The sequence below is a fragment of the Varanus komodoensis genome, unplaced genomic scaffold (genome assembly GCF_004798865.1).
Source record: "Varanus komodoensis strain SLA01 unplaced genomic scaffold, ASM479886v1 scaffold24, whole genome shotgun sequence".
Classification (NCBI taxonomy): domain Eukaryota; kingdom Metazoa; phylum Chordata; class Lepidosauria; order Squamata; family Varanidae; genus Varanus; species Varanus komodoensis.
The window spans coordinates 11,457,033-11,516,575 of NW_025335641.1; the positions used below are offsets into that span (position 1 = coordinate 11,457,033).

Genomic DNA, 59,543 nt, shown 5'->3' on the forward strand with positions numbered 1-59,543 from the left:
CTATGGGCATAATTCCAGGATAGCATTGTATGACATGCTGTAAACTATAATAGTTGAAGAAATGTGCCTCTATCTTCTCTTTACAAGTGATTGTTTTGGAAAATACATGTTAAACTCCCCTCTAAAAGAAATGAAAGATGTAATTTGTTCCATAAGCTACATGACTCAGCAGCGCTGTCATTACTTAAAAATGCTATTTCTCCACCAACTTTAACCTCTTAATGACAGCAAGTGATTTTCTAAATAACTCAGCAAAAAATATAAAGAAGACTACTACTGTTTTTTGTAGGGGCTTGGTGGGAGAATAAATTAATCAGAATGTAAGCACACACTTTATTCATTTATATTAGAATTCTTTCTGCAAATAAATGTGCACTAAAGTAACCTATTTCCAAAACTATGTTTGAATCAATGAAATATGGGGGTCCAGCCTTATTATTGGGCAGAATGAAGCAGATGCTCTAGGCTTCACCAAAGGGCAGCAAATTACTAATTATTTCATTTATTATCATTGCATTTTCCTGCCAGAGAGGGGAGAGGCGTGTGTGAGATTTTCTGCCTTAGGTGCCTTGGCCAATCTTGGGTACTAAGTACCTTGATTTGGGAAAAGGAGTAGTCACTACTCTGCCTTAGGTGGAGCTGGCCCTGAGGGATGGAGTTGCTTTCTTAGACACAACACATTCCTGCTGGTTTGATGTTCATACTTCTAATCACTTGCTTTTGGATTCTGTAAAAGAGGTTTATATCAATCTTGGGATTTGTTCAGTCAAAACTCAACCCACTAGCATGAGAGTCCTTAGGCAATACATCCTTAACCCTCAGCCCCAGTGACAAGTCTACCTTCTCATCACTAATGTCACCAAATGCTTTTGCTCCTCGTCCATTTTTATCATTGCTCCTCATTTTTCATCACTGTTACCACTTACTTGTTTACAGGCAGTCAGAAAGTAGGTAGTGGCATATATTCCTCTCCCTCAGCACCTCCACTGTCTGGGCAAGGGCAAGCAAGTGACAAGTGAAGAAACGGGTTTCAATGGTGACGATGAGGAACTCTGGGTGGCTCTCTTTTGGGGTGTGGACCTTCAACACACACATCAAACCATGGCTACTTTTGAAGCTGGCCCTGCAACTCACCTGGGACTCCAGTAGCTGCTGTAAGGGAATCCAAAAGCAGGGGAATTGTCAAGGTCCAGGCAAGCCACAATACATGACTGATGGGCTGCACTCAGCTAAAAGTTGTGCCAACTTTCTATAACGAGATATCATCTTTAAAAGATCTATGTGCATTCATTTTGAATCCAGATTTTACATGGCACCAATGAGAATGTTCCAAGAAGAATTCAGAGCACTCATCTCCAAACACCACTGCTGACTTATGTGCTGCTGCTCACATTCTGGACAGTGGAGGCCTCTCTTTCGCCTGGACTTATTATAAATGAGTTTAAGATTCCTTTCTGCATGTTGTGGGATTTGTCTGTACAATTTGCATGAAAGAAAATGTGAATCTCATTAATCTCTTCATCTTTTAGAGAGAAGTCAAGACTGCTCTCTTCTTTGTAGCTCACAGGTTTTTGTTAACTATCCTAGTAACTCGGTTTTCATTAATAAATAATCCAAGAAGTTTATCTAAGCCTTCATGCTTGTAGAAATGATAAACAAATTCAAATAACATTCCCAGTGGGCTTGTTTGAAAAATCATCAGGGCTTAAACAATCCATAGCTGCTTGTTAAGCTGCATCACATGCTGAGTATAATTTGCCTCATCACTTGCATAGGCATGGCTTGCTCTGTTTTCTGCACCCAGACAGCATGAGTTGTTGAGGGGGAAAGTGTCAGCTATGCAGTATATATTTTGGACCTTTCCCTTTAATTTTTGGCCTTGCCCCTTCTGCATTCAGCTCTTCCCACCACCCAAATGTAGCATTTCAGGTATTCTCCAAAATGAAATTCACTCCTCAGACTGAAACTTTGCTGTAAGTGGCCCTCGGTGTGCATATTGGTATGATGAGAAATCTTCTCTCACTCAATTATAATTCACCATAATGTAACTATTCTACAAAGTTTTGAGCATTTCCCCTCAAAATGTTATGAATGACCACAGAATCCAACCAAGATATCATGGTGCCTATGTGTTGGTGATACAATTATGAGTTTAGGCCAGTAACTTTGAGACCAATCTTAAGTGCTTCTTTTAGTATTTGGTATTTTAAAAATAACAAAGATGGAATATGGAACGTTGTATATTTTCTTTGCTGTCAATTGCCTGAGTCTCTATGCTGCAATGATTTTCAGATTGCTTTTGTTCATCTTTTACCCTAGTTAATTAGTCTGTTCCTTCAGCTGAAAGGCCATGGCTGTTTTGAAAAATTGCGGGACTGATTGCTGTTCTTTAGTTTCTTTTAGTTCCTTTTTCTTTAACGTCCTTATGCTTCTTAATTTGTATTTCTAGCCAGACATGTCAATAAGTTGTGTTTCTGAACTAGACATATACACAGATACATTTTGGGCTGATAAATCCAACCAGTAGTACTGGCTCTGGGATCAATAGGCAGGGCTATAAATCTACTGTCTAGGTCCTTGTTAAGAATTTATCTTTCTGCATTTGCGCGCGCACACACACACACACACACCAATGCTCTGGCTGACTCATTAGTGCCAATGATGGTATGGGACTGAAAAATTCCAAACTAACTAGAATTGTCAGAAGTCATGAAAATGGCACCAAAGGAGGCTAGATAACATTCATAAAGGGCTCTGGCATAAACATCTGCTGAGATGAGAGCATGATTGAATTCATACCACCTTTTTGTGAAGGAAATGGATGATTATTCATTTTCTCATCTTTATGGGCTTTTCTGCATAAAGTACTTATTGCACATTTGCAATCCCTCACTTACAGAGATTTGTGGGTCTTTTTCACAAAACTGTCATTCTCCAGGATCTCTTTCATGTTTTCTGGCCGTTTTGTGGCAATTTTTAGATTGAGAAAAAGTCAGCCATTACATTTTAAATATGGAAGAAACAGGGTGAAAGCTTATGTACCGTTGTAATTCTTTTCCACTGTAGGTAGACCACAGAGCCTCCATGTGGTTGAATAATGGAATATAGAGAGACAGAAAAGAGAAAAAAGCATGCATAGATCACTCCCTTCCTTCTGCAAAGAAAACAGAAGAAGGCATTTATGCAGAGAAACCTTAGTTCTCTTGAGTACTGAACTTCTATGTTAGGAAAATCTCTTTATTCAAAATATGAAAGAATGTGTGTTCAGTATAATTTACACTTGTACATTTCAAGACAAAATTACCACTCGTTGACTTATAATGGTGAAGTTGTTCAACAGAGTTTTTCCCACTAATACAGGCAGCAAGTTCAGCAACAGTTGATCTGGACAAATGGCTTGCATGCCCCTCTCAATGGTCTATCAAGGTCTAGAATAAATCCAAAGGGGGGAAGTAATTGTTTTCCATTATCTTTCAGGTGCTGTTTAAAAATATGCCATCCATGTATCATTATACTAGGAGAACAGCAGATGCTGTCTCAAGACTGACCATAGAATGTAGTTTCTCCTGAAATACCTGAAATTGTTAAGGGTGCACTCCCATGCAAGTGTAGACAGAAAGAAGACTAGGAAGTTGTAGGCCTTTTTTCTGTCTAAACGTGTGAAGGATTGCACCTTTAACTTTCAAATGCAGACCAGTTTGTACAGCATAGAATCTAACAAAGAAGTTAATTGCAGACTCTTCGAAGAAATTGCTGTACTTGTGGCCAGTGATATTTCACTAACCGTCTTCTCCCATTTGCTAGGATCCTATTATTGGTCTTCATCCATCCTATATATACCACATACACTTTTTAAGGCATAATACTAATGAAAGCATGAATAGAAGGCCAAGCACGGAAAACAAATTCATCAACCCACCCCCCTAGTTTTGCCAGTTTGCAAAATGTGCAAACAAAAAATTTAAAAATAGTTTTTTTCTCTATAGTACAAAGGCACTATAGGCAGCTGTTAAATGTCAACCTGTGAGAAATGCAGGTTGTGCATTTGAGAAGCTGTGATATTATGGAATCTTCAGCTTTGTACTTACTCTCAAAAGTAACACAATTGGCCCAAAAACATGAAAGCTGAAGGTACCCTTCAGCACTGCTGGGAATTGATGCAGAAGGACAAGAGAGATGAACTTTGTTCTCTCTTTCTTCGTATGTGTTATGTCATTTCCTAGTGGTTAGCAGTCTTGGCCGGGAAGCCAAACTAAATTCAGAAGTGTATATAACTGAATCTCAATATGTCTGTGTGCTATTGGACAGAAAACATACAGAAAAGGAAAGGCTGAGTGCAGTCCTAGGTGTTGTACCCTCATTAGCAGAAGCTTCTAAACCTGGAGGCTCCTGTGAATCCAAGTCCTGCTGAACTGCTGATAACAGGTGGGAGGAGGATGGAGGCAACTTAAGCCTCTCCATGTTGTTGTTTTTCTCTACACAGGCCTCTAGAAAGGGCACATTGTCAGTGGTGGGAGAGGCAATAGGTATCATTTTAATGTGGCCTTTCTCCTCCCTTCCCATTGGAACACCCCAGCATTTTCTGAGCCTGTATTTACAACCTTGGAAAGCAGTCTGTACAGTTCTGCAGGGGGTGTGGGGAGGGAGAAAATTCAGGAGTACCCCTTCTTAAGTTGTAACAGTGTCTATGGCCTTAAAGCACTGATTGTGAGGAACCCCATGGCCTCTCTCCCAGGATCATAGAATCATAAGATTGCTCTCCCGTACCTCCATTTAAAATACACTTATTTATGAACTGTTAATGGTTTCCACAAGATCTACATTTACTATCCAAGACAGGCACCATAACTATCAAATTGGGGATTGGAGTCGTCTGTAAACAGAGATTTTATCATCTTGTTTATTCTTTCAAAGGTGACAGAAAATCAACCACCTCCTATCCAGTAACCAGAAAGCAAACTTAGAAAACCAACCTTTAGATATGCCACACAGCCAAGTTAAATGATTTCTACTAGAAATTTGAGAAGCAAGTAGCCGCTCCATGCAGGGTATCTAGGATACCCTGGAGTATCTTAGGATGTTCTGAACAATCTAGAACATCCTTTTGTTCTCCACTTGCATCCAGTCATCACTTAGAGATATAATCAAATGACTACCACAAAGCACATGTCAGCTCCCTGTTTAGGGCCACTTAGTCATGTATTACACACCAAGTGAAGGTTTACGCACAGCAAACTGCCAAAAAAATGTAGTAGCAAAGCATGTAATTTTGTGCATGGTTGTGTTTGCTCAGGCCCTCTGGGTAAAGAGGCAACAGGCATAGGAATTTCAAGTGGCTACCATAAAACCATGGCATTTATTAACTTTCTCTAGTAGTTTCAGAGGCATAACAGCCTGAATTTAACTACAGCAATGGAAGGCAGAAAAACCAAAACATCAGGCAGGCTTCTTTCCAAGCAGAGAAAGGAAACTTCCCCATAATGCACAAGTCCCACCACCGGACTTGCCTTCCAAAAAGTGCCCTGGAAAAGCACCACTAACATTGTGCAAGTATTCGGTTAAAAAAGAAGGACGAGGGGGAGGAAGAGGAGAAGCGAGTTCCCACAGCAGGTCACCATTGGGCTAAAGGTGGGTCCAGAATCTGAAAAGGCTGAAGCTTTTGCCATGAGTTTCAAGGCTGAGCTCCCTAAGCAGACACCCTTGCCAGCCGCGAGGGTCAGAAAGAAGCAACTTCCCGTTCGCTCCAATGCAGATAAGCAGTGAGTGGAAAGAGACTTCTCGGCAGGACACCGCTGGGAGAGGATCCGGTGCCAGCTAGTCAAGAGATCGGACTCAGAAAGCGGGTACACACGCACCCCGTCAGGTTTCCCTTTCCACCCAGCTCCCACAAGCTGGACCCCTCAGAGTCGATTCCTCCTCCTGGACTCCCTCCCGCACCGCTCCCTCCAGGCCACCCCGCCGGCGGGACACCCACCTCGAAGAAAGTGATCCTGCTGCCCATTTCGCAGGCGAACGCGCAGCCCTGCTGCCTGGACGCGGGATGCAGGCGGCGGCGGCGGCACCTCCTCTGCGCCGCGGCTGCACTTTAATTGGGAGCCCCGGCAGGGCCTCCGGCCAATCAGGAGATTCCCTGCCGCCAGGAGGAAGCCCTGCTGGGAGGCAAGAAGGCGCGTCCAGACCGGGGCGCGGGGGTGGGCGGCCGTGCTCTGCCAGCTCGCGTCCCCCTCCATCACCGGCTCGCCGTCCCCCGGGTGTTGCTGCTGCATGCGGCCAAGATGCGATGCGCTCTCCAGCAGCTACGCTGCAAAGGCGAAAAGGCAGTCTGCCCTGGCCAGCCGTTTCGCAAGGGTTCGCTGCTGAGCAGGTTGCCGCCGGGAGAGGCTTCGTGCTAGCACACGCTCGCAAATCTAGGGATTGTCTTTGTCTCACAGTAAAAGCGAAGGCATACTTTTATCCACGGCTTGTTCCAAAGAATATTAAGGAGGCGTCTATGGGGTGCGTCGAGATGAGGCTTTTATTTTGCAATCGCCCTGTCTCAAACAAGGAATTTTATGGGGCTCAGACTGACGTCCTCTGTTTGTAACTCTCCCATGTCCTCACTGCTTTCTCTGCATATTTTCGTACGGCGCGCGGGGAAGGAAATAGCTGCACTGCTGTATATTGCCTTTTGCTTCCAGACAAGGCTTTTATAACATTATTGTTCTACCACATTCATGGAAGCTGATGCAGTGGGGCAGGACAGAGGTTCAGACCACAATATCTTCTATTCATGACCATCTGGTGATGTGTTAATGCTTCTTTCATCTTTTCCTTAATACAGAAGATGAGAAAAAGTTGGAATGACTGTACGTGTATGGGCCATGTAGAATAGAATCATAGAATACTAGAGTTGGAAGGGGCTAATGAAGGCCATCGGGTCCAACCCCTGATATTGCAGGACACCACATTGCACCATCCCACTCAGATGGCTGTCCAGTTGCTTTTTGAATGTCTCTAGTGTGGGAGAGCCCACCACCTCTCTAGGCAGCTGGTTCCACTGTCCTATTGCTCTGACAGTGAGGAAGCTCTTCCTGATGTCCAGCCTGAATCTGGGATGTCACAACTTGACTTGATTATTCTGTGTCTTACACTCTGGTATCAGCAAGAAGAGATCTTGACGTTCCTCTTTGTGACAGCCTTTCAGGTGCTTATGGAGGGATACCATGTCCCCCCTCAGTCTTCTCTTTGCAAGGCTGAACAGGCCCAGTTCTCTCTCCTCATAGGGCAGTGTTTCCAAACCATGGGTCATTTTTGTTGCCCTCCTTTGGACCCTTTCTATTTTTTCTGCATCTTTCTTATGCACCACGCCAGTATTAGAGGTAGTATGCCTATGTACACCAGTTGCTGGAGAACACGGGCAGGAGGTTGCCTGTGCAATCACATGGGTAGCTGGTTGGCCACTGTGTAAAGAGAATTTTGGATCAGTTGGGCACTTGGTCTGATCCATCATGGCTCTTCTTATGTTCTTAGCTTCCCAGTATTTTCTGACTGCAAATGCGATGGGCCTTCATCTGGAAGGATGGTGGGAGCACCCGTGTTCCCCTGCGCAAGCCACATCTTGACAGCAACCTAGTTGGGCCTAGTTCCCATTTCCCCAGGTGACAACAGTGTTTGTATATGAGCTCTTATACCTTTCCTTTGCTGTTCAGGTAATGATCTATGGGCTATGATGTGGACACTCCACCTAGACACCCATGATTCTAAAATGTATAGGAGGAGCATAGGAAATTGCACTACTTTGAGTTAGACAACTGCTCAGTGCTGGCTTCCAAGTTTTTGAAGGCCCTTGAATATGGCATCTTCTGTGGGCCCTTTCCATGAGTCTACATCCTCAGCATCACTGTAACCAGTGTTATTGCTCCTCTTCTTCTTTCTTATCATTGCTACCTCTTACCTGACAGGCAGAAGTAAGTGGGCAAGGGCACCCACTGCTACTCCTTCATCCCACCAGTATTTGGGTTGCCAGAGCAAATGGTGGTTTGAACAAGCAGGGTGCAACCGTGAAGCAAGTCCGGGGAGTTCTTGCCACTGGGTTTCTGCCTGGGCATGAGCCCTTAGGAGATCCCCAACCATGGCTGCCTTGAGCCCAGACCTGCTACTGTTCCATCTGGCAGCCCCTCCCTCCCTCCCTCCCTCCCTTTTCTAGACAAGGCTTTTAAACCTGATACTTCTGCTTCTGGACTCTCTTCAGCTCTCTACAGAAAGATTTTTTCCCATTCCTGGCTTTCCATATGTCCTGTGGTACAGTGGAACACTGTGGAATAAAACTGATATATAATGCTGTTTCTCAACTGCCCAAAACGTTGGGGAGTTATATAAGGCTGTTTCTCCACCCCCCCCAAAAAAAAAACAACCATGAAAGTGGTTGAAAAAGACAGGAACAACACAAGGCAATAATTAAATTGTCCAAAGCGCCCATTAACTAATGTGAGTGAGGAATGACAAGTACACAATAAACAGCCTTGCCTAGAAAAGGTTTCTTTATTTCTTTGTAGCTGCTCCTGATGAGAGTGCTCTGCTCTCATCATTATTAAACCCTTTAATGAGCAAGGCAATTGCCCAGGAATTGGCCATTTCACCTCTTGTGGTTTCCCACTGGCTAGTGACAAGGGCTGAGAGTGTCCTTTGTTGGATCAGGTCATCAGAACCTGACAAAAAGAGGATCTCTTTCTGTTGCTTGAGAGTGGACTGTCTGAAGTACTTTGTGGTTATTTTGTTTTATCTTTTCCTTTCTTTTTTGGCTATGAGTTTAATGTGAACAAAGCATCTTAGTGTTCAGTCTCTTAATATAAACTGATTAGTGAATTGTGAACAGAGGTATAATGTTGAAGTGTTTGTACTGGATATTGTTAATTAACCATTAGTATATGTCTCATGCTCATTTTTCAAAGAGTTTTCCTACACGAGTCATTTATTGTGCGCTCATGATTCACATGTTGTTCACAATTCACCATATTGCCAGTTGTTCACTCGCTCTTTAGACAATGTCTTTCTGTCTTTTTTTTCTGAGCACTTTCCTGATATTTTTAGAACAGGGGAAATGGAGTATTATTTTAGAATGGAGAAAATGGCATAGTCTCTTCTCGGATATTTCAGTTATTCTGCTGTTGCACAGCTCCACCTAGAAGTTATATATCAGAAAAACAGGAAAGAAAATGCTTCTTGTATAGAGCCCAGTTCTCAATTCTGTAACAAAACTGAAAGTAGATAGAGTGGATTAACAGCAATTAAAAGCCTTGTCTAGAAAAATCTCATTGAGAACTGGAAATAAGAGGAGCCACAGAAAACACATGTGAGAAAGAGGAATGAGCAAATGAGAGAGAAAGAGGGAGAAAAGGATCCAAAGAAAGGGAGCTTCTTTACATGGAGCTGAAAACTCACTGCATCTAGTTTTGGTGACCTCACAGAACTGAATCTGAGAATGTTTCCTTTTTGTGTTTTGTATAGACTTCAGATCTCAATTCTTCAATGTTACCAAAAGAAGATACAGCAGTTAACAGCCTTGTGTAGAACAGTTCAAGATGTAATAGAATTGTTAATGTTATATTGTACCTGTTCTCAGAACTACTCTGACCATAATGTACAGTGGCAATACATGATACAAATCAATGGGCTGTGACTACCTCAACTTTTGCTGACATGGTGGGTCCTCAGTCAACCCTTGAAGCTCCTCAGCTGGTGAAACAGGAACATGCCCTTGCTGGCTGGGATATTCTGGGAGTTGTAGGACTTTTTTCAGTCTACACATGCCTAGGATCGAGCCCTTGGGGTATTTCTTGGCTGCCCTGCCTTCTGAGAGTAGGTAGATTGCTGTTGTCTCTGGCTTTTAATGGCATTGGCCCTTTTAGGACATCTGTTCCACCTGCTGGACCCTTGCTTTTTTGGTCCTGGCATCTTTTATTTATTTGATACTGCTTGCTGCTGTTTTATTATTGTTGCCCTTGATGATGTTGTTCTATTTAAATTGTTAGCCTCCTTGAAGATCATATTTAAAATGTTGGATATAAATTCTGAAAATGAATAAAAGCGTATCACATGCCACATCTCTAAAATCAGCTAGACCAGGATAATTAGACAAGGTGAAGTAAGGCTTCGGTCAAGTACAAGTGCCCAAGTATATTAGTAAATATACTTGAACACACATTTTAGTATGCCAGAAGAGAATTTCTGGGGTACAATGCAAACTGCATCTCATATTCTACAGGAAACTGTTTCATTTCATTTAGATCAGTTTTCTTTCTTTTTTCCTTTTCAACATAAACTAACAAACACATTTGGTGTTTAAGCCTATAATTATGTTGAGTTCTGTTTTTAAAAAATCCTCTCCATTCTAGCTGTAGCTTCTGGGATGCAGCCAAGGTTTTGTTAGCTGTTATTGGAGACCAATAGACAATACAAGCTTGCAGCAGCAAATTTCAAACACTGCAAGGCTTTATTTGCATAGAATACACACAAAGGGGGGATTAGTTGTTCCAAGTATGCAATATAAATAAATTATATTTGGTTCATAAATCTCTGTTTTGGTTTTCATACAAAAATGTTATGCAACTGACCTCATTGTTGCATTCATGTTTTATGTTGTCTTTATTATTCCTAGTAATATTCTATGGCTTAGCATTTAAGGTTGCAGTCCTATGCCCATTAAGCTCATAGGAAACCCACAGAATCCAGTGACACAATTCTGAAAAGACACATCACAGTGTAACAGACTTTCTACACAAGGTATTTATAATGCACTCCTGATTCCTCACAGTAGTTTACTTGACTTTGTCATTGTTCATAGCCTTTCCTGTTACTTGCGGTCATTTCCATGGCTTTTTAAAGATCAAGAACAGTGATGTATTGTCTGTGAATGGTTGTGTGAAATGCTTGTTTATGCAGCTTCGATACCACAGTGCCCCTAGAGCTTGTGAGGTGGAACATACAGAAAAACAGAGAAAGAAAACCCCTGGGAAAGAACTGTGTAAAGGAGCCAGTCTTGATCCTGTAAAGAATCCAGAAGCAGAAGCCTCGGTGGGCTAAAAGCATCATGGAGAGAAGCGCTAGGAGAACGTAACTTTTGTAAGGCTCACTCGTGAAAGACAAAGTAAAATTAAAACCATCTTTCAGATTGTGATCTTAAATCTCCCTGTGTTGGGTCTGGAGAAGTTGCAGCAGAAAGCAAGTTACTAGTCAGCCCTTGGGCCAATGTATACTTACCAAGCAGGCTACAAATTTTGAAGTTACACACAACTGTTCTGGATAATAATAATGATGGTGGTGGTGGTGATGATGATGATAAAGCAGTTGGGGAGATGTTTCCATGCCTGGGCATTATCCCCATAATTTTATTCCCAATACACAGTAACAGTCAATACCTTTAAAAGTCCAGAAAATATTGTTCAACTTTCTAATATCTGAAGCACATTCTTTTCAAAATTAAAGCTTAGGGCATCTGTTGGAAGGAGGTCGCCTCCAAACAGTGATTCATGAAGAGGTGAAATGAATAACCTGTTTTTGAGAGAAAGCTTCAGTATCTCTTAATTGGGAGTAGCTGAATGATCTATTCCTTCTACTGGTAGAGATTGTTTGGTCCAAGAGCAAGGTATTGGACCATGCAGAAATACAGCAGAAAACCTTCCCCAGAGGTATGCTGGGTTCACAGGAGACATTCCTAATTTAGGATGTAATCCTCTGCATGGTTAGACAGAAGAAAGTCCTACAACTCTCAGCATTTCTAATACAGGGAGTTGTAGGACTTTTTTGATCTGCACACGCAGAGGATTGTATCCTTTAATTATCTTATGGCATCATTAATACTAGAAATTCTCTTGTAAGTGCATCCTTAGGGAATTAGTCAGCATTCCAATGTTGCACTTGCTGGTAAGTTTCAAGTTATATAACAGTCCTCTCCAACTGTTCCTTACAAGCAGCACAAATTATGTTGTCTCTGGGGGGAAAAAGGAAAGGCAATGTATTACTAAGGCTTGTCTATCATTCTGTCATTCAGGACTCAATGATCCCCTGCAAAGTTGGGAAATTAGAAAGCTCAAAAGGATTCATCTCTAAAACTGGAGAATCGTTTTGGAGACATATAAGACCTTGGATTATTGTAGGCAGCAGGCTAAATGCAAACCAGCAATGAGATGCACTTGCTAAAAGGACAAATGCTGTGTTGAGTATAGTATTTGGGAATAGTATTTTGGGAATAGTATTACTTCCAAATCAGGCAGTAATAGTTCTTCCATACACTTCACTAGTCAGACCCCCTGTAGAATACTGTATCCAGTTCTTGGCACCAAGCTTTAAGAAAAATGCAGAAAAATTGGAAAGGGTTCAGAGAAGGGCAACAAAAATCATCCAGGGTTTGGAAACATTGCCCTATGAGGGAGAGAGAGAACTCTGGGTATGTTGAGACTTGAGAAGGGAAGACTGAGGGGAGACATTATATCACTTTATGAGTAACTGAAAGGCTGTCACAGAGAGGAAGGACAAGATCTCTTCTCGTTCATACCAGAGTGTACGTCACAGAATAATCAGTCCAAGTTGAGAGAAACCAGATTCAGGCTAGCTATCAGGAAAAGTTTCCTAACTCAGAGCAATACAACAGTGGAACCAGTTGCTTAGAGAGGTTGTAGGCTCTCCCACACTTGAGACATTCAAAAGGAAACTAGTCAGTCATCTGAGTTCAAAATAGAACTTTTTATTGTATTGATTTATTATGCATGTACCATACTTTTCTTACAACATGACTTCATGATTTTTGCGAAATCTTCCATTCAGGCAAGGTTCAGGGCAGGGCTGGATTTAGAGAGAGACCAAGGAGAAAACTTTGTGAGAGACTGGGCTTGAGAGGGCTTAGAGTAAACCTGTCATGGGCAGCCAAAAGAAATAGTACAGACAGTTCTCAAATACAGTATGCAAATTTATCATAAGAACATAAGAAAAGCCACTCTGGATCAGACCAAAGGTCCATGTAGTCCATCACTGTATGCACAGTAGCAAATATCAGGACAAAATGAGCAAAAGATTTGCCATAATATGGCTGTTAGAAGCCTGACAATATAAGAGCAGCTTTAGACATAAGGTGGGATTCCTGATTTGATCAGGAATCCGTGTTACAAGTCTTCCTTTGCACATACTTAAGCCTTGGAAATGCTAATGCCTTTGTCCCAAATGGTTTTCCTTTGAAGGTTTCTCTTAGATATGCTAATTGTTTACCTGCCCTGAAGTTTCTTCTCTTTCTGTTGTCTTAATCCCTACTGTTTTATTCTAATGTGCCTCTAGCATACTGTGTATGTGATCCCCCACCCCTTCTTCAAACTGTGTATGTAACTGACAGGTTATATAAGCATCTTGTATAGACTCCATCTTTGTAGTCCTTTGGGAGCTACCTACATGCCACATGTATTTCCTGTATGTCCGAATAAACTGCAAACCCAGTGGACTTTCTAAGGGTGCTTTTTTCACTCTTGTCACAAACCAGCTGCCCACAGGATTGCTCAAGCAGATGGGCACAGGACCACCACCTCAACAGCTGGTGTGTGCAAGCATGCCACCTCTGCAAAGGGAGGTAGCACAGAGGCAGCAAGGCTAGTAGCCACTCCCTCTTGAATCTGTTTAACCCCCTTCTAAAGCCATCCAATTTGGTGGCCATCACCACTTTCCATGGCAGTGAATTCCGTAGCTTGACTATACTTGTGTGAATAAGCATTTCCTTTAATCTGATCTAACGCCCCCACCAATCAGCTTCATGGGATGACTCTGGGCTTGGGAAGGTAAGAAAAATGTCCCCCTCTCCACCTTCTTTACACTAACTCAGATGCACTATTTTAAACACCTCTATCATGTCTCCCCTTATTTGTCTTTTTTCTAAGCTAAACAGTCCAAGTTGTTGTAGCCACAGCTCCTAGGGGAGATGCTCCAGTCCTCTGATCATTTTGGTTACCCTTCTCTGTACTTTTTCCAACTCAATAATGTCCTTTTTCAGGAAAGGTGATCAGAACTGAACACAATATTCTAAGTGTGGTTTTACCTAAGATTTGTACAAGGGGAGTAAAATCTTTGCAATTCTATTTTCTATTCTGTTCCTAATTGTTCCCAGCATGGAGTTTGCCTTTTTCAAAGTTGTCCACCACTATGCCAAAAATCCCTTCTTGCTCAGTCACTGCTAGCTCAGAACTCATCAGCGTATACCTGAAGTGGCGATTTTTGCCTCAACATGCATTACTTTACACTTGTTTATATTGCACTGCAATTGTCATTTTGATGCCCGTTCTCTCAGCTTGGAGAGATCCCTTTGGAGCTCCACACAATCCCTTCTAGTTTTGATATGCATGATATATATCCCTGTCGGCTTATCTGAGAGGAATATAGCATGCATACAAATTTTGAATCTATTTGCTGCAATGATCTACAGAAGCAGTGACATAACATTGTTAAAGGGTTGGACTAGTGGAGGTAGGCACCAAAGATACTTCTTTCTTGTGATGACATTCGGTCTAGGACTAACCCATGGTCATGGTCACCAGACACTGGATGTGAGGTAGTTGTGGAGGCTCATGTATCATAATAAATAGGGTATATTGAGATCACAAGGAGAGGAGGAGTGAGTGCTGCTGACAGAACTGTATGGCCCCAGAATGCATGTAAGGGTCCAATCCTATACATGTTAAGACAGAAAAGAAGTCCTACAAATGCTAGCAAGCCCCACATGCTGTATCTTAAATGAGAGAGCACGGAAGAACATTACATCCTAGGGACAGGAAACCACATCTAAAGAAGCATTTATTATATATTTATAATTAATATACATAATATTAATGTATATTAATATTATTGTCCAGCTATGCATGCACATACTCTATTGCCACATCCAGTTATGAAAACAAATCAAAGAGAACAAAAAGAGTCAAATATAAGCAAAGGAGACTAAGAAAAACTGATTTGAGAGAAAGGAGGGGAGTCTTGTTTTGTGGGTTTAGATGGAAGGGCCAGAGATATTGTGTCGAGCCCTCTCTTAACTGCCCTCTTTAATTAATAAAGCCTACTCAGGCAGGTGCATTGCAGTTTGCCCATGCCTGATGCAAGTAGAAGAGAGAGGAATGGCTGTATTAATCTGTGGAGATACAGCACCTTCAAGACTGAAGGCCAAGCCTGTGCCAGTTTAGACTGCATAAAGAAACAAATAGCGTACAACTCCCAACATGTCCCAGCCAGTATTACTGGGCACACTGTGAATTTTAGGCTTTTGCTGTCTAAACCAGCATAAGGGTTGTGCCCAATCTGATTTTACTCATGTGTGCTGCCAAAAACCATGCAGAGAACTCGATGGGCTGCTCTACAACCCTAAATTCATTAAAAATAAGAAGAGCGTTGGGGGATTTGAAGTGCCTGATCCTGCCTAATCTTGGCTGCTAAGCAGGGCAGGGCTGGTTTGGAATCTGGATGGGAGAGGTTGGACCTGATGGCCTGATAGGCCCCTCCCAACTGTATGCTTGTACGATCAGCTCAACATCTCCCGCTTATGCATTCAAGTGTCTCATAAAAATCTATTAAGACATACGTGCAAGAAAACAAACGGAGAGGTGTAGCGCCTCTGTTACTAGAAGCGGTATATATACATTGTGAGCACTAGCCATTAATAATAAAACAGCTTTATCCTCCACGGATTATCCCTTTCTCGTCTAATGCCCTTTTAAAACCCCATTGTGCTCGGCAGGGTGTACTTCTGAATAAACAGGTTTGGGAATGTGATGCGTAAAGCAGAAAAGAAAATGACCACAGAAACGGTTCGGGTTTTTTCTTTTGGCTGACAGGGTGGGGGAAACAGGCCCAACGAGATTTATGGGGGAACGAGGAAGAGCTCCTAGACAACCAGCAGAGGGCGTATGTCTGAAATGTTGACATCCCAAGAGATCGCTCGAGGGCGACGCGAGTCGCGGCTGTCACAGCACATGCTCCTGATGGTCGGGCATGCGCCCTCGCGGCAGGACCGGACTCTCCGCGCTCAGCTGCGGCGTGGCTCCGCCGGGGTCGGACGGGTGCGAGAAGCTGCCTGCGGCGGGGAGAAGAGCCGCGCGTAGGCCGTCGCCGCCTCAGCTGCCTTCCCCGCAGTGACCCGCGATTCCCGGCTGCCCCCTGCTGGGCCCCGCCGCCCCGCCATGTGACCCGGGCGGTGACAGAGCACTTTTATCTGCTTAGTCATCGTTCCCCTCCTCCTCCTCCCTCCCCTGCCGCCCCGGGAGAGCTCCCGCGAGCCTTCCCGCGCCTCCGCAGCCCAGCCGAGGAGCACGGAAGGGCGACGGCAGCAGCGCCAGGCTCCGGACGCTTCCATGGGGACCGAGAGCGGCAGCGGCAGCGGCGGCGGCGGCGGAGCCGGCGCCTTGCTGGGGCACGCGGGCACCCTCAACCTGCAGACGGGCAACCTGCTCAACTGGGGCCGCCTGCGGAAGAAATGCCCGGCCACCCCGAGCGAAGAGGTGAGGCCGGCGCGGGCGACCTGATGGGGTGGAGCGGTGGAGAGAAGGGGTTGGAGCGGGATGGAGGTTCAGGCAGCGTTTCCGACGACCATTAGACCACTCTTGCTAGACGTGGGGAGGCTGCGGAGCATGTGGCGTTTAGGTTTGCTCTTCTTTTTAAACCTATCGTTACACACTCGCGCACACGCAATAGAATTAAAAACGTTTTTGACCAATAAACGTAGGAGTTTCACAAGAAAAAAGCAAATAAAAAGAACAGCATGAACATAAAAGATACTTCTATATATTGATCTCTATATACAAGATTAGCACTTCTTACACTTGTGCAGGAAGATGGGGGTCGACACAAACTCAGATCCCCCGTTGTGATTTATTGACTGCCTTCCCAAAATGAGTGATGGGAAGCCCAAGTCATAAGCCTCTTTTTTATCATAATTACTGGGTAGGCAGGCATATGGTTCCCTTAAGCCTTCTGTGGCAAAAGATACAGACAACATGCTTCTTTGGGTGAGTAGGCAGCCTTGTATCCTTTCTTTATTTTTACATCTCAGCGCCCACTTTTCCATTAAATAAAAAACACGAAAGTGTAATATTACAACCCGAATCAAGAGATAATATTAAAAACCAAAGCTCTTATAATAAATGTCATTCTGGTATCCATGAGATGGAAGGGCACTTCCCACTGAATTAGGCTGGAGGTGAGTGGAAGACTTTCTGTTATTGATTTACTAAGCTCCCTTTTTCACTTTAGCTGGGGAATAGGCACAGTAAGGGCAAGCCTGGGATCCCAGCAGAGATTACCTTTAATAGTAGTAGTATTGTATGACATTTTTTTCTCCTGCAGGTGTGTTTTTACTCAATATGACATCCTGTATACAAAAACAATCTACCATTTCTGTCATGCTTTTCACTATCTGTTCGTAGGCCTTCAAAGCTTCCACAGAATATGGTTATCAGGTGAAAATCATTTTTTAAAAATTGCCCACTACAGTTTCTACACTTATATCTGCCAATGTTTTTCCTCCAATACTTTTATATTAGCTTTTTCTTAAAATGAAACTCAAGAATTTATGGGAGAAAAACTGCCAAACATATACTATGCTCCTGTTGAAGCATCCATTTTTTGCAATTACTTCGCTCTGTTATATTTTTCTTATCTTTTTAAAAATCACACTTGTTAGAAAAGAAGATGCACTGCAATGGTCTAGAAAATATTTTCTCCAAAAGCCTAATTTTAAGAGCTAGTATTAAAGAAATGTGTTAAAGCCAATTGTTTGGCTTTTCAGAAGGAATTGTAGTGTTGGTTTGTTGCAGCCAAAACAATTCGTGTAGTAAGAACATAAAGACTAACGCACAAACTTTCATGGGTGGGGTGGGGTGGGGAGAGAGTTTACACCCATATACCTGGTATGGTTGACAGAATTGTAAAAAGTGAAGCCAAAAGGAAAGTGAAATGCATAAACTACAATTTAATTACTGGGATGGTGTAGGCCCAGATTCATAATGGGGGGAAAGCTGCTGCTGAAATTCTGCTGAAACTTTGTCAGGACCTCTTGTCCATGAGTCCAAATAATAAAGATATCATTAATGTGTATCAGGTAGAGGACATACTTTTGAAAGTAGGAGCTGAGAGAGCGTTGGTTTAAGTCAGCCATGAAGTTGTTGTCAGACTCCAGAGTCATACAAATAACCTTGGCCTTGTGAAACTGTTGAATGTACTAATTTATGACTAGCATTTTAAGTCACCATTTTGAACTATTGAAAATTTTATCAGCAAAGGTGCTGATTTGACAAGCAGATATGTTTGATCATATGCTTTGTGCTTTGTTTCTCTACTTTTTTACTATTTTTAATGCTAAAGATTTATTTAGAAAGCAATCCTCCACACACATACACACACACACCCCAGAAGTAAAATGATTAACTAAATGCATTTCCAGCTTGGCATTGACTGTTGCAGCATGTATCTGCAAATCCTCGCCTGGTTGTAATTGCAGTATGGAATCTGGTTGTAATCATAGTATAGAATTGTGTCTCATCTCCAGGTCTTCTGGGCAGGTAGTGAAGTCAGACCCTTTTAATTAACTAAAAATGGTATAGGAAAATCACATTTCATTCTTTCATTACTTTTTGGTTAACCAGAGCTGTTCAAAGATGTTCAACCAATGTGCTCATATAATCTGCATTTTTATGATGAAAAAAAGTAAGTTGATTCCTTAAGTCCCGTAAAAGTTAAAAAACCAGATATTTAAATTGGTTTATTCTAGACTGAAAAGTTTTTATGTCCCTAATTTTGCAATTTTAGCATTGCTATATCTGTGTTTTATAATATTACATACATTCCTTGGGATGCCTTGTGGACTAAGGACAGTTTATAATTTTAAAACTAAATAAATACAATGAAATATTGTTAACTCTCTGCAACAACTGATAATACAAAACAGTTGTCCCCATTTGGAATTAAGGTTTTTCCCATCTTACACCCAAATAATTGTTTCTGGTAAAGCTGTTGGCATAAGCATGTAGGGGATTTTGGCTTGCAGTATGGACTTCCGTGATATGAGTAGAGAACAAGTATTTTCCTGTTAGAACTCATTCTGGTAGAGTAGCAGTAGCTCAATTAAAATTGCTTTGAGATGTCTTAGAAAAACTACCAAGTTAACTTATTTAAGAATCAGCTTGCTGATGCTGATTATTAGTAATGTAATCATTATTATTATTCTGAAGTTGAGGTTCAGTTTGTAGTTCTGAGCTTTGTAGAGCCAGCTGGGTGGCTTTGTTTAGAGTGTAGATTATAAGGATTGGGAGCCATTGTTCTAACTGTAGGCTCCTACACCATTCTGACGTAGCAATGAAATTACAATTGGCAGCTGTCCAGCAGTGGTCAGCTTGTAATGGCTCAGAGTGGCTCAAACAGTTCATAATTTTCAATGTATAATGTACAAAAAACTCCAATGGGTCTACCCCAGGGTAATGTCTCTTTCCCATCAAGCTATCCCATAAATATACACCAAGGGCACAAGCCAACACACGTTTAGACAGAATAAAAGAGCTTGCAATGTTTAGGGAATCCTGGGAGTTTGTACAACTTTTTCCCCCTGTCTAAATAGGTACAGGATTATAACACAAATTTATTGTTGCAGGTATGGGTCATCATCAAGGTGCATGCCCATAATGCACAAACTCATATAAAATCAGCATATGCTAATTTATACCTATACCTGCAAATTTAGAAATAATCAGTACAATTGATGTAAATTTTACAAGAGGCAAAGCTAACCACATAGTTTCTCATCTCAGTCTTCTTCAATAAAATCTTGATTTAATTTCCACTCTTCTTTGAATCATCCCAAACCAGTGGAAAAGGTTTATTTTGAATGCAACATGTGGAAATGAAAGGGCTATTGCATGGTTGCTTTGGTATTTCTTCATTGTTATTTAATTCTAACCTACCTTTTCTCCACTTGCAAGAGTTACATCCTCCTCTGAACTTTTACAACAACCTCATGAGGTTAGTCAGACAGAGCTACTGACTGGCTGAAAAATCACCCAGTGAACTTCATGGCCGAATAGAGGCCAGAACCTGGAACTCTGGAGTCCTGGTCCAGTTCTGTGATGACCACAGCATAGTGGCTTTGTATACAGGAGCTTTTCAGAATCTCTGGTGCCTGATATAGGAAGCATGAATATAATATTGTTTGTAACACGGCAGGTGATACTTAGGTGCACATACTTCTATGCTCACAAATTCCAGCTGAAACTGGTATTGATCAAATTGAGTACTGAGGAAAAAGACTGAGCCTTGTACAAATCATAATGTGCATTTTGCTTCCCTGAATGGAATTACTATCTTGCTCCCATAACATGTACAAAACACTCATGCAGTCCTTCCTTACGGAATATCTGCCTGACGTATCCTTTCCTGTTTTCTGATCCTCTTTCTTTCTCTCCATGCGATTATAGTTTGTAAGGTGAGAATTGTTTCAAACCTGTGGTTTTCAGTCTTATTCAGGGCCCCCAGGATTTCTCAATGAGGATGTGAGTAAAGCTGGACAGGTTTTTCTTGAAAAACTGCATCTTCACTGCTAGTAATCTTGCCCTCCAATGTGTAGCTTTTATACCTTATAGGTTTTGGTTTACCCAAATCCAACATAGCAGAGAATACTGTAGATATCTGGACTATAAGGCAATCAAATACTTCTGAGTTTGGTAGCCATCAGTCTGTAAAGCAGTTATACCATTAATAGGTTAGATTTATATATGTTTGCATACTTCTGTAACTTTAGAAAAAGATGCCTGTCCAAAAGTTTAAAGAAACCATGAGACAACTTACACTTTATTAAACAAGTGTTCCTGCTCTCATCTAGAAGGGAAAACCGCAGCTAGTATTTTCTTACTCATTTTCTCTTACAGCAATCTTCAAAACCAAAATAACTCTGTACAGATAAATATGCCCTTATTGGGCTTAAGATTTGTCCTTTTGCAGTTGTTCCACCTATTGCAGTTGTTCCACCATACTTAAGCAACAGTCTTTTATTTGATTGGCAGGTTTAAAGCTTGAGTTTTATTTGGGATGAATTCTTAGCATTTGAAAACAGCCAGCTCACAAAAATATTCACAGAGCTGCAAGATCAGTCAACACATTGTTATTTTTAAAAAGATGTCACAATTCATTCTGGCCTCGGCACCAGCGTTGCCCTGTCTCATGTCAACAGAGAACTAGTTGGTATCGCCCATCAGTATCAACTTATTCTCAGTCCAGATTACAATGATCTTGAACACAAAGCTGAATTTCTGGCACTCCCTTGTTTTTTTAGTTAGAGGGACCAGATGGCGGTGGATAATGTACAGATCAAAGTTTCCACGGATGATTGGTTAGGCTAAGCTGGAGGCAGGTAGAAAGAAGAAAATGATTTACCTTATGAGCCTCCCCCAGTTTTCAGAAGACTACACAGTGCAACCTGTCTCATCCTGGTTCCTGCCAAGTGTGCTGGACTGCAACTTCCATTATCTCCGGCCAGCATGGCCAAATATCTCTGCGCCCAGTGCCCTCCAGGCATCCAACTGCTACTCCCACCACTCCCCGCCAGCATGACAAATGGCCGGGGACAATAAGAGCTGCAGTTGAACAGCTCCAGAGGACCCAAGGATGGGACAGGTTGCACTGTGTGGTTCTCTAAAAACTGGCCAGAGGTTTGCAGGTGGACTACTTTCCCCTTATCCTAGCCAGTCTTATTTGGAGAATTTAATTTGTAAAATATCTGGTAACAGCTGGAGGCATCATGCTGGGCAGAGTGTCTGCTGTTAATTTGTTGGGATACTGGGAAAGGGAGTGCAAGACTGGGTGGACCTTGCTGGGTGTTACCTTTTTAAGGAGCAATACATACCTAATGGATCAATTCAGACAACATGGTTTATTGTGATGGGAACAAGCCACAGTCAGCCATTAACTCGTGCACTCATCCCTCCACCTTCCTGCTCCGTTATGCTCATGATGACAGCAGATAATCACAGTTTTTTGTCCTCTAATGACTTGCACTTGTAGTGAACTCCATGAATGGTCTCTTCCACGCCTCAGTCTTTACTGTTTCATTCTGGACCCTAGTCTGCCCTCATTCAGGACACCTGCTTGACAAATGGAAGAAATTAAGAATTTTTGCAAATCTGCTGTTTCCTCATTTGTTGTCCTATCTCTATAAAATAGGGATGGAGAACTTGTGATCCTCCAAATGTTGTTAGCATGATCAATGGTGAGGAAGGATGGGAGTTGCAGTCCAATAACAACACCTGAAGGGCCATACTCTCTCCATTCCTTCCGGAAGAGCTGTGCATTGCAAATATGCATTTTTACTTAGATGGAGTGACAAGGAGAGAGGAGCTGGTAGAGGTTAAGCAAGAGGACAATTTAACTGTACTCTGCTAGCAATGTGTATATATTTTCAATATACCACTAAATTTACTTTGTATGATCTACTTTACTGATTGTTGTATGGCATGACAGAAAAAGTATGTTAAATTGTTGCAACATTGCTTTTCAGCTGCGGGATTGCATTCAGAAAACCATAAATGAATGGAGTTCAAAGATCAGCCCTGATCTAATGCATGTAAGTCATTTTATGTCTGTCTGTCTTTCTTGTTTCCTTACAAATGCATTAGCCAAATAACTAGAATTTCCTGTGCCTGGGAAGTCAAACGATCCAATGGTCCAATTCCACTTCATTTGCTCTGGTTTGGTTCCAGCTGAGGCCAACAAGTGATTCCGTAACTGGCTTAGCACATGCCAGAGGATTCATCTCTGGTTCACAGGAGAACATTCAGATACAAGGCACATCATTAATAATGGGCATTTGTGCAGCATGCTAGACCAAGCTAGTAAATGCGAAATTGTTATAACTCTCAGCAATATGTTCTAGGAAGCTTGCATAAACAAACAATACATTCTAGAAACTTAAAAATGCCTGTTTTAAAATTTAATTGTACAATAAGAGGCAGGTGATGGAGCTAACAAATATATTTTAAAGAGGAAGGAAAAGAAATGACTTGGTAAACATTCACACAGCTCTCATTTTGATTAGGTAACTTTATTTCAACTGTTTTAACAGAGCCAGGGAAGCTAATAATTACCAGCCTTAATGAATGGATTGCTATATTGTAACTTGTGTATTGAGCAAACCCCCCTCAAAAAGGGGAGATAGACTTCCAATCCAAACTCATTCTAAAGCTTCCCAGGCCCTGCTCTGGAAGAGGGCAAAGTACTGAAGCCTATGCCAAACCAAAATCAGTTCTCACAGATGTGATCATTCTGATTCAGATGGAATCTTTAAGGTGTTTGGCTAAACCCTTATTTGGAGCTGGATACCAGTTTGGATTCAGCTGGGGATTCCTGGTTCAGATTCACCTGTGACTTTCAGATGATGCTGAGGTACATAACTATTTTAGGGTGGAAGTGCAGATTGCTGCCCCATACGCACACTCAGTGACCAGGCTGGAAGGAGTCATGAAGAAAGGGATTTGGGTGGCACCAGGAAGAGGCATTGTTTCTCCAGTGCTCCCGGAGTCCCCTGGCTTTACACAGTGCCCCACATTCCACAAAGCTGCTTGGACCACACCAGAGAGCAGCTGCTTTTCCTGCCACAGGCTGGGCCAAATTGCCCTGCAACCCTGCCATATTCTCTGGTCAGGGAGCTGCAGTAACAGCGGAGTTTCCTCTGCTTAGAGCATGAAGCCCAGTGAAGGTTCTGGCCTATACTGCCTGTCCAGCCTAGCTGGCCCAGACAATGGTGAGGAAGCACAGGAGTTGTAGGACAAAACATCTGGAGGGCTGCAAGTCACCTGGGAGCTATTTCCATGGGCAGCCAGGCCGCTACTGTGCGGATAGAATGGTGGACTAAGCAAACCTTTGCCTGATTCAGTGTGGCCATACTGGTACAAAATTTCAGCTATTCTTGTGGATATTTTTATTTCTAAAAATCACAACATGTCCACAATGTTTTGTTTCATTTGTAAGGTCAGCGCACAGGCTGTGCTTTGAGGCAAAATACAGGCTCAGTAGTGTCAAAAGAGGGCCTGTGGTATATTTGCAGGGCTGCAAGAATGTCTCCCTAGCTGAGGAGGACCCTATGACAGAGCACGGTTAAAGGTTGGAAGACTTTTGTTCTTAGCCATCCCAGTTGCAGGGAGTTTCAGCTCTTTTAAATATGAAAAGATGACTATCGTGATGTGCCAGTCTGATTTTTAGCTTTCTTTTTAAGCTAAGTGTACACTAAGACTATTACTGGCTTGCATTTTTATTTGCAGGAGAGGCCAGAAACCCTGGACTGCACTCTTGCTCAGGCAATAGAAAAGATCAGTCCTGAAGAAAGAGACGAGTTGAAAGTGTCAGGTAAATTCGCTTATGCTCTTGACTCAAGGGAGAGCTTCAGGGCAGGCCCTGTCATAGGTTACAAGTATCTTAGAGTGAACCATTTCTGAAGGCTTACTAAATATTGAGTGTTGAACAGGTTGGGAAATTTCAGCATCGCACAACTTGCTGAGCAGTTCCACTAAGAGGTACACACTTGCCTGCTGTAAAAGTGAAGGTGCAGTAAATGGTTCATTTTATGAATCAGTAGCCTGGTTGATTTATTTGCTTGCCTACCTTAATAGTTCATCTGGCTGTATTTGCACATAATGCTAAAGCATAGCTTAACATCATGAAGGGCTTGGGCAGATTTTGGGCTTCTGTGCTCTCCCCCATCTTCCCAGAATGGCTGTGAGGGGGAGTTTGGAAGGGTCCAGCTGTGTTTACCTAACTGCAATATGATGTATCCAAGCTCTGCCTTGGTGGTTCATGAAGCTGGTTAGTTCTGGTTAGCTGGCCTTCTCTAACCTGGTGCCCTCTAGATTTGGAGTACAGCTGCCACCATTCATGATCATAGATCATGCTAGCTGAAGCTGAGGAGAGCTGAAGTCCAAATCATCTGGAAGAACCAGGTTGTAGCAGATTACACTGAACTGTAGTTATGGTTATATGCAGCCTAGTGTTTGGCTGTAACACTAATCTTGCTAAACAGAAGAAGGTTTCAGTCCTTGCATGGTTGAGCTGGAGCAGGGAATTTGTAAAGCTAAAGCTCACACAGGGTCACCTTTCCAACGCTAAGCCATGGTTTAGCATTATGTAGGAACACAGTCAAAGGGACTGTTCACATACTGCCAAATATCATTTTTAAACCACTCCAGCCAGCCACCTGCACTGCGTTCAGATACCACTATAATGTGCCTGATGAGGGTAATTACGCTTAATTAAGCAGTCTGGCACCTGAAGGGAGGGAAACTATAGTGAATCAGTTAAAGAGTTAATTGCCTGAAATGAGTTCTTGATACTATGTTAATTCCTGTGCATAGCTATGGCTGCAGTCTGCATAATAATCCTACAACCTGAGGCAGTATAAATATTTTTTCCTGCAAGTAGAAGTTGAAGCATAATGACTGTAGTAAGAGAATGGGATTACCTTAGAGCTCTGCATTACAGAACACAAGGAGAGGGTTCATTAATAGGTAGCTATAGACTTAAAATTAAATCCGTTATTGCAGTACATGTTGATCCCCTCCCCCGCCCCCTTTTTAGGGGGGGTTGTGATGGTGCAACAAATGATACACTTGCTTTCTGAATCAGTGAACTATTTTACAACAGTGAACTATTTTACAACAAGGATTTTTATCTAAGCTGATAAGACCAACTCAAATGATCTTTAAGTTTCCATTTATGGTTCTGTAAGTCTGTCCATATCTGATAACTGTCATACATGCAACGCATATTTTTGTGATCATGACCTAATCTAGCCTGAACAATCAGCTGGAGAACGCAAATGTCTGCTGGATGCCATTTGCATCTTAGCCTCCCCAACTTGTGGCCCTGCTGATTGGGAATGATGGGAGTTGTATACCAACACACCTGGATGGTACCAGGTGGGGGGGAGACTGGTTTAACTCATTAATAGCATAATCTGGTGGTCTTCTCCCAATTTTCTGGGATTATTATAAGATTATTCAGAGTCCAAGATCAGGGGATACCAAACATAGAGCCCCATATCACCCCTCCTTGCAGCCAGCACAGAAAGAACTGTGGCCACTGCCTCTCCAAGATAGGAAATTGGCCTCAGAGAGGAGGGAAGGGGGTGTTGGGGCAGATGGGTTATTCCATATCCATATAAATGGTCCCCAGCCTCATTCCCTCTCCTTTCATGGAACTTCATTTAGAAAGGCTGGGTGCAAATTTTTCTTCTTTCTACCGTGCACTGGATACATGGAAGCATCTCAGTTTGAAGGCCAACATGTATTGAATGTGAAGGGCATTGGATTGTGTCCCGAGTTTGTCAGGAGCTCATTGGCATATACTTTTGCGGTCTAATCTACACAGAAAGAATAACAGGGCTACTGTTCACCAGAAGGACCTGAACTAACATGTCTTGCATGAAATGGCTTTGAGATCTAGTACTGTTTCTTTGTTTTCCATTCCATCTTAATGAGACGGTTGCCTAGAAATCTGTTCAAATAAACCTATAGCATGAAAGGTGCAGGTTTTTTTTTTTTTTTTTTGCAAATTTAGACCAGAAAAACAGGATTACAATGCCCACTAATCTCCAAGCAGCAGAGCTGGAAGTTAAGTGTCTTTGGGGTTTTCTGGGGGGCAGGATTGGTCTACTCATGCATAAAATTGCACCTTTAGTCTCTGCATATACCATTGACTGGGTTTGGACCACATGTCAAGCCATGGTGCTTTGCAAGTCACAATTATTTATTGTGTTGTCTGAATGTCTAATTTTTCCCTTAGGATGGTTTATAAGCCACCCTGGAAGGATTTATAAACTACCCCAGCTAGCCATAGCTTGCAGTAGGATTTGATAAACTCATGCAACTTATTGTGCTGCAAACCCAGACAATAAAATAAGCCATGATCAAGTGAAGAAACCAGGGAGCTCCTTGCCAAGAGTGGCAGAAAGTTGCTGACCGGTGACCACCTTTTCCAAGTACCCCAAAGTGCCAAAGTAGCTCTTGGGTTTAGCTGGGGAAGGGTTCCCCCAACCCCTTTAACAGCAGAGGGGCACTTCAAAATTGGGGAAACTCCTGTTCAAGGAAGCAGTCCTGTCCCTTTAAATCATAAACCTAACCCCCCCCCCACCCCAATACTGGGGCTTCCTTCAGGTTTTTCCAGTTCCTAGGGTGCTGTTCACTTGGGGTCAGTTGAAATACTGAAGGGACAATTGGAACTTTCTGGACTCCACAACAACTTTAGGGACCCTGCTTTAAAGGAGGAAGAATTGAGGGAGTATCTCCCCAAATGCCCATTTTGCAGGTCAGTGGGTTCAAGAGGCCCTTGTCTCTCTGGGTTATCCACCCACGGGGAAAAGCAGGGGGCACACGAGCACCCCCAAGCCCCCCTCCCTGAGACTTCACTTGCAAAGGGTGCTTTCCACATTTATGCATAACCCTTTAAAAATAGTTAAAATAATTATCCACGGGCTCCAAAGTTTCTGTTTGCATTGGATAAGACATCTCTGCAAATGAGTATCTACTCCCTATTAACTTTTCCCAGATTCTCTTTTTTAAACCTGGCTGGTAAGAAAAGAACCTTTTGCAGGAGAATCTTCCCCTTGGTGGTGGTGGAGGAGGTGTTCATGTGGCCCTGCGCTGCCTCACTTATCCCGGGTGTGGCTGGCACAGAGGCAGCTTTGTAAGAAGCCAGGCCGTGGCCAGTGCTCACTGGCTTGCTGTGTCTCCAGGGCCAACTTCGTGCTCCTGCAGGGTCCCTGGATCCTGCAGGAGGGAGGCAGCGGCACAGAATCCGTGTTGTGCCTTGCCATCTCTCAGGCCCAGAGGAATGTTAACCACAATGATTAAAATTCCCAAGGGGCTTGTGAGAACCCATCCATTGTGTATTCTGTTAAGCTTTAAAATGTGAATTAATAATAGACTTGGGGACTGATTGCTGTTTGAAAAACCTAATCTTTTTGTTCTGTTTTCATAAGTACTGCTGCAATTGTTCTTTTCCATTTGTGCAAAAGACAAGTTAATGGAGGAGATTGTTGGAGGCAGATTTTCCTGTACAGTACTGACTTCTCCGCTAGATAGTGATTTAACATGTTGCTATATGAGGTAGGGACAGAGAAATAGGCTTTTCTGAATTTACTTTAGGCAACCTCATTCAGAAGAAAAAAAAATAGTTCTGTTTCAAGTTCTAACATCTTAAGAATGTGTGAGTCAGGGAGGTGCCCTTATGATGTATGGAGTATTTTACTTCTTTTACAAGGTTGTTAATTATTATTATTATTATTATTATTATTATTATTATTATTATTATGAAAAGAACTATCAATCTACTACACAATTGTGTGCCTGTTCAGACAGATCTGTTCAGTCTTGCCAGCTAACATGCATGAGAAACAGATATAAACATACTCCTCTGGCCTTGAAGTATCTTCTGATTTACTGGCCGTTATAATTAGACTGTAGCTTCAGATGACTATGATTCTTATATGTCTAGAATCTCTTCAAAAGAACAAAGTCCAGTTCTGCTCCATTATGCCCCACAGCCCAGGTTCTTCAATTATTGATAAACAAAAAAAACCAAGAACTACCAAAAGAGATTGGCCCAAACTCTTCAGGCTTAGTTAGGTAGTATTGCTGCTTATTCTTTAACACTGTATTCTGGATGTCATGTGATGTTGGCATTCCACTGATGAATCGGCAAAGTGTCACTGGCTGCTCTACGTAGAAGGTATGAGAAATGTCATAGATAGAATGTGTAGACTTGGTGCCTTTTTGAAAAAGCAACCAAAAAGCCCCTTAATCTTGAGCTGCTTTTAATATTGCTATTACACTGGATTTATATCCCACCTTTTTCTTTCTTGTGAGGAACCCAAGGAAGCTTACCAAGTCCTTACTATGCTTACAATAACAACCCTGTGAAGTAGGTTAGACTGAGATTGAAAGACTGGCCTAAAGTCACTCAGTGAGCTTCATGGGCAAGTGGAGATTAGAACCTGGATTTTCCTGGTCCCAGTCCTCTACACGACACACTAGTTTAAACAGCAGACTAGTTAAACAATTGACTACTTAGAAACATTCAACACTGTCTTAGGCTAGCTGAAACCAATCCGACTCAGTTCAGTGGTATTTTTACCCACCAAGTATAGAAAATATGAATCCGTTACTGATTAGAAAGCAAGTTATTTGCATTTGTAGGAAAGCAAAAGTCCTACAAATGTTCCCCAGCCAGCCATGTAGGATTTCTTTTTCTGATAAAATGCATAGGATTGCACCCATAGTAAATGAAATACCCAGTTATTGTGAGTGGGATAACTGACCCTCTAGGATTATGGGAAGTTGTCATATCATTGGTTATGTTAGCACAGTTTGTGCACACTGTTTGTCAGCAGCTGGTTCTCCCCTCCCTAGAGATGCCAGGAAATGCCAGGAATTGGCTTGAGAAGCAGAAGATGTGCTCTGCCATTCATCAGCCACACACTGATATGCAGGTTTTATGTGCTGTTAAATAACCAGGAACACCAGGTATTTAGGTGTGCATTACCACAATAGTAGGTGCTGTCATCCCTTGTTAACTCTGGTTTTTCTTTTCCAGCAAAACTATTTATTGCAGGATCAAATTGTTCCTCCATCAGAGAAGCAGTTGATATGAGTAAGTTCAAGACTGAAACTTGAATGACTCCCATTAGTTTTTTAAATAAGTCTGAAACTGCAGTATGGGGGTTATTTCTCTGATGTTTTAAAGAAAAATATAATGACATTTGTATCTTTTTGTCACTGTCTTTGAACTGAACTTGGCAGTCAGTCAAAACATGTAGACCTTCCAGCTTGCAGAATAAACAGAAGCTTGTTATTCCCGAATGAGATCTGCACTTTATAAGCTCTGGTGTTGCTTTGCCAACCAATATTAAGCTGTTGCCTCTCTTATAGCAGTGTTTTGACATTAGAAACTGCCTTGGGGTACAGAACAGAAATGGAGAAGTATAAGACTTCATAAATGAATGTGAGATTGTCATGTCAGATTGGGTGCATGGGGTGTGTATACCTCTTCTAAGATTCAGCTTTTAAAATAACTTTCATAAAGTTTAAAAAATCTTAATAGTTTCTGAGCATTCAATTGTAGAACTCTTCCTGCCTTTTCAGCATACTTTGCTTCAGTCAATACTATATAGATTATTTGTAATTTTAAAGCATTATTTTCCTTGAATTTGTGCAAACATCCACAAAGGAGGTTTTTAGTCTTGAAGGAAAAGATTATAAGGAAAAGAAGTGAATTGGAGATAAGTAGGTTTGTTTCTGAAGATCTTTTGTAATTCTTTTTTGCCTGTCTTTTTTTAGCATGTTCTGCCCTTGGTGTTGACCAGTTGGATTCTGTGATCATTGCCCCCCCTCCAATTGAAGATGGAATTAATCTATCTTTAGAATATTTACAACCTTACTGGACAGAACTTGAAAATTTAGTTCAAAACAAAAAGATTGCTGCCATAGGGACTTCTGATTTAGATAAAACACTGTTGGAGCAACTATTCTTGTGGGCACAGGTAAGAGGCAAGCTGTTAAAACTAAAATAACCTAGAAACGTGGTTTGTTTCTGCTTCTGAAAAGCATATGATGTAAGATCTAATTTTAAACAAAATGTGGATGTTTTGATAACCTGAGAAGCAAGTTGCTAATCATGCTCCATATGTTTAATACCCAAAGCAAATTTTATATTTGTTTAAAAAAAATCACAGAACAGTTTTCAGCATGCCATAAAGAACATGTCATCACTTATGTATAGTGCAAGGCAAATACAAAGTGGTATGTTATATATGAAGGAAAGCTGATAGTTTTTATTGGTTTAGGTGAAACCAAGCAGTAACCAGGTGAATCTTGCTTCCTGTTGTGTGATGCCACCAGATCTGACTGCATTTGCAAAAGAATTTGATATCCAGCTGTTAACACATAATGATCCAAAAGGTACTGTCATGTTAAACATAAGAATTGCCTTGTTAGAGGAGACCAGATACCTATATATGCAATGGATTGTAGAATGTGCTTCCCAGAGAGGTGTGCCTGGCGCCAAGTTTATAATTCTTTTTGGTGCCAGGTCAAAAACTACTTATTTATTCTCCATTTTAAAAATTAGTTTTTTAATGTTTTAACGGTTGCTTTGATTTTGACTTTTATGTAAATTTTATTGTTACTATATTTTTTATAATGTGGCCTTATTCTATTTTGATTTTAAGAATTGTGAGCCGTCCTGGGATGCCACGCATAAGGGACGACATACAAAAGTTTAAAATAAAAAATAAATAAATGGCATCATAAGGAAAGCATTAACTCTGATATACGGAGTTCCATATTCAGTGTGGTCCACCAGATTTTTCCAAAAAGGAACCCATTCTGGGTGCCTTATGTGAAAGCTAGAACATTACGGCTACATCTCGAGGGGCAACGTGACCATATATGTGCCTTGTTTTATTAGAGCTAAAAATACTACTAATGCTGAATGCTACTGGTGCAGTCTCCTGAAAGCACTGTTCTCATGTCCCTGTTCTAACTTTAGAACTGCTTTGTGAAGCAAGCTTTCAAGAAACACTTCAGGAAAGTATTCCAGATTCCCAAGCTCATGAATGGACTCCAGCGTGGCTTCTACGATATTCAGTAATTGTGAAAAGTAGAGGAATTATCAAATCCAAAGGCTACATCCTGCAGGCTAAAAGAATCTCACCATCTTAAGATTGATTCTAAACTTGCCCACTTCTGAGAGAACGTTTCTATACTAGGTATTGCACTAAGGTGCAAACTGGAATTTGTAAAGACCAAAATTTCTTATCATAGACACCATAGTTGTCTGTCCGTTTTTCTTTCTGATATGTGTTCTGTCCTGAGATCAGTATGCTCATATGTGAAATTTTGTTTTTAATATTTTTGCTAATTTACAGATGATATATGCATAAAATATTTGGAATATTTTACGGACTAATATAAACTAAAAATCTGACTAGGTATATTTTGATTGAAACATTTTTATTTGCAAGGAATAATGTTAACTTGTTAAACCTTACTGCTGCTGAGTTGATGCAGAATAAATTTAGAAACACTGGTAGAATAGGCAATTTCCAATATAGGCCAGTGATACGAAACTAAGTTCCTGCAAGCAAATTGCTTAGATGAATGTACTGTAACTTAATTCCCACCACCCCCAGAAGAAAATCATACGACAAGAGACCTTTTACATGGCCTTGTATAACTTTATTTTCTGTTGTTTTGTGCCACATTCTTCTCGGCATGTATCCAGGAAATAGCATATTTCTGTTGGAATTGGGAAGTACTAGTCAAAGAGAATTAACTTTGCTTGCTTTGCCTGATTTCTATTTTGAGAACCATAAAAGAATGAGTGTATGTTAGATTTAAAAAAAAAAACTCATCATTGTACGCAGGGGTATCAGGCAAATCTGAGAAACTTAAAGATAAGTGCTATCTTTAAAAGTGAACCAGAGATAGCTAAGTAACACAGAAGTTGATTTTTTTAAAAAAATTGTTAGAATGAGTTTGGTGTATGCTGTTGACTACTTGGTCTAAAGAAACTACTCTATTGGTCTACTGTTAGTCGTCTAATTTTTCATCTGGCTTATAGCCAAACAAACTCTTAACGAGGTTTACATACAAAGACATTTGGATGTAATTTTATAGGATTGCTACCTGCTAGATGGAATCCTTTCATCCCTGAGGCTTTCAAATCTCATATGCTCTGCCTGACTGCTGCTGCCAGAATAGGAGCAGCAAAAGAGGCAATTTTTAAATCTGTTTTCCTGTTTAGTTTCTTCTGGGTGGACCTGTAAGCCCATCTAAAGTTGCACTGCTAGGGTTGGAGAAGCCACAGAATAGGGCAGGCCCCAAACTCTCCCCTCCCCATTCATCAGAATGCCTCCTTTTTGACCTCTGCGAGGTTATCCAAGCTTACCTTGAAGAGCTGATCCTATTGTTCTTTCTGTGGCTGGGATGAGGAGGAATCAGATCTTAGAGTCCCCCTCCCCATCCCAAAATCATAGTGGCTACTGTTTTGAGAAGAGAAATACGAAAAATCCCATGTCCCTGGATCACTCTCCCAGGAACCATGGGATTGCTAAGCCTTGTGCCACTTCAAGAAGTTGAAAATTTGTATTTGTATCAGTGCACTAGTGAACAGTTTAATGTGCAGTGATGAATTTTATCTGGAGTCTAAAGTTTTGCATTCTTAAAAAAATATTGCCATAGGCAGCTGGATAGAATGCTTTTTATTATTCATTGTATCATAGTCCCATATTTCAAGGCATTCCAGTGGTTAAATTCTTCATGCTTTTTCAGATGATTTTGAATAAAGGTGGTGATTGGTTCCTAAACTACTTTAAGCAAGCAGTGGATATCCTAGATTTCAAGTTATTCTGAATTAAGTTGCTTTGAAATAATTAAGTTATTAATGATTAGTAATGCATGAAGCCTTATGCCCAAGTTACTTGCCAAGAGTCTGGGAAAACTAATAGAATGGACTAAAGGTGTGAACCTGTCTATGTTTAAAAAGAAACCTATTGCTGGCTGGGGAGTCTCAGGAGTTTTTCTGAGCGTACATGCGATTGTGCCCTTTATTCAAACCTGCCCATCAGGATTCCGGAGTAAACTTTGAATTGCTGCTTAAATAGAACAATTCTAGAGATACTGATTGAAAATAGTATAAATATTGAATGTGCAGAAAAAGCTTGTTTAGGCAAAATATGGATTGGAATATGAAACTGTAGAACCTGCAGTTTTATGTTGTCTTCAGAATAACGGATTATTTAAATTTCTGTACTAAATGAGTTTTTTACTAGTTTGTTTTTAAAGAAAGCTTGCTTTACAGAAATATGCTGTTACTCATTTGCACCTGTGCAAACTCCCAGGTTCTGTTGAACTTTGGGAGTGGAAAATAAAGATTTTAATTGCATTTTTAAAACCCTGAACTACTCTTTAATGGTTCGTGCTGGTTGTAGTGGTACCCATAAACATAATATGATAAACTCAGTATTGTCTGAAATAGATACACAAATGCCAAAAGGTGTATGCAGAGCACATTCTTGCTGACATGGAGGGAGAAAGGGATCTTCCTTCATGTCTTTGAGCCAAGTATTTGCTCAACACACTACACACTCAGTTCTGTAACAGGCAAAATAACCACTGCCACACCTATAACCTAATGTCAAGTTTTGCAGGTGTTTGAGCACAGCTGAAAGGATGAAGATGCCTAAAGTGGGACCAACTTCTGTTCCACACAGAATGCTGTTAGGCTGTCTTACTAGTTTTCCGTCAGTCCAGTTCCCTTCAAGTGTCCAGCAGCACTTTCCTTCACATATTTAGGAAGGTAATTGAAATACGTTTTGTGTATTCTATCCAAAATAGGCCCCAAATGATCTGAACCAACCTCCAGCCTCACAATATGCTGTGGTGCTTCAGATGGAAGGGTGCTAAGTGCTCATAAAGAGAAACTCTTGTGCTACACTTTCTACAGTAAGAAAAAAAGATAGAAGGGCTGTAAAAACCTAGGAGACTTTCCAAGTGAAATTTATTTATTATTTATTAAAACATTTTTATGCTGCCCCATTCGCTGAAGCCTGACATCTAGAGCTCCATAAAATTCTGTGAATGAAGCAAGGCTGTGCTGCTGGCCAGTGGTCATGCTGTTCCTCTATTAGAAGTATCAGAAATACTGATCCCACCCAGGCAACCAACCTATAAAGGAACAAAGTTCCATCTCATTTGTCACTGCTGTTCTAAACTGGCTTGCTATTCATTCCTAACCTATAGTGTAAAGTATATTATAAAAGCATGCATATTTTAGAAGGCAGTGTGTTCGGTGGGTAGGGGAGGATGCTGTAATGAAAACATTGAAAACTGAGGCTGAAGTTATCGTTATTTCCAAGAAAGCTTCTAAAACCCAAAGAAAACAAAACAGCAGCTGCAGGCCAGAACTTCTTTTACAACCATGTCCAAAAAAAAAAGGAAAGAAAGGAGGGGGGGGGGGGGGGGGGAGAGAGACAGAGAAAACTGGTATTTTGCTTTTATTGTATCACTCCTGCTATTCACGTGAGGTAAAACCTCAGTTGGGGGCCCAAAGCACTTGCGGTTAACTGCTATGATTTAAAAAAAAAAAAAAAAACCCGTTATGCTGTTTTCCTTCTTCCTGAGAGGCTGCGATCTTCCGGGAATCCAATCCTCAAAACAAGCACTTCAAAAATTAACGTGTTGATCGCTGAAGAAAGGGAGAAGGCGAGGCGTAGAAGAGTGCGGTGAATCTCTCGTCCAAACAAGTTTGACGCTCATGGCACACAGACAGGAAGCCCTGCCCTTCTTGAAACTGGCATACCGGGTCGCTCCTTGTTTTCGAAAACCGTTCCCCTTCTTTACATAATTTCCTTTCCTTTAAAATGGCAACAGTCCCGCCATCTTCGCCATCTGCCTCTTTCATCGTGCTTAGCTTCTGCTCGAGCGGCAGACCTCTGCTTGCGGGTGGGTGTAGAGTGGCCCTAGGCCACTGGTAAGGAACCTGGCACCCTCCGGGAGATCTAGTCTACAGTACCCATCCCCGACTATTGGCTTTGTTGCCTGCTGTTCATGGGCGTGGTAGTCGGAACTCGCCGAAAGGGTCTCACTTGCCTGCCCCCGCTTCTCTGGACGGAACCATCGAAGGAGGTGGTAGGGTTTGGAGGGAGTGCTTAGGCAGGACGCGGAAACCGGAAGTGATTAGAAAGTGCTTCCGGTGCATGCGGCCCACATCGGGAAGATGGTGGCCACCAGGAGCGGCGCGCGGCGGAGCGAGTCAGAGAACAACGATGCTCTGGCGAGAGCGGAGGTGAGAGGCAGCGGCCATGGAGAACCCGCTGGAGCGGCTCTCTCCGCCCGTCACCGCCCGCTCCGGTCGGAAGGGCAGGGCCCCTTCTCAGCCACTCTCCCGACCGCTCCAGGGAGCCCGCAGCAGCTCTAACTATTTAGAGTGGACCCGTTGAAATGAATGGGACGGGAGACCCCTTTATTTCAGCGGGTCTGCTCCAAGTAGCGCTAACGTTGACCATAGCCCTTCGTGGTCTCTTGTGACCAGCGAAGAGGGGCGCGGTGAATGTGCTGAGCTTTGCTTTAGAGCTTCCTGGCTCTTTGGCTTGAAGCCGCCGCTGCGGTAGTGAGCCTGCGTCACTGCAGCTGTCCCGATGACGACGGATCTGGGACTGCTGTCAGGTGGCTTGGCTTGGCTTTGGGAGAAGGCTGCAGTGGTAGGCTGCCATGGATACAGGACTAGGCACGGGGCGGGCTGCTGACTTCCTGTAAACCGCCATACGATGGATAAATATTCTGCAGTCTGAATCTCTGCCTTCAGCCTGACTGAAGCTGAACATGGTAGCACTGGTGCTAGGCTTGCTCTGTGAGAGCTGGTTCATCCTTCATTCGGTTTCATTGGCTTATTTGTGAGATATGTGAAGCTGTATGTTTTGAAACTGCTCAGACAGAAATAGCAGAAATATCACTTTCTGGCTATTCACTAGTGGCTTGTGATGGTTGGTAAAGCTTCAGACATGTAAGTAATCACAATTTTAAAAGGGAGCCATGGTATATTAAACTATTTTGAGTTAGTCATTGATTCATCTATTAAAGTGTTTCACTTGTAAGAAATAATTGCAGTGCAGTGTGCTTCCAATACAGGTCCCAGTGTGATGAACTGGTAAGTGAAAGCTGAAGCTTTTAAATGGGGGGGGGGGAGTTTTTCATTAGAAGATATTAAACTTAGTGTCCAATGTCCTGCAGTACCAATTTCTAGAAACATTTTTTCCAGAAACTAGCAGTGTGCCAAAAGCTGATGGTGCTCACAATTGTAAACTGTCTATAGATAAGCTAAAATGAAAATAATTAGATTAATATGTACATTGAGGTAATTTGCCTCATGATTACAATAGCTAGTTGATTAAAAAGCTACAGTGCGTTTCATTTCTCTGCAGCAGTTATTTATGCATGTTATCTTACATTTTTGCCATTTCTCATAACAGACCTCAGTGGAGGGCAGTACACCTGTGAGGATAAGAAGAAGTAAAGTGAATTCTCATGCAAACGTCATCTCTGAATCTGATCTCGAGAAAATGGAAAAATCTGAAACAAAATTGGATATAGAAGAGCCTCCAGGGGAACAAAAAACTTCTAATAAGAGTAAAACTGTGTATCTAGCAGATTCAGTCAGTGAATTGCATGCTGATGGAGATGTCTCTGAAGCAGAATCAAATTGCTCCTCTGTGTCTGGTCTTCAAACACCTTTTATAAGAATAACAAGAAGGCGGAAAATTGTAGTTCCTTGTCAGCCAGAGACACCAGCGAAAAACAGGCAAAGCAAGAAAGCTCTTCCAAATGAAAGAAGCAAATGCCAAGATGATGATGATATATCTGAAGCAGAATCATGTTCATCCACTGTTTCAGGAGTGAGAACCCCAAGTGTTCTGAGAACAGCTAGAAGGCAGCAAGTCTGGACCAATATATCACCAGTGTGTGAAGCTCAAACTGAAGAGGTCTCCGATGCAGAATCTTGGTGCTCAGGTATTTCCTTAGAACCATCAGTTAAGTTTCAACGAATGACAAGGAGCATGCGGCTAAAATTGCAAGCAGAAACATCATCACAGTCTGAAAGAAAAAGTGAAGTTGTGGTGGATGATGCAAAATCGCCTGAGTATGCAGCTGGGTCTCAGACAATAGTAATCTCTGACTCTGAACAACCCACAAAATCTCATTTAGATGCTGAGCAATCATCCAGTCTATCATCGGATCAGGTAAATGAGCAACTGAGCTCTTGTAAAACTAAGTGCCATTCCAGATCTGATACCAGCAATGAGCTAACAAGGACTTCCTCAAGTAGTCCTGAAAAAGTCATGAGTGAATGTGCCAAAAAGTCACCTAAGAAAGAGGCACCGAAGAAAGAGAATTATGAAGCTGTGGGTAATGTAGAACTAAAGGCAGAAATGGATAAAGATGCAAGGGAATCAGATACACAACAAATATTAGCTGCTGTATATGAAGTAGCAGAAAGCCCAGAGGAAATATGTAATCAAGCCATAACAGAATCCACAAACGTAATGGAAATCCAGTTACCTATAAAGAGTACAGACATATGTCCATATGATCACAGAAGGTCTGATCAATCTAATGAGTCCCCAAAACAGACAACTCCTAGTAAAAACAAAAGAAATCTGAAACCCCAAAGACAAAGCTTTTTGCATCATATAGGAGAAATAATAGATGTGGATGAGCCATCTGAAGTAGGTCACTTACAAAATACTATCCCATCACAAACTATTGACAGCAGTGATGAAGATGACAGAGTTTCTCTTGCAAGTATCAACAGTGATGGAAGCTCAGAGCAGCCAGTGGCCAAATCCTCTTTCACTGCAGCCAAAACTATGAGGCATGACAGATGCCCCACTGTGTCGCTTCTTACAAGTGATGAGACTGACGAATCTGAAAATAGTGATGTGGAAGAAATGAATGCCATGGAAACAACTGCTAGTCGTACTGATACCAGTAATCAAAGGGCATCAGCAGTGGGCAAATCACAGGATGGAGGGGTATTTGTCATTGATAAAACTCCCGGCTTAGATCCCAGCAAAGCATACTATTTAGAGGAGGAAGAAGAGGCCGTGACTGATGAACAAAGTGAGGAATCCTCAGAGCTGGAAGACAATGAAGAGGCATTCATAGATGAGGCTGAAGATATGTTGAATGTAAATAACAAAATGTAAGTTCTTTTCTTCAAAGTAGTTCTGATGTATGTTATAAATGTTTGGAGCAAAAATTACCTATTACTTTCAAGGCCTGAGCAAATGAACAGAAAGGAAGGCATTAGTCTGAACATAAGTGAGTTCTTGAATTTGTTCCAGGGATTGGATGCTATAAGCTAGGAACAAGAATTTATTAATGGCCTTGAATAGCTAACTAGGGATAGGCCATTGGCAGAAGGGACTTTCCTTGTGTATTTTGGCAGCTTTCTAAGAATTCCTTGTCTCGGGTTGGTTGATAAGGATTTTCATTAAAACCTGTTGCTGTTCACACTGGGTATGGGGAGATTAAAGAGCTGCTTTGCATGTTTGCTTTCCATTGGCAGGGTCATGCACACAAAACTGTTAAAGCTCTGGGACGTAATTTTGACATATGGTGGCAAACATGCTAATTTGATACTGCATTGATAACTTTGAGTAATCTATTCTTTCCTTTCTAGCTTATCCCTTTCGAGCAGCATTGATCCTGGTCTCGATGTTAAGCAGCTTGGAGGCTTATACATTAGCTTTGATGCAGGAAAGCAGAAGCCTAGGTCTCATGGAGTTGTGTCACTAAAAGAGAAAAAAAAAGATGAGGTAAACTATCAAGAGTGCTATGAAATCTGAATAAGAAAAGCAAATGTGTCATACTAAATATAGCAAGTATTTAGAAAGCAATACAATTATGATGAAATACCAAAATTTTAGGTTTGGCCAATATTCATTAATTTTACATAAAGCTACTGCTTAATTTGGATTATAAGTGTCTGAAAACCCCAAACAAAGCTCTGGCCATTAGTTTCAACCTGCCTGAATATATATATTCCTACCCATGGTTTGGAACATGTTATAGAAATCTAAATTGCCATCCATGCAATTAGCCCCATCTTTCATATCAAGATCAATTTATGCTGCTATCTGAGCACACCAGAACAGGAGGTAATTATATTCATGGTGCTCTTTGTGATCAGGATGAAACAAGCAGTCACCTGAATAGCAAATGGTGAACGCAGATGGTTGTAGCACTACTATAGACACACAGATTGCAAAGTCCGTCTGGATGAGCATATGTTTGTGAGCCATCTGAACTTGCAGTGGACTATTCCAGGATTACTAGAGTACTACTGAGTACCTGCATAGCACCCCACAGCTTGTTTCAAAATGGTTTATTGGTTCTTGCTCATTGAAGAAGAAAGCTTCCATTCTGGCAAACTTTGAAGTCTGCATTATGGAAGTATCTAAAACCAGCAATGAAAACCTTCAGAATAAAAGTGACAAATGAAACAGCAACAGTTTTCATGAGCACTTTCTTATTGGTTGGATTTGAGCTACAAGGAATTTTGTTTAGCCTCTGAAGCTATGAGAGGTACAGTCTAAATATGCTATAGCTGTATCCATGGGATCATTTTTTCTGTATGATCCCATTTTGTGTCCCATATTACAGAATCATAGAATAGTAGATATGGAAGGAGCCAGAAGGCCATCAGGTCCAACCCCCTGTTCAGTGCAGGACACCAAGTTAAACCATCCCCCTCAGATGGCTGTCCAGCTGCATCTTGAATGCCTTTCATGGGAGAGCCCACCACCTCCCTAGGTAATTGGTTCCATAACATGTCTCTTAGTCAAGTTCACACTTTTCAAGACAGTCAGCTACTAAGACATGTTAGGTACTTGTACAGCTCTCTGTTGAGTTAACGGAACCTTTTGTCCAAGAAAAATGTTCACAATATCTGCACTTTCCTTTGACACTCCCCTCCCAACTTAACTTTCATTTGTTGATTGAAGTCCTCATGCACTGCTGAAATTCTCAGCATAGCCGTCCTGAGCTTATTCTGGAAGTTTTGCATACTTGGATTGTAACTTCTTGCTAACAAACTCTCAGCATGCTTTTCATGCATTTTCTTGCACAGTACTATATAGCAGTTATAATATTTTTAATCAATTATCTCTTTATAGCTCTTGAAAAAGAGTATTATAACTGCAGATTTTGAAAAAAAAGAATGTATTCCACCCTTAAGAGAATCAGCCTACCAATTAAAGAAACAACGTAGGGTAAGTAAAGTGCCACTGAACAAATGGGTCATGCTTAATGCTACAAGATTAGGTATTTCTCAGAATCCTTTTGTAAGACATGTGTATACCTTCACACTCTCAGCTTAATCTGTCTCACAGGGTTATCGAATATAAAATAGGATGATGCCTTACATGTTGTTTTGAGTTTTTTTGAGAAAATTTGATATAAAATATGATAGATGAAATACATAGAGGGCTGATACTTGTAATTCTGTCTGTTCCTTAAAAATACATTTCAACTCCTGAGAAAATGCTGGCAAAATTTGAATACATCATGTGCTCTTTCAGTCTAGCTCTTGTGGCTGCATGTGATGACCACAAGACTGAGTGATCTAAACATTTTCTCATAGCTCTGGGGCTTTAGGAGGGTGTGGAGAAACCTGAAAGATTGGGAGGGAGATGTGGAAGCTGGACACTTGACAGGGAGGATGAGTGTTTGGGGACATTTAGGAGAGGAGAGGTGGAAGGTGCAGCGGTTGGCTGGATGTTTAGGAGTGCTTGCATGTGTTGGGCATAAAGGGCATGTTTGCAAATCACCACTGCAGATTAATTAGCCTGTTTGGAGGTTGCTCTGTGACAGCACACGTGAGCTCTTTAGATTAAGTGTGGGTTAAACAATCTAAAATTAACCTAAAAACTCATTTTAGGTGCTTTTGTATACTTGATTGTAATAATTGAGAGAAGTGAGTCCAGCAAAGCATAACACAGGTTGTACCAACCTGACAGTAATGCTATTATGAGGAAAAGCCCATCAGACAAACAGCATGGGTGCACTTCCGCACTGCCACATGCCTGGAAGTAGAACTTCCAGAAGTCCTCCAGTGTCGTTATGAGCCTATTACAGTACAGGACTATATAGCCGATTGTGTTGATTGGGTACCTAGGCTAACTTATTTGGACTTATTAACAAATTGGACTTACAAACGCGCTCTTGGACCAAACTCGTTTGTATGTAGGGGACTTCCTGTATATGATTTCATTAGGTGTCCTGCCTAAATTTGGTCCTAAATTGTAATGTTGAAGTGAGATCTGTCAACCTGGAACACTAAATGAAGTCTGAAAGCTAAATTTGGAGTCTGATTTTTGGTCTGTAGTAGAGGGTTTTCCCACCATTGGAAGGAACATCTCTATTGTATGTATGTATGTATGTATGTATTTAAAGCATTTTGATCTCATTCTTCAGCTATAAAAGCTTCTGGAGCAGCTCCTATATCTGGGTTAGACAGTGGTTCCCACAGACACCAGTGTATGATAATGATAATGTAATGAATTGAATTTAGGTATGATGAAAATATTTTTAAGGTCTTTGAAAACTATCTTGGTATAAAGCTGTAAGGGTTAGGATATTCATTCATTGTCTATCCAGATTTTAATGCCAGCTCTTAAAGCTTGCCTATAGCCCTCAAGGACATCATTGTACTGCATAAAATGCAATCATTTTGATAACAAGTTGGTAAGTTTTGAGGTACAATATCTTTTTGCTTCCAATACAGGCAGAGCGAGAGAAAACCACAGGAGATGGCTGGTTTGGTATGAAAGCTCCAGAAATGACAGATGAATTAAAAAATGACCTGAAGGCTTTGAAGATGAGGGCAGCCATAGATCCTAAAAGATTTTATAAAAAGAACGATAGAGAAGGTCTTCCCAAATATTTTCAGGTAAAATGGCAAGAAACTGTTTACAACTGTGTATGTTCTTGTTTGTCTCCTTTATTACTCCATTGAAGTTTTCTTGTAATCCCTAAGTATTATTTGAAGTATACTGATGTTCATTTTCTTTTTTAGGAAATGAGATTTGTGTTTCTCTAACTGTGAAAGGCTGCTTGAATTTTCTAAGATCTGAACTTGCAGTCTGGTGTATAACTTTATGATAAAAATATGTTTATGATTGCATTTCTTTTGCTTCCTGTAATGCTTAAATCTTTACTGCCTATTGACTCTGAAACATAACTGCATGTTCCTGATGTTTATATGTTGCATGATTACTGCTTGGAAAAGAAACTGCATGGTTCTACCTTTTTTCAAAACTTTCTTTCTTTTTTGCATTTTAATTGACAGCTTCAGTCCAGAGTACACATAAACATTGGGAAGGCATTCGGACTTGATAGCAGTACACCATTAGCATATTTTATGGTATTCTATCTAGACTTAGGAATTTCCACCTAAGATAATGCTGAATACAACTGATTAACACTGTCTTATGTTTTCATGTGTTCTATTAAAATATTTCCTGTCAATTTTATCACTTCTTTACTATGCTGAATACACATAGGAATTGTCTAATGTTACAGTATTGAGGAGGGTCCTGTAATACAATGTTGTAGTGTAGAATGCTTTCATTCTGGTTGTTTGGAAAACCTGGGGTCCCCCAGATGGGCTGATCCCTCCATCTTGTGCCGGGACGGGAGCTGTTTTGGCTTCCTCAGGATAGGCACTCTCAGTTTTCTATTACTATATTGTATACTTTGCTGCTTCTTGTTCATCCTGTAAAGTTATTCTAACTACTTTATAAAAACAACCTGTCAAATACCAAGTTTTTCTTAAATGTTCTTTTCTCAGGTTGGAACTGTTGTAGATTCTCCAGTCGATTTTTATCATGCTCGAATTCCCAAGAAAGAAAGGAAGAAGAATATTGTGGAAGAACTTCTAGCAGATTCGGAGTTCAGAAGGTATTTACATTTAATTTCACTTGAAAACATAATACAAGCATTGTGGCAATGTAAAAAAGTCACTAGGAACATCTGAAACATCACCTTCCATCCATATGATCTCATCCGTCCCACTGTATTTAATTCCTGGAACTTGCTATACATCACAGCTCTTTTAGAAGCACAATTGGTTAGGATGCAAGGCAAGGCCTTTCCTGTTACAGCATCCAGATTATGGAACTGTCTCCCTAGAGAAGTGTAGTTGGCTGACTTTCTTTTAAATATTGTGTGTGCGCTTAAGATGTTTTAAGGCACAACGCTGTGGCTGGCAGGGGAATGTGTGGAATTGCAGGATATTTTTCTAAGCACCCATAGGATTGTCTGTTTGATGTGGTTTACAAGTGTTTATCTGCTCCTGCTCTTATGAGACACACCTTTTAGTGTTGTTTTGATGTGCATTAGTAATTTGGCAACCCTTTTCAAAAATAGTTTATATAGAAAACTATTGGAGCAATTTTTAAATTAAACAGTGAATAAGGTACATGTTTACGGATGTAGGAAAAAGTGAGCACTTTTTCCTTTTCCTTAATTTATACTTAATAATGATATAAAGAATTCAGTTATACTTCGTTTATTTGTGGTATGAATTGTGGCAGCCATTAGGGAAAGGTGTAGTTGGCAGAGCACCTGCTTTGTCTGCAGAAGGTCCCTGGTTCAGTCTCGAGCATCTCCTGGTAGCCCAGAAAGGACTCTTGCTTGAAAGTCACTACAGTTACTGTTGACAGTTGTGGACTACCTGGACCACTGGTCCAACTCAGTATAAGGCCTCTTCCTGTTTTCTGGTTCACCTGTTTAGATAGTGTATTGTTTCTTCTGTTTCTGTGGTACTTGGGGTGGCGAGAGATAACATGTTGAGATACCATTATGCTTTTGCATAGTTGGGACATATATAACAGTTGGGACATATATATAGTGATGTGACTGTCAATGAATATTCTTTTTTAAAATTATATGATGCTGTCTTCTATAAGAGCATTCCCTGCCTTTTTTAGGCATTTTTGAGTGGTGAACAGAAAACTATTTATATACACAAGAGCTTTTCAACAAGTGCACCAAAAGTCTGTTTATTTATTCTACCAGTCTAGATACTCTTTTCCTAATGAATAACAATGACATTATTGGATTGTAATAAGGATCCATCTAGTTCAGCATGCTGTTCCCGCCAGATGCCTTCAGGAAATTCACAAGGATGCATGAGGCAAGGGCACTCCCTGAATCTTGTTCCCTGTTTGCTGGTACTCAAATACATAACTTCTGATGGTTCGGTTTACTTCTCATGGCCAATAATCATTGCCACTATTTAAATTGATTTTCTTTGAATCTGTAAAAATAGTTCTTTTGCCATGGTGATTTGTCTGGATTCTGTTTTTGTATACCTCTATTCATGCATCATAAAACTTTCTCTTGCTCAGATATAATAAAAGGAAATACCAGGACATCATTGCTGAAAAGGCAGCTCTTGCAGCAGGCAAGAAAAATCGGAAGAAGAAGAAATTTCGCAATAATGTTTGAAACAAAGAAGAATGGACTTAATTTTCATAATTAATTTATGTGCAAATACTGGCCTGCAATGTATCATGACAGCAACAACAGGACAAGAGAGGCATTGTTTTCCAAACAGTATTTTGGAAGTGAAAATGACATACTGAAAAAGAGTATCCAGTAGGGACCATAGAATTAGACTTCTGAGGAAAAAAGTAATCATGTGCAAAAGAAGAGTTCTGAAAATACATAGGTTAACTTAAATTAGAAACCTCATAAAACTCAATCTTTATATTTGGCTTTTATAGAAATGTATAAAATCTCTGTACATTTGCTCATTAAAAACTTTTTAAGAATTCACAATCAGATGAGTTTATACTATTTATTTATGAATTTTAGAAACTTGTTATTGTGAAGGTGTCCACTGGAAAATATGTAATACTATGCATTAAAAATACATTGCAAACATGAACGCCAACCTTAATTTATACTCTTCTTCAAAATAATATTTAGAAACATAAATTAGAGATACACTAAAGAAGATTTCAGTCCACACAGCTCTCTTCAGCTTAAAAAGCAAAGAATCAAGTCAGTGCTAAAGAAACTGGGAATCTCTCTGTCCAGCTTGAAAGTTAGTTAATATTTTGAGCACATGTGTCAAAAGGGATTTTTTAAAAATGCAGGTAAAAACAGTGACAGCTTGCAACCAGTTAAATGCTTTTTAACCTTGAGTTTGAATTCATGTAACTAAGTTTGGCTTTATGCTTTGATAGGGAGCACATACAGAGACCTGGTTTACACAGTCAAACAATCCATGATTTTATTTAATTATTAACCATAGGTTGGATGAGTGTACTGGAACAAGTAATTATATTGCTTCCTGCTTACTCTTACTGTCAGTTGACCAGGAATGCCTGTCACTGAGCCCTCCTGGCCTGCTTAAAACAAAAGCATTGTCTTACTGGCAGCTGGATCTGCTGTAAAATAGGTTTTGTTGGTGCTGTAAACTAGGCTCAGAGGAGTTGTTTATTGTCTTGAGACTCAAACCCCACTATGCCTCTGAATACTAGATGCAAGAGACTGGCATGAGAGGCCTCTTGCTGCTTTGGGACTCCTCAGAGGCAACCTGGTTTACTACTGTAAGAACATGGAGCTCTGCACCGATTCAGCTGGGCTCAGCTTCTATCCTATGCACTTAGGCAGGTTTTAAAGCTAGATAGGTAGCCGTCTACTCTTCTGTGCAATGGAATTTCTGAAAGGAGAATCTGATGACTTTCCCACTGACCATCTTGTCTTCTATTTCCCCACTTTCCCACTGAAGTGCACACCCACCTATGCAACAGGTGAGCAGAAACATGGAATGTTTGCACAGTCAAGCACTTCATCCTTACATTTTTCTGAGACTCTGTTCTTCAGAGTGACTATGATGCTTCATGGAATGCAGCAAATGAATACATTGTTAAGGTGGGGGCTGTTAAAGATGAAGTAAATATGAACTTATTACCATGAATTCCTGTTTGCTGGAAAGTTTTCCACAATTTTATGGATAATAGCTCTCACATGTCAGCAAGCAAGGTTCAATCATGATTCATGGCGGGGGGGGGGGGGCAGGTGTCACCACCCTTCCATATAGGCCATTTGGTGTTAGAGTAGGCTCCATCAAACTCATTTTATTTAGAATGTGTATTTTTTAAAATTTTGGGTGCCTCTTTCTTCTACCTGCCTGACATATCCTAGGCAGGGACAGTAATAGTCTCATGGAGGGTTACAGCATTCTTTCTAAGCAGAAGAGATTCCCAGCCTGCTGTACTGAACATCTTTACAATATATAGCAAGCGCTACCCAGTGAAAGTAACCCATACTTCATATGATCTGGTTGGCAAAAAAGAAAGGCAGATGGAGGAAAGGAGTTTCTCCTCCAATCTTTCCTGGGGCCAAACCAGACTTTATTTTAAATGTATGTCTGTGTCCATGTCCACTGGAATCAATGAAAAAAAACTAGCCTTGACTTCAGATAGCCTCTTCAGTTAGGCTACTTTAAGAATCATTCAGCATGTATCCTATGAGAGCACAATAAAAGATTATTAGATCTTTTGAGAAACGAATCTCAGCACTATGGACTCTGGACTCATGGAGGATCTCCCACACATATGCACACACAAAGTGATTGCAGTGGCCACAGAAAATTAAAAGAAACAGAGATTGTCAGTGTAGACTGCTGCTCTTGAAAGAGTATAACTACATATGATTCTGTAAGTGTGGGTAATTAGTGTTGAATTTCCTTTTTTCCTCTTACTTCCCTGTCCCTTTCCCCTTGCATGACAAGTTTTTAGATAGTAAACCTTTGGGTAGGAACTGCCTTATTAATTCCACATAAGCCACTCTGGAAGCCTTTTGATCGGAGAGTGGAACATGAATGTAATTTTTGAAATCATTCATTCATTCATTCATTCATAATAAGATAATAAGGAATAACTTCTAGAAGCTGTACTGTTTCATCTCCAAAAAATACCCTCATCTTGCTTAACAGAAATTCAAATTAAGAGAAAAAACTCATTTTTATTGTATAATCATAGGTTGCATGAGCTTGGAAATAGGTGTGGGTTGGGGGGTAGCTTTGACGGGAGCATGGCTTTCAAGTGTGGCTCTATCATGAGCGGCCCCCCCCCCCGCACTTCTAAATTTGCCACTATACCACTGGATGAAACCATCCATAGACAAACAGCTGGACTTTACGATGCTTTCCTGGATGTTGACACCTCTGAAGTTTTATGCTGCCCTACCACCATCGTTTCTAGTATACTTTCCTCTTGTGATGTTGGTTTCCTTTATAGCTGAATGTTTACCATCAACCGACCCATTTAGCTGGTATATTACCATAGCTCTGGTGGTACCACATGCAGTATCAGTTTCGATTCTGTCAATAATAAGGCAAAAGTGATATTAAAGTATGTATCTTCATCCAGCCAAGCACCTGGCTGAAGTGATGGCAGCGACGTGGGGGTGAGGGGAGGAATTCAAATTGAGTCTCCCACCAAGACATGCCAGGTAGTTTATCCATCTGTGTGCAAGTTTTAAGTCCTTTGCATACACCTGAACTATTACTGCTATTCCCGGTCCTGTTTTGCATGTTAACTTTGTCTACTGAAACTACTCTATTAGAGGATCTTTGGAAGATTTTCGACATCTTAAGCCTGAAGAGAAACGATGGACTGCGTAAAATATCCCGCCCACTTGGGAAGATGGCTTAGGGGAGTTAGTGCAGACCTGCCTGTACTGTTTCCAACTGAGCAAACTACGCTGCCTGGGCCAGTGCAAAGAGATATAAAACAGCGATCACCCTCGGAGCGGGACGCATAGAAGGCATTCATGAGGAATTTTTGCATCATTTTTTGTAAGCGTCTAGCCCTCATGGGTATTAATCTATGCTCTTTATTTAAGGTAACATCACTGATTTTCAAGAACAGTCCTTAATCGGGAATATACTTCATCGGTGAGATTATTACTATAGGCGACGAGGCTTTGTGTTCGTGAGCGTGAGGGGCACCGCTACCTCCCTTGAAGACCGGGATGATACTCTTCTTCCTCGCCCCGCAAACGCGAGCGCCTCCCTGTCGACTCGCCAGGCAGAGCTCCTCCTGAGGGGCCGGGCAACAGCCGGCCCTGTAAGCCAAAGGGCCCGAATTGTGCTCAGCGGCCTTCGCAGACCGCAGTTTTCGCCAGCTCAGCAAACATTTACTCTGGAGTCGGAGGAATACAGGAAGTACTAAAAAAAAAAAGGAAAAAAAATTCTACCCGCGACTCCGCCGGGACTCGAACCCGGAACCTTTGAATGTCTTCACCCTCTAGAAGTCCAATGCGCTATCCATTGCGCCACGGAGCCACCTGTTGGATTCTTTGTACAATCGCTATACAACTCAGAGGCAGACGGCTGTGGTTGGAGGGTGAAAAGGGTTTGAGGAAGCTGAAAATGCAGCTTGAAACCCACTTGCTCCGTTGCCTGAAGAGTCGCCTGCTCACTTCCGGTATTGCAGCCGGCCTTGGGTGGGTGGAATCAAATTCACCGAACGTGGGGAGGTAAGGCGGGGATTGCAGCTGGGGATTGTTCCCATCTTTTGTGTGTTGGCGGATCGAGTCTCATTGCCGCCTCCTAAAGCTGAGATTTGTAAAAATCACAAAAAGGGTATTAAAAAACTACTCTCAAAATTATAGTTATTTTTTAAATCAATGCTGCTAAGGTTGCCTATTTTAAATAAAAAGCAATTATATCTAATTGCTTTAAAGAGTGTTAGACTTGAAATTCTTCCATTAAATAATTTTGTTTGCAACTAGATAATTTCGAGGGTAATCGTTCTCATTTTATTTTGCTGCCATTTCAGTCTAAATATCACTGATTTAAAAGCTTTTGTTCTTTTGGATTTCCCAATTGGTTTTTCTTTATGGTAGGAAAATGAATTAGAACTAAACAGATGAGCAGCATTACATCAAGAGTAAGCCAGTATTTTGGTTTTTTATCGGTGAAAAGGTAGTGTGCAAAAAGGTTTTGTTTTACTGCAGGTGCTTCAAATAACAAATGGTTTAACTTCACTTGATAAAATAATTCAGTGGTTTCATGCTTTCAAAAATGCAATAATTAGGAAATTGCATTTTTGTAACAGGTTTGTAGTGTATTGAGTATTTACAGCCAGCTATATCCCTTGACCAGCACATCCTTTTTTATGTGACAGAACTAGTAAATCTTTTCTTAAATAGGGCTACCTTCTCCCTGAACAGCATCAAGCAATTTCCACTTCCTTTATCCTTCTTAACCTTCCTTTCTAACCTTGTTTGAAAATTTGCACTTGCTTAAACCAAGATGTATCTGTCCAGTAAGCTATTTTGTTATTTATATATCAACTTTGATTGGGTGGGTGTGAAGCTTAAACAACCACTTTTTTTAACCTTCAGGGTGTTGTTCTTGCCTTGAAAGCCTCCAGTGAGAAGCTGTAGTTAGGTGTTGAGCCTAGCAGCATTTGCCAGTCCTAGTTTCAGGTTTGTGCGAGGTGCTTAACCTCTGGCATGGGCCTGTCTAGGGTTTATGCCATGGCTAGAGGAGAGCACGAGGGCTTGTGCGCTGGCCAGGCCATAGTCAGACCCGGGCCTGCCTATCTCATGCCACACTGCTGCATAATCCTAATGGGGTGTGATACCATGGCTACACAATAGTACAGTAACTTGCAGGGAGTTGTGTTTAGTTTGTCCTGCTGAAATTGCAGAGAGAATTTAGATAAACAGCACATCTTTTCCTAACCATTGTCAATGCATTTAGGACAACCTTTTTCCAGTTTAGAGAGAAAAAAGGCCTGTAATTGCCAACGTGTTCCTGCCAACGTGGAGCATGCTGGGAGTCATAGGCCTTTATTCTGTTGGGCGTCATAGGCCTTTATTCTGCCTAAACTTGCTGGCACATACTGGTAATTGTAGGCCTTTTTTCTTTCTAAATTTGCATAAGTTGTGTCCTTACAGAATTTTTTACTCTCTCTGACTTAAGCATGTAAAATAGTTGCACTACTGCTCATGTAAATGATTGATACTTATTGGTGTGTATGTGTGTTGTTGGTGTGTATTGGGGAGACAGAATATACATTGAGACAAGGAAAATAGGCTTAGAATGCGAATCTAGCAGACTAGAATTATTATATTCAAAATATCTAGTAGCTGTCATCTGTAATGATACGAAGTAGAAGATGGGGGTTTTCAGTGACAGGGTGAATTCTTTAAACCCTGAAAAAATATAGCTGTGGAATAATAACAATGGAGAATACAGGAAATGTGTTATTAATATTTATATTTTCCTTGGCCCTTGCCAGCCGACATTCAGTTTTACCAGAACACAGCCACAAAAATGTATGAACTCAGCTTCTTGAATCAATGTTCAGTGTCAGGATAGTCTACAAATCCATTTTGGCATTATTCATTTCTCTGACCTAGTTCTGACTAAAGGCAGACAAGGTGGTAAAATATGTGTCTGGACTTTATCATGCCATAGTACAGGTGAAAATCAATTGGTAGAATATTCTTCCTCCAAAAAGTAAAAAATAAAACCTACACATAGAATTCTAACCTAACAAGAATAAAGCTAGGTTAAATCTTTCTCCATGACACCTACTTTTTATGTTCATAAACTATACATATATAAAACGATACTAAAAACAGTAATTTCCAACTATTTTTATTGCTAAACATTCTAGCTTCTGCCCTCATCAGCAGCTGTCATGTCAAAAGGATACTGAGAGAGAAGAGTGTTCAGTGAGAAGAATTCCCTATCACTGGCACTGTTTAATCACCCATCAGCTGTTTGTGAACATAAGGCCTTAGTGGAGTCTATATAGAATTAATATGAGGTTTCTAGGTCAAAAGAATGTGGCTGATCCCTGACATCCAGCTATTGAAAAACTGACTACAATATGAATAGGTAAAATCTCAGAAATGGTACATTTTATTATAAATACTGGTCATGGTTAAAAGGTTCCTTTATCTTCATTCATTTCATGTATGTAATGCTTAGTAGCTGAAGCTCTCTGGGCAGTTCTCAAAACTGTATGTGGCTGCATTTGGAACTCTGAGAATTTTACAGTCAAATAAATTGCTAATAGGGCTTTATCTATACCCAGAGTGAGGAGCACTGTACATAGGACCTACAACATAGGTTTATGTGGACCAGTTTTGATGTTTTGTGCTGTGGCTTTTAATAAGAGCTTGATGGTTCTTTGAATCTGCTGTTGAAGCTGGCCGGACTCCTTGAGCTAGGATTCCCATTTCCTTGTATTACTTGGAAGAGTTTTCTTAGCACCAGAAAGGAAAGATAACACCAAGCCATGTGCACAGTGCCACCCAGTCACCACTGAGTAAGGTACCCTTGGCATCCAGAAGTCTGAGATCTAGAGAAAACCTATCTGCCAGGAACATGCCTTCTAGACAGCCTTGAGGGGTGCATTGCTCACTAATATCTTTTATCACACCAGGATACCTGTGCATTTCTTCCAAATTAAATTATGCAAAGACCCCCTGCACCCAACTCTGAGGCCCAGTTATGTGCAATAACAGAAACTAAAATAAGGAAATGTTGTAATTGAAGTGTTTAAAATTGATTTATCCTATCTCCAAGATAAAACTGGTCTCTTAATGGCCAGTAGATGGCGTAGATGGAGGCAAAATAAAATTGTGAATTTGTTAGTTGGTGTAAGATTCTAACTTTGGGCAGAAACATTACTGGGTGGGGTGGGGTGGCAGGTTTGAGAGCAAAGTGTATCCCAGCAGTATTTTGCCCATTTGTATGACTCCACTTTAAGTTGTTCAGTATTCCAACTAACGGAACACTCTCTTCTTCAGCCCCAGAAAAAGAGAAATGAGGGATGAACGCATGGAAGAGAAGTCACTACATTTAATGCGTAAGGATCCTAGTTGAGTTTCAGCTAGCAAGTATAGTCAAAATCTGTTCCTGAGTGTCACTCAGGACTTACTTGCAAATTTTGGGCAGTTTCATACCACTTAAATTATCGTACTATCCCCCAAAGTAGCCTTTCCTAACCTGGTGTTTTCCAGTTGCTTTTGACCAAGTTTAATAATCCTTAGCCATCATGGTGAATGGTCAGGAAAGCTGGGAGATGTAGTTCAAAATGCATGGAGGGCACCAAGTTGGGGAAGGCTGTCTTAAAGAATTCTTGGAATTATCTGTTCACTAGCCTTCCAGCATTTCATAGAAGTGCAGTTCCTATAACCCTCAGAAAGATTTTACTAATATGGTATACCTTTACTCTCAATAGGTAATACCAGTTTAGATAGACCAAATGCACAAATGCCCCTTGCTTAATGGGATAGCCATGCTACTTTGCACTTTCCACCTATTTTTGAATGAGTTATTTGTTCCACTTTGCCACTGGGGAGAGAGAAGGCACCATGGCTCATTTATGTCTCGTTTTTAAGAAAGGAACCCATTAGGTAACCCTTCAGGTACATCAGGTGCAGCAAAATTGTTGGCCTCATCATTTTCTCATACGAATTAAGATCTAGAGTATACTGAGCACACATCTGGGAGTACATCTGACAGGTATAGTGCGGCTGACAAACTGGGTCTGATCCAAACTCGAACATACTTCTGCCCTGTTCAGCTCTTCTAAATTCACGTCTGTGGCTTCCTTGAATACGCAGGCAATACTTAAAGTAGGCCCACTGAAATCGATGCATGCGTGTTAGTCAAGACTACCTTAGTTTCAAAGGGCTCTCCCTATGAAGTGCTGAGGGTTTGGAATTATGTACCATATTATGTGCGGTCGTTTTCCTTAGAATCAGCTGCTGCAGGTCTGGCAGAATGGCCAATCTGGATGCCACAGAACCAAGGCAATATTCTGTGTAATGAGAGAAGAGGCAATGGTGTACTTTGTATGTAAGAATGTGTCTATGGTCATACACTGGTCTATGGTCCAGTGGTGTCTGGTAAGTAATTTCTCTTCCTGCCCAAATGTACTTCAGAGGTTTGGGGAACCTTTCAGATACATCAGGTGCAGTGGGAAGGAAAATTCCTGTTACTCATGTGAAGGTGAGCTTGTGTAATGCTGGATTTATCCCTCTGCTTTGGTAATACATGTTGGATGTGTGCAGTGCCTGGCCAAAACCAATATACTTCATTTAGGACATTAAAGGTGAAAGCGAGACCCTTGAACTGAGCATGGATTGTGTATTATGTATTTATTGTGTTGTATTTTAGAGTTTTAATTTTTGCAAACTACCCAGAGGGCTTTGGCTATTGGGCAGTATGGAAATTAAATGAGATAAATGGTGGTGGTAATGATTAATCTGCTAAATGGTGAAGTCAGTGGAAGGCTTACAATGTGGTGTGAATTATGGTCTTTCCGTGTCCATGAAGTGTCCTATATTTCCTTTCTATTCTTGTGGAGAAAAATAGCAGGACATGTCTGTCTTGATCAAGGCCTGCTTGACAATTTCCAGACATAGCTAGACTGATGAAAACACAATTCTGAGACTGAAGGAGTCTGGTCCTCACGGCCAATCTTCATTCTAAACAAAACAGCATTTAACTTCCCTCTCTAGCTAGACTTTCAGTCATCCAGGTGACAGTGCTATATTCTCAAAAAGTGAGAGGCATGTCCCAGAGGTCAAACAGAGTTCGAACACATTCCGGGGGGGGGGGGAATGAAGGTGCAAAATATTTTACAACTTTCAGCAAGCCATACTCCACCCTAGTATTTTCTCTTATATTTGGCCATTTTCTAATTCCTGATCAACAGATCGGATTAATAACCTGGAGATGCTCGAAGGCTTAAATGAAATCCTCACGGAATGTCCTTTTACTGAGATTACAAGGGTGTGGGCTAGGAATTGTGATCTGTTGATTATAGTGTAAACTCTTGGCACATAATCCGAACTTGAAAACAGACACAAGAGCTCTTCCCTGCCCCCCCAGTCCCCGGTTTCAGTTGACACCTAATTAAAAATGGCCAGAGGTTTTTCAAGGTTTGTATCACTTTCAGGTGCTGATAAAACTTTAATGCTAGCTAAGCACTTTGCTTGGCTGACTTGAAACTGCTGGCAAGAATCCCACTGAAGTAAATGTGCTTAACTCCACACGGTTTTGCATTGAATTGTGGCCACTGTGTCAATAGCTGAATTTTGAACCACACTAGCTAACCTGGAGAGCAATTCCCAGTGAATTCAATGGTATTTCTGAATGAGCATCCTTTTGTATTACTTTATACATGTAGCAGAACAGCTTTCCCCAACCTGGAATCCTTCAGATGTTTTGACTACCACTTCCTTCATCCTGACCATGGTTATGCTAGTTGGGCATCTGGGATCTGTAGAAGGACTTCGTTCGTGGTACCAACTTCCAAATCTGGGGTCTGCAGATGTGAGGCTGGCCTTGTGCCAAGTATAAATAAAAATGCAGGTGTATCTTAAAATGCAGATAATTTTTAATATGGTAGCAGTATGATTTTTTTAAAAAAAACATGGTAACAGTATGAAAACTTTAAAAATAAATGCTCTTCCTATATTCTAGATGTCCCACTGTTACACTTAATAATACATGAAGCTCTCTAATAAGTAATCACGGTCAAACATCACATTATTCATACCGTTTCAAAAGTGTGTGTATAGGTGCCACTTTCATTCTGGGAAAAAGTATCCGTGTAGAGTCCACATTCATAATCTGGATCACTGCTCTGTGTCAGGTTTTTGATGAAAATCTTCCTCTGCCTCCCTGCAGCTTCTCTTGGCACTCTAAGCTGCTGTTTACTGCAAACAGCACCTTGCAGAGACAAGTAACAGCTGAGAGAAGTGATTTTCAGCAGGCAACATATAACCCATATCGGAGCAGGAGTTCAGAACCAGAACCAGGCCCTCAAACTGCAGCCATTTTCTCATGCTAAGTGCTAAGCACTTTTTAGCATGTGGTTTGTCCCGTAAGACAATTTGTCCATCGTGAGGGTGGACAGCTTGAAGCCCCTCACCTTTTCAGACTTCAGGCAAGAGCAAATCTACCCCTCTCCAAGCAGACTGCTGGGTGGAAAAGGAGAGTGGGTTGGAGTGCAGTCAAGTGAGTGAGAGAGGAATAGCAGAAAAAGAAAAAGGTGGCCCACCCACTTTGGGCTTTGTCCTGCTCTGTGCTACCTTCAGTCCCTCCCACCACCTCAGCCAGGTTGTTTCAAGGCTTCTTTCCCTAACCTCTTGTCTTCTAGATGTTGTAAACTTCATCCTCCAGCATCCATGCCTATTGGCCACGATGGCTGGGGCTGATGGGAGTTGGTGTCCAAATAGCCTGGATAGCACTAAGAAAGGCTGCTGGGAGAACAGAGTACACTCCTGAAAGGTTTCCCATTCATTCACTGGCAGAAGATTCTGACTGGCAATGGCTCTCCAAGGTTACAAGCAGGTTTCTTCTCAGTCCTGCTTAGAACCTGGAGGCATCATGGGCTGTTGCCGAGACCTTCTGCATGCAAAGAATCTGCTCCACCACTGAGCTGTAGCACTACCTCTCCAACAAAAAACCACCCTTTAAAAATAGAGATCCTTCTTGCACTCACTGTGGGAAATGTGCTGCACACATCAGCTGCATATTCATACCTTTCTGCTTTCTGGGAAAGGGTCCAAGGCCCAGGATGAAGCCTCTTGGCACATCGGGAATGCCATGATCTGATAGGTGTGAGTACACCCAGTTCTCAAAATTGCCTGGGGAATCAACCTGTGTCTCAGAGTCAGAGCCCAAGATTAAAATGCCCCCTAAAAACATCTTGCAAAGCTATCTTGTGAATTGCCATTTTTATCTGTTTTGTAATTCCTATCTCTCTATGCATAATTTATAAAGAGATAGGCATGACAGATAATCAATGGATGATTAAATCTTGTTCAGCAATGGTGCAGGGAAGCAAAAAGTGAAAAGACAGAATGCTGGGGTGTGTGCTATTGTGTGTGTGTGTGTGTGTGTGGTGGGGCAGCAGGATGATGTTATTTTGAAGCATATGGAAAGCAAGTTAAAAAAAAAAGCTTCCCACATCCTTTAAAATGCACATGCATAAAACGTGCTAGGTGAAAGTTCACCCTTGCCATTACATAAAAAACTTTTCTAAGAAACGGATGAGAACAAAGCTCCCAAAATAGCATCAAAGGAGACAGCAGCAGAAAACCGACTGGGAAAACTCTTACCTTTTCCTCCAAAGCCTTCCTAATGCAGTCCTCTTCTTCCTTCCCCTCCTTCATCCATGAGCTCTGTGAACGGTTTCCACATACTAAACAAGCACTGTGATGCAGTGCGGCTAGCAAAGGAAGTCATTTGGATCAGCTATGTGAAACGGAAAAAAAGGAACAATTTATGATCTGGGCTACTTTCTCCATTCAGTTGCATCTTCACTGGGCACAGCATAAATCTGACAAGAAGCTAATCCAATCCCATATTTATTTCAGAAGAGTGAATGGCATTGGTAAGGCAAGTCCATATCAATAAAGGAAATATTTTTGTTAGTATGCTAGGCTTCTATATGACACTTAAAATTTTAAGGGAAAATGCATTGATTTGTATCAGTATCTGTATATAGTGATAACAGCAACCCTAGTGCTTCTGGAGCTGGCTCAGTACTAGACAGAATTAGGTGGCAGATGCCAAGGTGTGTGCAGGCAGAGGTGGCAACAAAATGTCTCAGACTGGCTCTGTTCATAGAATAATCATTATCATAATTAAATTTTTCACTGCCCTCGTGTGTATCCAATCTACATTTAGGCATTGTGGAAGATAGCAGAGGAAGGAGAAAGAACCATAGGAGGTAGGATGAATATGAGCAACTGCTGTTACATGGACTTAGGCTTTGTTTCATTTGGGGCTGAGGAGGAATAAGGCTTGATCTAAGCCAAAGGTTTGATGGAAAAGGTGGGTTTGGAAGACTGCTTTTCAGAAGGAGAGAAATGGCATTGCATAGTGCTCATAGTAGCTTCCATGTAGCCTGAAGTGCCTGATCCTGCCTAATCTTGGAAGCTAAGCAGCATCAGGCCTGGGCAGATAATGGGATGGGTGACTTGAGTGTATGATTCTATGATTATTGCTGTCAACTGCCTAGAGAGCTTTGGCTATGGGCAGTATAAAAATGTAATAATAATAACAATTTACAGCTTTCCAAAGTGCTGATCATAGAGGGGGATCTAGGCATTAAGGGCAAGAAAGGGAGTCTTTTAAGTCTTCAAAGGATTTTTTAACATTTCAAGAGATGTGTGGACGGTTAAGGGTGGTAGATTTGGAGTCCCAGAATGTATACCACCAGACAGTAAAAGTAGAAGGATCAGGTGGGGAACGGACCCCTGTACTTAACTGCAGTGGAAAAGGGCCAAATTGCTACCCAAAAGAAAAATTGTGATCCTATATTTACTTACCTAGAAGCAGCACCACGGAACTTAATGGGAGCTACTTCTGAGTAGATAAGTGCACTGTAAGGTGCCTAATTCCTGCTGTGAATTGGCCAGGAGGCATCTCAGTAACTATTCTTAGCAAGAAGTGCTTTGCTCACAGTTGAAAAGGTGACTAAAAAGATTAAAAAATAAACATAAAAAGTAGGGGAGGGGTAAAATAACTTCTGAAAGAACTCATTGCATCCGGATCATATTCAAAGCATTTATGACCAACATGAAAACATGAAGTAAGGGTCACTGAAGAGCCAGTGTAGTATAATAGTTAAGAGTGTGGGACTGGGACTCAGGAGATCTGGGTTCTAGTCCCCACTTAGCCATGGAGCTCACTGGTGACTCCGGACCAGTCACAGACTCTCAGTCCAACCTACCTCACAGGGTTGTTGTTGTGGGGATAAGATTGAGAGGAGAATTATGTGAGCTGCCTTGAGTTTCTTGAAATGAAAAAAGGCAGAATATAAATATAATCAATGAGTAAATGGCAACATGAAGTGCAATCTGCAACCAGAGACCCCATAGGCCAAGCCTGCCTCCAAGAGAAACTATCTGTCTTCCACCAGTGGTCAACACAGCAGCAAAAAAGGTACAGGGTTGCAGATCTGTGACCTGTTAGCTGGTGAAGGCCATCACAAAATACTTGCTTCTCAAAGCCACTCTTCCCAAAAACTATGTACTGACCAAGGGATACCACTTTGGGATTGGCCATGGAAGACTCAGGCCCAAGTCCTTGTTGAAGCTTGTTGCAGGGTGACTTTGTGATGCATGAGTTTGTTTTTGTTGGCAGAGTGCTAGCGTGCTATTCTAGTATAATATCACTTCTCTCTCCTAGCCAAAGGAAAGGGCAGTTTTCCCCTTCATTTGCAGTTACTGTGTTCTACATCAGTGTCTGCTCTAAAACAAAACATACCTGTAGATGCAAGTTTAGAAGTCATTAGGATAATGTAAATAGAAAAGCCTATCATACTCAGTGTTAGAGTCATTACTTATACAGTGCCACAAAAAGGAACCAGATTTGTGTAAAAAAATAGAAAAGGATATGTTAATACACTCATTTGCTTATCTAAATAGAAATATTGTTTGGTTCACCATAGTGAAGGAGACTGACTAGGTCAGGGGTCAGCATCCTTTAACACTCAAAGAGCCATTTGGACCCATTTCCCACAGAAAAGAAAACACCGGGAGCCGCAAAACCCTTTTGACATCTAAAATGAAGATAACACTGCATATATTGTTGTTTACCTTAATGCTATGTATGTATATCTTCATTATGATTTAGCTGCAGCTCTTGTTCAGTCAGTAAAAACTGTTATTTTTAATCTTACATTATAAACTAGTAGGACTCCTTTCATATATTTTGAATAAGAGAACAGCTTCCTGAAGAGTCAAAGTCAGTGGTAAAGGGCTGCATGCATTAAACAGCAAACCCCATAAGTTCGTCAGCAGTAAAAGCAAATGAATCTACCCACGTACCATTAAACGTTTGGTTTTCTTCAGAAACTTTTCTTCAATTTATCCATGGTTGGCCTGGGG

At 41.2% G+C, this 59,543-nt stretch overlaps 2 protein-coding genes and 1 non-coding gene across 4 annotated transcripts; 2 read left to right on the forward strand and 1 right to left on the reverse strand.

The window, feature by feature from the left end:
• Positions 1-16,070: 16,070 nt before the first annotated feature.
• On the forward strand, positions 16,071-33,978 carry GCLM (glutamate-cysteine ligase modifier subunit). The gene is made up of 7 exons (XM_044432288.1): positions 16,071-16,499; positions 22,538-22,603; positions 24,297-24,381; positions 29,620-29,676; positions 30,363-30,565; positions 30,869-30,983; positions 31,573-33,978. Exons 1-7 carry the CDS (start codon positions 16,353-16,355, stop codon positions 31,743-31,745), a joined length of 846 nt encoding a protein of 281 aa, XP_044288223.1. The 5' UTR covers positions 16,071-16,352; the 3' UTR covers positions 31,746-33,978.
• Positions 33,979-35,753: 1,775 nt separating this feature from the next.
• On the forward strand, positions 35,754-45,428 carry DNTTIP2 (deoxynucleotidyltransferase terminal interacting protein 2). Of its 2 annotated transcripts, none has more exons than XM_044432285.1 (7): positions 35,754-35,871; positions 37,055-38,784; positions 39,265-39,400; positions 40,760-40,855; positions 42,370-42,534; positions 43,435-43,544; positions 44,996-45,428. In XM_044432285.1, the coding sequence occupies exons 1-7, from the start codon at positions 35,803-35,805 to the stop codon at positions 45,093-45,095; spliced, it is 2,406 nt and encodes an 801-aa protein (XP_044288220.1). In that variant the 5' UTR covers positions 35,754-35,802; the 3' UTR covers positions 45,096-45,428. The 2 variants fall into 2 exon arrangements, with proteins under 2 accessions (XP_044288220.1, XP_044288221.1); XM_044432286.1 differs by lacking the exon at positions 35,754-35,871 and adding an exon at positions 36,144-36,588.
• Positions 45,429-48,863: 3,435 nt separating this feature from the next.
• On the reverse strand, positions 48,864-48,948 carry TRNAR-UCU. The gene is given in 2 exon segments: positions 48,864-48,899; positions 48,912-48,948. It is a non-coding gene; the product is annotated as a tRNA-Arg (tRNA).
• Positions 48,949-59,543: the final 10,595 nt, after the last annotated feature.

Coding starts and splice junctions, on each gene's coding strand:
- GCLM (XM_044432288.1), top strand. CDS start 16,353: ATGGGGACCGAGAGCGGCAGCGGCAGCGGCGGCGGCGGCGGAGCCGGC. Junction 22,604..24,296: donor TCAGCCCTGATCTAATGCAT/GTAAGTCATTTT, acceptor TTTTATTTGCAG/GAGAGGCCAGAAACCCTGGA. Junction 30,566..30,868: donor AACTATTCTTGTGGGCACAG/GTAAGAGGCAAG, acceptor TTATTGGTTTAG/GTGAAACCAAGCAGTAACCA.
- DNTTIP2 (XM_044432285.1), top strand. CDS start 35,803: ATGGTGGCCACCAGGAGCGGCGCGCGGCGGAGCGAGTCAGAGAACAAC. Junction 42,535..43,434: donor GTCTTCCCAAATATTTTCAG/GTAAAATGGCAA, acceptor TTCTTTTCTCAG/GTTGGAACTGTTGTAGATTC. Junction 43,545..44,995: donor GCAGATTCGGAGTTCAGAAG/GTATTTACATTT, acceptor TCTCTTGCTCAG/ATATAATAAAAGGAAATACC.